Raw genomic sequence first — 60,948 nt, forward strand, 5'->3', positions numbered from 1 at the left:
AGGGAATAAATAGAGAAAATAGGACAACTATAATAGCATAATCAATAAAATATTTTTTATAGAATTTATTTATTTATCTTTAGAGGGGAAGGGAAGGAGAGAGGGAGAGAAATATCAATGTATGATTGCCTCTGGTGTGTTCCCTGCCGGGAACTGGCCTGCAACCCAGGCATGTGCCCTGACTGGGAATCGAAGCGCGATTGTCTGGTTCGTAGGCCCACGCTCAATCAACTGAGCTACACCAGCCAGGGCTAAAATATATTTTTTAAAAAGAAAGAAAAAGAAAATGCATTGATTGATTTTATTATCTTAATGTGAATGCCAAGCAGAAGAAATATGTTAATATGTAGACAAGAATATAGAGGTTAAAAACACACATTTTAATTTATTTAAAAGTTGCCAAAAGTATACTCACTAATGAATTCAATATTATATTACTCCAAAGACGATTGAGATTCTTAGAAAATATATTTAATTAATATTCAGAGGCAATGCAATAACTTAATATTGAGAAATTACCAGAAAAAAACAATAACACCTTAAAACTGTACACAGATAGTATAAATGGATTAACTCTGCATGTCCACATAATGTGCAATATTGCCTAAGGTTTATATAAAAAGAACAATTTATACAGCTACCACTCATTAAAATTAGGACTCAATGTGGTTGCATATATCTATGTTTAGATTTATATACTTTTAAATAATAGAGTAGGTATTTGGCCTACAAGACAAGTATAAGACATTTAGAAATTTCCATATAATCTAGTTTTTTTGTTAAAACATAAATACAATGTTTTGAATTAATTAATGTATCATGTTTGCATTTTTTCAGGTTGTGACAAATGTAAGAAAAAGAGGTAGCCATAATTTAACCCCAAATTCACAAAATAATTTTATTTATTACAAAGTTCATTTGGTTGGAAGTGTAAATAAAATTGAATTTAAATTTAGTTTTCTTGTTCTTATTTTAACAAGTAATATAAAATTTTCAAAGGCTTGACACAAAAGAATTTCTTCCAGGCTTTTAAAATTATAACCAATATTTTTATCATTTTTACCTTTTCACGAAACAAAAATAATTAGGCCAGAGTCTCTTGCATTTATTTGTAATCAAATTTAGATAGATTTCCCTCACCCCACCTTGGAAGTCTTTGAGATCCCTAGAGATTTGCTATAAGCCCGTAGACATCTTGTACTGACCTCTTTTCTCCATTTGAAAAGCAGTTCCTGGCTTGCTTCTGGGAGCTGGTACACACTGAATGTCTGCCATGGGATGCCAAAATATCATGGAATTCAAACTGTACATCAAAAACTGGGTGTTTATCTGAACCACAAAGTATAAAATTAAATGTGTTTTACATCAATTCATTATAAATCAGAAGTGAAATATACAAGCCTAGGCCTGAGCAGGTGTGGAATGTACGAGTGGCCACCAAGCAGATGGCATGGTACCTGCTTCAAATGCTTTTCCATCTCTTTCCTTACTCCACATCTACAGCATCATAGTGAGCTCCCTATGAACAATCACTAGAGGAAGAGAAGGTGTTAGCCTCTATCTGCACACTATGCTAGCTCCAAACAGAAGAGAATCCCTTCTCTGCTACAGCACCACTCAGTGGTAGCTTCAAAGTCAGAAAATCTCTCCAATGGAAAATCTCTCCAACTTCAAGCTGCATATCTAGGTATCCACTTTGTTTAGAAGGAAGTAGATCGAAGTAAGTGCCTACATGAATGAAGCAGCATCTCACAATTTGACCACCTGATCAGACACTTAAAAGAAAAACAACTTAAAGATGAGTAAAAAGGAAGTCTAGGAAAGCATATTGTGAATGTCAGAGTGTCGAGGTATTTGTGTTTCATGTAAATGTCCTTTAAAATACTGAAGTTCCCTAAGCTTGGGGTTCCTCAGCTGTGACAAAAACCTACTGTATGCAGAACGTCCATCTGGGCTTCTTTGCATCATCCAATAGGACTTGGAGGCAAAGGGAACCAAGATAAACATGAAGCTCTTGCTGGGCCACAAGTAACAAAGTTCTTTGTCTCTGAACCAGGAGTCTGTGTCTTCTGTCAGCATCCATGAAACAGTGATAGGCAAACTTCTCAGCCTGTAAGTGGGACAAAATCACAGATTCTTCACAGATGCTGACAGTTTTGGCAATAAGGATAAATGCTGACAGAGATTTGGTCTCTTGAAAAAGAAAGGACAAGGGCCTTTTGTAGGCCAAACTGAGAGATATAGAGACTCCTTGGCATTCAGTAGTTAATGCTCTCATCCAAGTGATAGGCAAAAGCTTCAGAATGAAGGTCCCCGCTATTCTACCTGTAAATTGAAGCAAGCTGTCCAAATAGTGTTGTTCGTTATTCATTTTCCTGAGAGGAAGGAGGAAAGGATGTTACTGTGCCAGTGCAAAAACATCCCACAGCACTACAGGAGATCGTTCTGCATGGCATGGGCCCAGACAGGACCCACACCCACGGATAGGTTCTCCAGTGGAGAATCAGGCCTGTATTGTACCCAGGCTGCTTTGAGACCTGCTTTTTGCTAAAACTCACTCTCACTGTGAATTGAGGCAGCAAACATTTACTACATATCTTTAAAGTAACTTCCTAAAATCATGCTAAAACTTCCAAGGACAGATGTAACCAGTTCAACCACTTTTCCCTTTGATTTGCAAATATCCTTCTTCTGTGATGTGATTAGCAGTATCCTCTTCTTTGTTTTCTGTAAAAGGTAACCACCTAAAGCAAACCTATGCATAGTAAATGAGGACCATCATGTAATGTACCCAGAAAAGCAATAAAAGATTCTCAAGGCAAGGGTTGGGGCGCTCTCCTCTTGAGAGAGTGGCTAAGACACTCCAAGGAGCCTTCTCCTTGAGAGAGTGGCCATGCCACCCCTTTTCCTCCACAGGACTCGGTTGCCCATGTGAATTTGTCTAGTCTCATCCATAACCCATGGACCCCATGAACTGGGGTTTGTGTCAGCTGATGCCTGAACAGGGACCCATGGCTATGAGCCGTTAATTTGGATAACATACCAACTTGGTTGGAGTACATGCGCATCAGCCCAGGTAAGGGCCGACGACACCAAGTGCTTTTGGGTTAGGTCATAGGGTGTGTTGGATTTCAGAGGATAAGGGCTTTCTTCCTAAGTCTCCCTCTCTTGCAACCACTTTGCAACTGTACCTTCATTAGTAAGCAGGGGCCTTGCTCCCTGTCCCTAGCTTTTGCCACAACCTCGTGGGCATGGGTTGAGCAGTTAAGAGCCACAAAGGCTCTTGCTACAACACTGTAAAAACACCCATATGCCGATCCCTGTGGCACAACCCCCAGCTAGGTCTAGGCTTGGAAGAAAGAGCAAAGGTTTTCCCTTTACTCAGCTTTAAAAACATTAACTAGTTACAGGACAATTTAAAAGCATCTCAGCAAATTCTTTTAAACTGCCTCTTGTAGCCCCTGCAGTTTTGCCTTTTCCCTCTGTCCACCGGCATAAGGATTTAAAGGTGCAGGTGGAGAAAAAGCAAAATTGAGACTGGTTTTGTAATCACTGTGCTTGTGGTGGGAGGAATTTCAGAAAAAAAAGTTCTTTCATTTGTTAAAAAAAAAATTTAAAGGTTTCTGTGAATCCTCAAACATAGGGAACGGGCTCTCTAAGGAACAAGAGCAATATTTTAGGTTCAGCAGCATTTTGGGGATGCTGAATGTCTCCTAGGTAAGAGATTTTTACCTTTTGGAAGTATGGAAGGGAAGGACCCTTCTGCCATTTGCACCAGCTCCCAGGGTTCTCTCGGCTTGCTGGGCAGCAGGGCGTGTGTGGGAAGGCGCTGGCAGCAAAGCTGCAGCCACCCACGCATGCGTACTCACAGCGAGTGGAGTCGAGGTTGGGTCTCTCTGCTGGGGTGGAGCAGCAGCGCAGAGAGGAGATTGGTTTCCCTTGCGTCCCTTTCTTTCCGGTGCACGCTGGGCAGGGGGTGGTGGGGGTCGGGGGGAGATCCTTCCTAGCTCCATGCACCGAGTACTAGTCCTGCACTTTCCCGCGCAGTTGCGACTTGCCAGATGCAGTGGCACACCTGTAGTCCCAGCTGCTCAGGAGGCTGAGGCAGGAGGATCGCTTGAGCCCAGGAGTTTGGGGCTGTAGTGCACTATACCGATCGGGTGTCCACACTAAGTTCAGCAACAATATGGTGACTTTCCGGGAGTGGGATGCCACCAGGTTGCCTAAGGAGGGATGTACCGGCCCAGGTCGGAAACGGAGCAGGTCAAAACTCCAATTTTAAAGAAGTAAATGTATTTGCCAGTAGAGAAAAAACTGTTTCTGAAAGTTGTGAATGTGTTCATGACTTTGTCAATCTAAAGCATGCTATAAGTGGGATGGGGGTGTGACATGTTAAGGAAATACTAAGAATCCTTCTTGTTTATGCCAGAGCCATGACCTTTATTGTAAAACTGAAATATAGGTATACTGTCTCCTGGGGAGAACTAGGCCTTCTCCATGGAAAAATAAGTACCACTTTTTAACTCAGTACATGTAAACACTGATTATTTCCTTGGGGAGAACTGGCTCTCCTCCCAAAGGGAACAGTTAGTCAGTTGAGCCACAAAAGGACCTTGGCGTGCAACCATTTTTGTGTAAAACATACTTTTTCAGAGCACCTCCTCCACATTTTTTCCACTTTTGTTGAAAACTCTGAACCTAGGAGCTACCAGGTCCTGAGAACAACAAGGCAATTAACTTGCTGCTAGAACTCATTACAGCTTGCAGAAATAGCCAGGCACTCTGGAAAAAATTTAATATTCCTTGCTCCCAAGCTAAGCAAATTATTAAAGAATGTCCTGATTGCCAAGCCCTTAGCAAGGCACCCCCATTTACAGGAATTAATCCTTGGGGACTAGGTTCTCAAAGAATTTGGCAAACAGATGTCACTCATTATGCTCTCTTTGGAAAATTCAAGCACGTTCATATTTCTATTGATGCTTACTCTGGTACACTACATGCATCTGCCTTGACAGGAGAATTTTCTAAAAATATACAAGCCCATTGGCTTGAGGCCTTTAGTCATTTAGGACGGCCTCAGCAAACTAAAACTGATAATGGCCCTGGATACCTTGCCCATTCCACTCAGGTTTTTCTTCAGCATTGCAGTATCTGACATAAAACAGGAATACCTTACAGTCCAACCGGTCAGGCAATTGTAGAATGGGCTCATCATACCTTTAAAAATCTTCTTAAAAAACAGAAAAAAGAGGAGTCATGAGTCCTTTCCCCAAAATTTGATTATGTTAGCCATGTTTACATATAATTTTCTAAATTGTGATGAATCACTTTGTAGTCCGATTAAGAAACATTTTCAGAAGAAAGAGCCAAAGTCATTTTATCTTCAGGTTTTATATAGAGATTTGCTGGGAGATGGATTTTGGCAGGACCCTGAAGATCTCTTAACTTGAGGAAGAGGGTATTTGTGTGTTTCTATCCCTACAGGTCCTCTCTGGCTACCAGCCAAAAGAGTAAAGGGCATAGGTCCACCACGGAGGAGGATGGGGTCTGCCCCAATGACAGGGGCCAAGGCTCAAGTGTCTCCTACAGAGGAAAATAACCCCTCAGTGACCCATATTGTTTCCTTTAGGTGTGTCTCCACCATATGGGGAGACATCAAGCCTCTTAATGCTCAAGCAAATGCCTTACCAAATAAAAAGTGTTCCAGACCCTCCACAATAATCTACAATGGCTGAACCCTAAAACTGGTTCAATGGACCGAATTTATGGTTTGGGGTCATGGTAGTCCTTGGATGCTTCCTTGTCTTAATCCTTATTTATGCTTTATAATGTATATAAAGGTTGTTTTCTTGAGATTGCATTTGGGAACAGCAAATAGTAGGTTTCACAGGCTTAACAACTACAGTTGCATTCACAAACAAAAAAGGAGGAGATTAGATGTTGGGAACTGCCCTGCCTGGTTTCAGAAACTGTAACCCACCATGGTGGGGTGACTGAGTAACCTTGAGTGGGTGAGTGACCTTGGGAATACAAGCCACTGAGGAGATGAAGCTTATCTTCCTGGCAGGAGCACCACCTCTGCCCACTTTACTTCACCCTGTCTGGCCCCTAGTGCATGATCAGTTAGCCAATGACTAAGATTAGCCAATGGGTAAGATTCCTCAAGGGAGGGATGACCTAAGACAGGCACAATCATGAGGAGGCCCTCAGGGAAGGACTTGGGGGGCTATAGAAAAAGAGGGTGATGGACCCTCACTCCTCAGCTTTGACATAGCCTGAGTTCTCGTTTTGTCTGCAAGAAGTCTCCTAATCTCTTGGCTGCCTTACTTTCCCTACCTGACTTAAGCCTGAAACAATGCCAGAGGTGGATGCAGCCCTGTTCTTAAAAGGGTGGGTTCCCTGGGGCAACCAGGACTAAGAAAGAATGCATAAAATAGTATGAAACCTACTTTGCTGTTACCCTCAATTCGAATTATAAGGGTATAAGCCTGATATAAGTTTGTTTCCCCAAAGTTTTATGGCCCTTTTGCTATCTGACCCTTACTCAAAATAGGCCCTCAGAGTTCTTTAAATGTTATCCTGACAATGATTGATGGGCCTAATCTGCAAATGTGGGTCATTGGAACTGCTGGTTGCTTACTGATTATAATAATGCTCTGTGTACTTTGACACATTTGCAAATTATTCCCAAGGTCATAAGAGACCAGCAAGTAGCAAGCTTTGTGGGATCTATAGTGGTCCTAACTAAAAACAAGGGGGGAAATATAGGAGACTGTTCTCTGTGAGATGGGCCCAGACAGGACCCACACCCACAGATAGATTCTCCCATGGGGAATCAGGCCTGCATTGTACCTAGACTACTCTGAGACTTGCTTTTTGCTAAAACTCCCTCACCCTGAAATGAGTGAGGCAGCAAACGTTTACTGAACATCTTTAAAATAACTTCCTAAAATCCATGCTAAACCTTCCAAGGACAAGTATAACTAGTTCAACCACTTTTCCCTTTGCGTTTGCAAATATCCTTCTTCTGTAATGTGATTAGCAGCATCCTTTCCTTTGTTTTCTGTAAAAATTAACCACCTAAAGCAAACCTGTGCATAGTAAATGAGGACCATCATGTAATGTACCCAGAAAAGCAATAAAAGCTTGTCAAGACAAGGGTTGGGGTGCTCTCCTCTTGAGAGAGTGGCCATGCCATCCCTTTTCCTCCACAGTACTCAGGAGTCCATGTGAATTTATCTAGTCTCATCCATAATGCTGTGGACCTTATGAGCCAGGGTTCAAGTCTCACACTTATGGCACCAGCCATAAGACATAAAGTAGTGGTCACTTAGTTAACATATTTCCAAATCTAAAAGTAATGGTGTCAGTATTGAGGAAATAGAGCTTTGGGTAGACTAAAACCAAAAGTTTGTTTACTTTAGATTGGGCCACCACTAGTCACATGAAACCAAAAGCAAGTGCAAAGCCTTGTTTGCCGGCACATAGACACACTCAAAAGGTTGGTTAAGTCACTGCCCTCTGCTCCAGAGAGAAACACTGTCTTTATCTTCCAAGGTGATTCTAGGCTGAACTACTTTATCTTGGCTGTTTCTAGAAAATGTCTGTGAGGTAACATTAAGCTAATACTTAAATGATAACAGCCTGATAACTGAAGATCAAGTGGTAAGCATTCCAGGCAGAACAAACACCTAATGCAAAGACTATTCATTGAAAAGGAGCATGGCATGTCCCAGAAACAGATAAAAGGACTGAATGTTGGGGTTAAAAAAAGAAAGGAATCAAGATAACACTCATGTTTTTTTTTAGCAAGTAGGTGGATGGCAAGTAGGAACCATGGTCACCAGAAAAAAAGCAGATTGGGCAGGGAATCAGTTCTGTTTGGCCACATTACATTTGAATTGTCTCTTAGATGTCTTTGTGAAGATAGCAACCAGACACCCAGATTTATGAATCTAGAGTTTGGGGAAGAAGTCAAAACAAGTAATAGAGATTTCAGAGTACTTAGCATATAACTAACATTTATTGGGTGTTTATTATGTGCCAGTCACCATCTAACAGATTATGAATATTTTCTTATATTCTGAACATCCATATAGAGTTGGCACTGTGTTATCTTCATTTTAAAGATAAAGAAACAGAGAAAATTTCTCCAAGGGTCACTCAGCTACTGGAGGTAAAGCCAGAAGAAAAACCCTGGCATTCTGACTTTAGAGCTCAAGCTCATTACCACTATGCTATGCCAGCTGGTATGTGATGTTATTTAAAGAAGGCCATGGGACAAGAGGAGATCATCCAGGGACAGTGCGAGATGGGCACTGAAGTATTGCTACTAATGTCCTTTCAGAATTTACAATTCTGTCTGGTTCTGTACTGACAAGACAAAATACTAATTTATTAATTTGTTTGTTTGTAGTCTTTTTTAAAGATTTTACTTATTTCTTTTCAGATAGAGGGGAGGGAGGGAGAAAGGGAGAGAAACGTTGATGTGTGAGAGAACATTCATCAGTTGCCTCTTGCATTCCCTCAACTGGAGACGTGTCCAGAAACCCAGGCATGTATGCGCCCTGACAGGGAATCAAACCAGTGACTTTTTGGTTCACAGGCCAGTGCTCAATTCACTGAGCCACACTAGCCAGTGATTAATTTGTTAATTTGATCTGCCTCATCAGTAATGTGCCTGTACAAATGCCCAAACCCAGTTCCCAAACTAGATCTACCATTTGTTACACATTAATAAAGAAGCATTCTTATTTATACTTGCTCTCTTGTCTGTATGGCTGGTTTGAGTCATTCTCCAAACATTATTTCCCTTTGATTAATCAATAAAAATAGAATATCTGGACCAGTAGCGACTTTCCAAGTAGCTAACACTCTGTAGATCCTACCTGAAGCACCCAGCTGGCTTTCTTGGGCATCTCTTTAGACACCATATGTGTCATACCAGGAATTCTAGAATGAAGGTTTCCCATGTGGTTTGTTGAAAAATCAAGGATCAATAATATTCCCAACTGAAAATGCTTAACTCAGAATTTTCCTCTAACAGTACATACTGTTTCAACAACTATTGCTATAAGCTTTGGCAAGGCAAAACTCTGCTCTCAGGACAAATCATGGCAGCTGAGGAGTTGTGTATACCAGGTATGGGCTCTGTGGTCTAAACATGAGGGAGTTCCACAAAGCCCCTCCTTTTTCAGTTTTGAATAGTAGGTGTATATATTAGCACATTAGATGCTCCACTTCTTCTCCTTCTCTCTCTTCATTTTTATTTTTTTAAAAATGATTAATTACTTTATTGTTGTTCAATTAGAGTTGTCTGCATTTCCCCCACCACCACTCCCCCACCCCAGCCAAACCCACCTCCCTCCCTTGCTTCCACTCTCCCCCTTGGTTTTGTCCCTGTATACTTTATAGTATTTCCTGAAAACCCTTCTCCCCACTGTCCTCTAACCACCCTGCCCCTGCCTCTGGCTATTGTTAGATTGTTCTTAATTTCAATGCCTCTAATTATATTTTGTTTGCATTTTTCTTTTGTTGATTCTGTTCCAGTTAAAGGTGAGATCATATGGTATTTGTCCCTCACCGCCTGGCTTATTTCACTTAGAATAATGCAACCCAATTCCATCCATGCTGTCGCAAAAAGTAGGAGCTCCTTCTTTCTCTGTGCTGCGTAGAATTCCATTGAGTAAATGTACCTTAGTTTTTTGATCCACTTATTTACTGATGGGCACTTAGGTTGCTTTTAGCACTTGGCTATTGCAAATCATGCTGCTATGAACATTGGGGTGCTTAGGTTCTTTTGGATTGGTGTTTCAGGGCTCTCAGGGTATAATCCCAGCAGTGGAACTGCTGGGTCAAAAGGCAGTTCCATTTTTAGTTTTCTGAGGAAATTCCATGCTGTTTTCCACAGTGCCTGCATTCCCACCAACAGTGCACTAAAGTTCCCTTTTCTCCACATCCTCTCCAACGTTTGTTTGTTGATTTGTCTATGATGGCCATTCTCACTAATGTGAAGTGATATTGCATTGTGGTTTTAATTTGCATCTCTAATGATAACTAGTGGTACTGAGCAAGCATCTTTTCATATGTCTCTAGGCTCTCTGTATGTCCTCCTTGGAGAAGTTTCTGTTCAAGTCTGTTGCCCATTTTTAATTGGGTTTTTTTTGTCTTCCTGAAGTGGAGTCATGTAAGTTCTTTATATGCTTTGGAGATCAAACCCTTGTCTGAGGTATCATTGGCAAATGTGTTTTCCCATGTAGTTGGTTCTCTTCTTGTTTTAATGCTGTTTTCTTTAGCCAGGCAGAAAAGCTTTTTAATTTGATGAGGTCCCATTTATTTATTCTTTCCTTTATGTACCTTGCTTTAGTGGATATATCAGTGAAGATATTGTTGCATGTAATGTCTGAGGTTTTCCTGCGAATGCTTTCCTCTAGGACTTTTATGGTGTCATGACTTATATTTAAATATTTTATTCATCTCGAGTTTATTTTCGCACATGGTATAAGTTGGTGCGAGTTTTATCTTTTCACATATAGCTGCCCAGATCTCCCAACATCATTTGTTGAAGAGGCTATTTTTACCTCACCTTATGCTTCTTCCCCCTTTGTCAAATATCATTGACCGTAGGGACTTGGGTTTATTTCTGGGCTCTCTGTTCTGTTCCATTGGTCTAGGTGTCTGTTTTTATGTCAGTACCAGGCTGTTTTGATTATAGTGGCCTTGTAATATAGTTTGATATCAGGTATTGTGATCTCTCCTGCTTTGTTCTTTCTCAAAATTACTGTTTGTTTTATATCTGTGAAATATGCCATTGGTACTTTAATAGAAATTGCATTAAATCTATAAATCATCTTGGGTAATATGGCCATTTTGATTATGTTAATTATTCCAGTCCATGAGCATGGTACATACTTCATTTGTTTATGCATTCCTTAATTTCTTTCTTCAGTGTTGTATAGTTTTCTGAGTACAGGTCTTTTACATCCTTGGTTAGGTTTATTCCTAGGTACTTTATTTTTCTTGTCACTATATCAAATGGAATTTTTTTCCTCATTTCCATTTTTGATATTTCATTGGTGATATACAAAATCGCCTTTGACTTCTGAGTATTGACTTTGTATCCCACTGTTTTTTCCAAATTCATGTATTAGGTTGAGTAGTTTTTTGGTGGAGTGTATAGGATTTTCTATGTACACTCTCATGTCACCTGCAAACAATGACAGTTTTACTTCTTCCTTTCCAATTTGGATGCCTTTTATTTCTTTTTCTTGTCTGATTGCTGTGATAGGAATTCCAGTGTTACGTTGAATAGGAGAGGTGAGGCAGGCATCCTTGGCTTATTCCTGATCTTAGTGGGAAAGCTGTAAGTTTTTGTCCATTGAGTATGATGTTGGATGTAGGTCTCTCATATAGGGCCTTTATTATGTTGAGGAATGCTCCCTGTATTCCCACTTTGCTAAGTGTTTTTATCATAAATGGGTGCTGTACCTCATCAAATGTTTTTTTCTGCACTTATTGGTATGATCATGTGATTTTTGTTTTTTGTTTTGTTTATGTGATGCATTACATTTATTGATTTGTGAATATTGTACCATCCTTGCATCCCTGGGATGGATCCCACTTGGTCATATTATGTGATCTTTTTAATGTGTTGCTGGATGTGGTTTGCTAATATTTTGTTGAGAATTTTAGCATCTATGTTCATCAGTCATACTAGCCTGAAGTTTTCTTTCTTTGTTGTGTCTTTATCTGTTTTGGGATTAGGATGATGCTGGCTTCATAAAAAGAGTTTGGGAGTCTTCCATCTTCTTGAATTTTTTTGAATAATCTGTGAAGGATTGCAGTTAGCTCTTAAATTTTTTCTAAAATTCTCCTGTAAAAGCATCTGGTCCAGGACTTTTGTATGTTGGAAGCTTTTTGATTGCTGTTTCAATTTCATTGGGTGTTATTGATCTGTTCAGGATTTCTGCTTCTTTTTCATTCAGTTTTGGAAAATTATATTTTCCTAGAAATTTGTCCATTTCACCTACATTTTCAAATTCCTTGGCATACAGTTCTTCATAGTAATTTCTTACAATCCTTTGTAATTCTGTGGTGTCAATTGTAATCTCTCCTCTTTCATTTCTGATTGTGTTTATTTGGGTCCTCTCTCTTTTTTTCTTGATGAGCCTGCTTAAAGGCTTGTTGATTTTCTTCATCTTTTCAAAGAACCAGCTCCTGGATTCATAGATCCTTAGAATTGTGCTTTTAGTCTCTATGTCATTTAATTCTGGTCTGATCTTGGTTATTTCATTTCTTCTACTTGCTCTGGGCTGTCTTTGTTGTTGTTCTTCGAGTTCTTGTAGGCATAGAGTTAGGTTGTTTGTTTGAAATGTTTCTATCTTTTTTTTGGTAGGTCTGTATCTTTATGAACTCCCCTCTCAGGACTGCCTTCACTGTGTTCCATAAGTTTTGGATTGTTATGAGTTCATTTTCACTTGTTTCCAAAAGCTTTTTGATTTCTTCGCTAATTTCATTCTTGACCCATCCATTGTTTACTAGCATGCTATTCAATTACCATTAGTTTGAGTGTTTTGAGGGGGTTTTTTTCCCTTGAGGCCAGGTCCTAGTTTCAGTCCCTTGTGGTTGGAGACAATGCTTGATATGATTTCAATTTTCTTGAATTTTTTGAGGCTTGTTTTGTGTCCTATCATGTGATGTATTTTTGAAAATGTTCCATGTGCATTTGAAAAGAATGTGTATTTTGCTTCTTTGGGATGTAAGGTGCTCTCTCTCTCTCTATATATATATATAGAGAGAGAGAGAAGAAATATATATATATAGAGAGAGAGAGAGAACAGTATATTGTTCAATATATTGTTTGAACAATATTGTTTGAAACAATTGTTTCAAATTGCTCAAATTGTTTGTTGTTTCAATTGTTTGAAACAACAATGTTTCAATATATACATATTGAAAGAGAGAACAATACATATATATATATCAGTTAAGTCTATTTTATATATATATATATATATATATATATATATATATATATATATATATATCAGTTAAGTCTATTTCATCTAGGGCATTGTTCAATGCCACAATATCTTTGTTGATATTTTGTTTGGAATATCTGTTCATTTTTGACAATGGGGTGTTAAAATCCCCTAGTATAATTGTGTTGCTATGAATATTTTTCTTGAATAATAGACTTTCTTGAAGTCCTCTAAGATTTTCTTTATGTATTTGGGTGCTCCTATGTTGGATGCATATGTATTTACTATATCTGTGCCTTCTTGATGGATTCTTCCCTTGAGTATTATGAAGTGACCTTCTGGGTCTCTTTTTGTGGCTCTTTTTTTGAAGTCTGTGTTGTTTGATATGAGTACCACTACCCTGGATTTTTTTTTCTTGTCCATTTGCTTGGAATTTTTTTTCCAGCCCTTCATTTTCAGTCTGTGTAGGTCTTTTGTTCTGAGGTGGGTCTCTTGTAGGCAGCATATGTGTGGGTCGTGTTTTCTTATCCATTCAGCTATTCTGTGTCTTTAGATTGGAGCATTTAATCCATGTATGTTTAAGGTTATTATTGATAGGTACTTACTCATTGCCATTTTTTCATACCTGTGTTCCTTTCTCTTTCACTGTTTTTATTCCTGTTCTAAAAGCAGTCCTTTTAGCATCTTATGCAAAGCTGGTTTGGAGGGGGTATATTCTTTGAGGCTTCTTTTGTCTGGGGAGCTCCTTGTTTGGCCTTCTACTTTAGTTGAACACCTTGCTGAATAGAGTAGTCTCAGTTGCAGGACTTTGTTTTTCATTACTAGGAATGTTCCTTGCCATTCCCTTCTGGCTTGGAGCATATCCATTGAGAAATCAGCTGATAGTCTAATTGGGGATCCCTTGTATGTTACTTCCTATTTTAGTCTAATTGGGGATCCCTTGTATGTTACTTCCTATTTTTCTCTTGCTGCCTTTAAGGTTCTGTCTTTGTGTTAGAAGTTTTCCATTTTAATTATGATGTGTCTTGCAGTGGGTATCTTTGGATTCCTCTTTATTGAAACTCTCTGTGTTTTCTCGATTTGTGTGACTTTTTCTCTCATCATATTAGGGAAGTTTTCCATCATTACTTTTTCAAACAGGTTTTCTATCCTTTGCTCTTCTTCTTCTCCTTCTGTTATTCTTATTATATGGATATAATTATGTTTCATATTGTCCTGCATTTCCCTTAACCCCTCTTCAATCTTTCTGAGTCTCTTTTCCTTTTCTTGCTCATTCTTTTTTTTCCTACCTTGTACTCCAGCTCACTGTTCTGATCCTCTGCTTCACTGAGCCTGCTTTTGATTCCTTCTACTGTGTTCCTCAATTCAGAAATTGTATTCTTCATTTTCTCTTGGCCCTTGTTGACAGTTTCTATTTCATTTTCATGTTGATATAATTTGTATTGAGTTCATTGTAGTTTCCCTGTAGTTTTTGGTAATTCTCTGTGAGCTCATTGAGCTTTCTTATTGCTTTGAACTCAATATACAATAGTTGGCTTGCTTCTATTTCACTTAGCATTCTTTCTGAGGCTTTCTCCTTTCCTTTCATTTGGGGATTGTTTCTTTGTCTTCCCATTGTTTGTGAGACTCTTCCTGCTAGCCTCTGCTTCTTCAACTGGTCTGTTCTGACTCCCTGGGTTGATGGTGTGAACTTTGATGTGAGATTCAGTGGTACAGTTTCTTTGATCTCCTGAACTCACTGGTCTTGGGCTGACATTTATGTTGGCTCTCTGTATGTCTTTGGGTTTTGATTGTTGTTGGGTCTTTGTTTGGTGGGTCCTTCTTTCACCTGGTTAACTGAGGGTCACTCTGTCCAGCATGTCTTGTATGCTGTTGTGCAGGTATGGGCAGGTTGTGCTGCAGCTGGTTCTTCCATGTGTACAAAGTTTTGAGGATTCTTTCTTGCTCTTGTTCAATTGTTTGTTCTGAGTAATTTCTTCACCATTTAGTTGTATTTCCAGATAGGTCCTGGGTTGAGTTAGTATGGCTTCCACTCCTTCCTTCGCCTTCTTCTGTTGTTACCTGTTGATGGTTCCTTTGTTGGTAGGTTGCCTCTTCTAGCAGGTATCCTGGTGGTCACAGCTTCCAGCTACTCTTTTTTTTTTGTGATTAGTTGGAAGGGGAAGGCAAAATGCTTTAAGACAGTGGGAGTGTATTCTATGATATTTAAAGTACCAACCCATAGAGAAGAGATAGGAGATCTTGTGGATTCGTGTAGTGTTAACTGTGATATTTCACCCAACTTGCCACTTTTTAGAAAGGGTGGAAAGAATATATGATTCTTGTTTTGGGGTGGGGGGTGGGGGAGGATTGTGAGTTGGATCTACAAAGCAGTGAGCTTATGGGAGGTCAGATTATGAGGTAAAGTGAGAATAAAGGATAGAAAATAGGTGTAAAGTGTGAGAGAATAGAGTGAACCATAACAGTAATAAAGTTCAGAAAACAGTGAAGTGGGCTAAGATATAGGAGGGGTGCTATGTAATATTTACAATTGTATGGAACAGCAATTATTTACATTAACAATGGAGCAACAATCATATGACAGAATCTATGTAATCTGGATAACAAGAATAGGAAGTATAGGACCTAGAGTAGTGTGCTAGTGGAACATAAATGAAGTGAAAAACAGTAAATTAAGAATGCACTATGAAAGGGAGAACAAGGGAAACCAGTCAAACCATGCAATTTAACAAGCCAAGTGAAGAAGACTAAACAGAGAGAAAAGAAATACAAAAATACTAATAAAATAAAAGATGTAAGAATAATGAAAAATAATAATACAAATATACAATAACTTGCAAGTTCTCCGGAGTAGCAAAGTAAAATTTGTCTCACTGTCTCAGCTATTGGAATGACCCATCTTTGGATCCAACTGTGGTGTTTTTACAGCTCCATGTTTTATTGTCTCACTTGTGGGAATTTAAAAAAAGAAGAAGAAGAAGAAGGAAGGAAGGAAGAAGAAATAAAAAGGGAAAGAAAGGAAGAGAAAAGAATAATAGAAAAAGAAAGAAGGAAAGAAAGAAAGAAGGAGTTAAAAGAAAAAAATTACTTTAAAGAAAAGCCTCCTGATGTCTTCAAACCGGCCAAGCTAGTCCTGCTGGTCTTCCTGGCTGCAGCAGGCTGAGGGGGATTGGTTTCAATTTTCTCCCTTCCTGAGCTGCATTCCCCCACCCTGCCTCCAACCCAGTTCCTCTGGCCCCCAGCGCTTTTCTGCATCCAGCCTAGGCCTTCAGTCCACCAGTTGTGCTGTCCTTCAGGTGCACCATTTAGGGGCAATTCACACACCACCTTCTCGCTCTTTGCTGTCCTAGAGACTCTCAGAGTCCCTTCAGGCTAGTTCAGCCTCCCCATTGAGTTAAGTCTTTCTGGGGATTGCTGACTCCCTGAGTTCTGCAGCTCTCCTCCACAGGTGTGTTTCCACCTTCCTCTTAGAGAGCCAGTGGGCACTGCAGGCCAGGGGTGCCACTGCACCTCCTCTGCTGCTTCCCCAGGGGTGCAGGGGTTGGGTGAGTGGTGCCTCTCGGTGGCAGTGTCAGGCAAGCGAGCTCCCGGTGCTGCAGGCGTGAGCACTGGACCTCTGCTACCAGGGCAGAATGGGCAGCTGCCAATCCTGCAGGTTTGGGTGCACACTCTCCTCAGGGCTTCAGGTGTGAGTGCAGGGCCTTCAATGCCACTGTGGGAATGCTGTGCGCTGGGTAGGGGTAGGGGCGCAGGAGGCGGGGGGCGCTGCTTCAGGAGAAGTTCCCAAACAGCCCCCAAACAGCTGCCAGTGCCTCTTCACATTTTCTTTTTGAAAAATTCCTCCTGCTCAAGCCTGCCGCTCCATATAAGGGTCTGGCTTCTCACACAGCCCAACTCTCCAACAAGACTGGGGACTATCCGGGTCAGAGTCCGTCAGGGCCCAACTCTCTCCAGTCCACCTCCACAGTCCCAGTGGGTGCACACAGCCCCTGTGTGTTTGCTACTTCGTCCTTATCCTGCCCCCCTGAGACTTCAAGCAATCAGGTCTCTACTTGCCATCTGATTTTTTAGTGTCCTCTACAATTTCTGGTCTCCAATCTTCAAATATGCTGGGATACTGTTGACTGCTCACTCTGTTCCTCAGATCTGCTAGGTGTCTCATCCATGTGCAGGGGAAGTGGACTCTGCTCCCACCTGTCTTGCCACCATCTTCAATCCTCTGATCTATTTTTTAAAATTTTTTGACAAACCTATTTTTTTAAGATTATGTATGTATGTATTTATTTATTTATAGAGAGGAGGGAAGGAAGGGAGAAAGAGAGGGAGAGAAACATCAATGTGTGGTTGCCTCACACACTGGAACTGGGGACCTGGCCCAGGCACGTGCCCTGACTGGGAATCAGCCCAGCACTCAATCCACTGAGCCACGCCAGCCAGGGCTCTCTGTTTATTTTTAAAACAAATTATTTCTAACTTTTATTTTAGTTGCCATCACTGTGTCTTAAATAACACTTTCTCAGTTCTCCAGGAAACCTATTGACAAATTCCTAAGGTCCAATGATTATGACACCCACTTCTTTTTTTGATATGTTGGATTCTATTTTTCAAAATTGTACAATTGGCACATGTGCGTGAGTTAAAAAACACAAAGAAAATGTAGGATGTTTAAAAAGAAACACGAAACATGAGGCATAAAACAAAGCAATTGCATTCTATAAATCCAAATAAAAAGATATTTTGTTTAATAAAAGTGTTATCCAAGTACATTAAGAAGTCTTTTGAGGCCCTGGCTGGTGTAGCTCAGTGGACTGAGCGTGGGCCTGGGAACCATACGATCGCGGTTCGATTCCCAGTCAGGGCACATGCCTGGGTTGCACTTCCAGCAGGGGACGTACGAGAGGCAACCATACATTGATGTTTCTCTCCCTCTCTCCTTCTCCTCTAAAGATAAATAAATAAATAAATAAAATCTTAAAAAAAAAGAAGTCTTTTGATTAGGAATACAGCACAAGACTTCTGAAACTATTCATTAACAGATCAATCTCAGTCACTGAATACAGGCTGGATCATTACATTATCTTCCCAGCTACCGGCGGCTTATTAAAGGTATGTGAATATGATGCAGTGTCTGTGAGATAGTACCATAAATAAAATCTTTATTAGTCACTTAATCAAGTTAGCAGCGGGTGTTAACATTTCAACTTTCCATGGAGAAACTCCATCTCCATTCCTTTTTGCCCTCTAGTGATTTTCAGTGAAGGTTTTCACACTTAGAAGGGAGAACACAAAAGTATTTGAAATGTGTTAAAACACCAAATGCTACATTTTGCTTTATGTTTTTACTAGAAAAGTCTGTGTACCAAGGATGGGCTGTGTTACAGACCCTTAAAGGACAATGGGTGTGGTCTCACAGGAATTTATTTTACAAATTTTTTGAAAAGGATCAAATCTTCATATACCCACCTTTTTACTTTGTGTCAAGCACTGTTCTGGAAAGAAGGGACCGAAGAGTGTTGGGTGCCGCTGATGCAGGTACAGGGCCCCCTCTTACCAGGAGTCTGCCAGCCTCTGGCAGCATCTGACCACGTGTCTGCCTCTATGCCAGCTTTCCAACAATATCAAACTTAATACTTTTCCCTTTTTTTAAATTTTATTATTTTATTGAGGTATAATTGACACTTAATACTATATTAGTTTCAGGTTTATAACATAATGATTCAAAATTTGTATATATTACAAAATGATCACCACAACTCTAGTTAACATTCATTACCATTCAGTTACAAAATTGCTTTTCTTGTGATGAAAACTTTTGAGATCTACTCTTTTCCCTCTTATATTTAAATAATTAAGCAGAGTTACAGCTAAAACAATTTACTTTGCTTTCTTGTATTACTGAGGTTGTAATGCTTTGATGCTTCCTTTGATGCTTTTGAAGGGATTTGACAATGTGCCTCATCTTGAGGTACATCAAGAGCTACTGCTTTGACTGGATTACGTCTTTCATTTCAGAAGGTCCAAAAGCTTATGAGACATTCTGGTGCACAGTCAGAGAGAATACTGTCACAGATGGCCAGGGCTGAGTCCTGATTGTCCATTCACTAGCTGTGCAACCTTGAACAAATTACTCACCCACCCTAAGTCTCACCTGCCTCACATGTAAATGGAGACAATAACAATACCACATCATAGGACTACTACCCTCACAACACACAAGGACATTCTGGCTAAGTAATCAAAAATAAATTCATTCTTATTTAGAAATTTGGGGCTGTGAGGTATTTTTCATACTTCACAAGTATATGCCCATACAGAAAAGTTATAAAATTTTTCAGAACAAAATGTGACTGATAAACCTATCAGGACAAACTTGGACAAACAGGCAAACAGGACAAACCTGGCAACATATTCACACATGCAGTGTTTGAATTTTACTTGAATCCATTCAAAGGAATGCTCCCTATTTCAGTCCTTTGTGCAGTTTCATTTTCAAAGACTTACTTTGGCAAATGTAGTACTCGTAGTTCTAAAAGTGGTTTTTCACTGTCCTGCTTTTCTTCAGCTTCTTCAGATCCTGCTTCTGATTCAGCAGGAGAATAAAACTGACCATCAGAAAGACCACCAGGTATAAGTGCCACCCTCTCTGAAGCATCCTGAACTATCAGGAGTCTTTCTTCTTCTTCTGCCTCTTCCAAGTGAGGTAACACTTGGAAATCCAGGAACCACATCTGGATCCAGACAAGGATGAAATGAATAGCAAATGTCCCTTGAGAGGATCACTTTTGCCAGTAGAAAAGTACTGGTTACTGCTGTCGTCCACCCTATTACCCACCAATAGTGCAGTCTGTCTACAGCACTAACAAGTATTAACACTTTGAATCAAAAACCTGTGTTCTGGCCAAGACAGAGGCATAGGTAGACATACTGTGCCTCCTTGCACAACCAAAATAAGGATAACAAAAATTTAGAAACAAAATAACAACCAGAACTGACAGAAAAGTGAACTGTATGGAAGTCGGACAACCAAGGAGCTGAAATAGAGACATTCATCCAGACCCATAGGCGAGGTGGAGTTGGGCAGCCGAGAGGACAGAGGTTGCGGCACAGGAAGTGATGACACCGAGCACACAAGGCACCCTTGGCACGCAAGATGAAGCGGGCGGACCCTGGGCGTGCAGGCTGTGGCTGGCAAACCCCAGGCACTGGGTGGCAACAAGCAGACCCGGCGAGGCAGCAACTGAGAAGCAGGGCACCATGCCCACATTCACATGCAGATAACTGGGGAGCAAGACAGACCATGCAACCCAGGGTCCTAGCGCCAGGAAATAAAGTCTCAAAACACTGGTTGAAAATACCTGGGGTTGAGGCGTAGGGAGAGACTCCCAGCCTCACAGGAGAGTTGCTTGGAGAGACCCATGGGGTCCTAGAATGTACACAAGCCCACCCATATGGGAATCAGCACCAGAAAGGCCCAATTTGCTTGGGGGAAGTGGCAGGAGGGAATGAGGTCTGACACAGAGCAGAGCAAATGTCATTGTTCCCTCTCGAATTCCACCCCCACATGTAGCATTCATAACCCAGGAACTGGGTTGACCTGCCCTGGTGAACACCTAAGGCTCCACCCCTTACTATGTAAAGGGTGAGACAAGACAAAAAAAAATGGCCAAAAAGGAAGAACAGATCAAAGCTCCAGAAATAATACAATTAAGTAACAAAGAGAGAGCCAACCTATCAGATGCACAGTTCAAAGCACTGTTGATCAGGATGCTCACAGAATTGGTTGAATTTGGTTGCAAATTAGATGAACAAATGAAGGCTACACTAAGTAAAATGAAGCAAAATGCACAGGGAACCAATAGTGATGGAAAGGAAAGTGGGACTCAGATCAAGGGAGTGGACCAGAAGGAAGAAAGAAACAACCAAACAGAAAGGAAGGAAGAAACAAGAATTTAAAAAAATGAGGAGAGGCATAGGAACCTCCAGGACATCTTTAAACGTTCCAACATCTGAATTATAGGGGTAAGAGAAGGGGAAGAGGAAGAGCAACAGGTGGAAAACTTATTTGAACAAATAATAAAGGAGAACTTTCCCAGTCTGGCAAAGGAAATAAATAGACTTCCAGGAAGTCCAGGAAGCTCAGAGAGTGCCAAAGAAGTTGGACTCAAGGAGGAACACATCACGGCACATCATAATTACATTAGCCAAGATAAAAATGAAAGAGAATCATAGAAGCAGCAAGAGATAAAGAGACAGTCACCTACAAAGGAGTTCCTGTAAGACTATCAGCTGATTTCTCAAAAGAGACCTTGCAAGCAAGAAGGGGCTGAAAAGAAGTATTCCAAGTCATGAAAGGCAAGGAGCCACATCCAAGATTGCTCTATCCAGCAAAGCTTTCACTTAGAATGGATGGACAGATAAAGTGGTTCTCAGATAAGGTCAAATTCAAGGAGTTCATCATCACCAAGCCCTTATTTTATGAAATGTTAAAGGGATTTATCTAAAAAAAAGATAAAAAACATATATAGTAAAATGAGAGCAAACTCACAGTTATTAACAACCACACCTAAAACAAAAACAAAGGAAACAACTAGAACAGGAACAGAACCACAGAAATGGAGATCACATGGAGGGATAGCAACAAGGGAGTGGGAGGAGGAGAAGGGGAGAGAAGGTACAGAGAATAAGTAGCATAGATGGTAGGTAGAAAATAGACAGGAGGAGGCCAAGAATAGTATGGGAAATGTAGAAACTAAAGAACTTAAGACACATAGACATGAACTAAAGTGGGGGACTGTGGGTGGGAGAGGGTGTGCAAGGTGGAGGGGAATGAAGGGAAGAAATGGGACAACTGTAATAGCACAATCAATAAAATATATTTTTAAAAAGCTGTCTACATATACATATATGTATACGTATATGTTTGTGCGTGTATGAAGACATCATACTGCACCACCTCCTTCTCTAACGTATTCTCAATGCCTCCATTCACATTTAACTCTGTTATTCACAGAATGTTACAAATAAGAGATCAAATGTGACAAACAGAAAGTCCTCCTGGCATCAGATATACCTTTTTTCCCCTTCCTTCATGGGACTCAATCCTGGCTATGAATTGCGTAGAATTGATGGAATGGACATCACGCAAAGAAGCCTGAGAGCTCTGGCTCCCTGTGAAAGCGTTCTCCAAGTCTTGTGGCAGCGAGTTCATTTTGGAGGGAAGTCAAAGTAGCCTTTCTCCAACTTCACCATCCCTAGAAAAAAGAGATTTCATTGCGTTGTTCTGGGCGACTGCCCCAGTCTGGCCCAGGAATAGCAACTCCATGGTCACACCTGTGGGGCCCTCAGGAGCCCTCCATTGCAGAGGAGTGGCCTGGGCAGGGGAGACCCAAGGATGGAGCCCCGCAGGCAATGCACCATCCACCACCTTGGCACACTTCTAGCAATTATGAGGATCTTTCTGATCAAAATGAAAACCTTGAAGTTTTGTGCCTCACCCTTTCAAGCAGCTTTTCCATGAAGCTAAAATAACATTTTTTAAAGGAAACCTTCCTTGATGGCCCCTCTCAGTTAGGTTCATATTATAAGGTTCCCATAGCCCCCATACTCCTTCATTACATTCATCACACTTGAAATTATGTGATCAGTATCTGTTTTTGAACAAAAACTTCATCTGTATTATTCTTTGCCTTATTACCAACACTTATCATAGTTTCTGGCACATAGAGGGTGCTCGACTAATATTTGTTGAATGTCTAAATGGGTGGAAAACACTAGACACAAATAAGGTAGTTTCCAGAAACATCAACTACATGATACTGAACATGGTTATGATGCTGAACAACATAATCATGTGATAATGATGTGACAACTTTGGCAAAGAACTTGAGGTGGTATTTCTAAATTACTGATATATAATTTACTTTTGTTCTATGCCCAGAGCAACTAATGCAAGTACTGAAGTAGAGCAAGCCACTTTCTCTGACTCTAAAAACTTAGTGAAACCTCTGAATTTCTTCTGTTCTATTGATCATGTAGGCAATTTATGGACAATAATAATTTTTATTGGGACTCCTTTAATTTCTATGGCCTTTAGTAATGAAGTCTCACTAGCTTGGCCCTTATTTAGTACCATTACAATGTCTTACTGTACCACTTGAGAGGCCCACTGATGTGCTTTTGCAAAAACTCTCATATAAGTCCATCTCACAATATATTTGAGTTCCATAAATGACAAATTGATACAGATGGTGCAATCCTGTAACATGAGCAACTATGAATTTACCAAGCTATTTACTACATTCATGAAATTTACATCTTTTAACAATTTTACCTCTTAGATCAAGTATCTTAGGAAAGCAAAACTTTTAGGGCCTTACTACTCAGAGAACAGAAGCAGCAGCAGCACCTGGTGCTGTGCACTAAATGTGTCCTCCCAAAACTCTCATGTTGAAGTCCTAATTCCCAGTGTGATGGTTTTGGAGTGGAAACTTGAGAGGCGATTAGGTTTAGATGAGGTCATGAGGGTGGAGACCTTTTATAAGAAGAAGAGAAACCAGAACTCTTGCTCCCTCTGCTTTGTGATGATACAGGAAGGCTGTTGTCTGCAAGACAGGAAGAGGGTTCTCACAGGAACCCAACCTGCTAGCACCCTGATCTCAAGACTTTCAGCCTTAACAACTGTGAGAAAATAAATTTCTGTTATTTAAGCCACGAGTCTGTGGTATTTTCTTAGGCAACCAAAGCTAAGACACTTGGGAATTTGCTACAAATGCTGAATCTCAGATCCTACTGCAGACCTGTTGAATCAAAATCTGCATTTTTATAAGGTCTCCAAGTGATTTTCATACTTGCTATATGGCACAATTAAGGTTTGGGAAGCCCTATTTTGGGGACCTACATCACAATAGAATAAAAACCACCTAGACACTCAATCCCAGGACACAGGTTCCCTGGTGTCAAATTCCTCAGCACACTCCCAACCAGGAGTACTGCACTGCGGACCAGTCCTTAAAAATGAAACCTTCAGGGTTGGTTTTCCCTGCTTCCTTGTTAACAAGATTTCATCCTTGAGGCTAGTGGTACCATGTTAAGATGTAATAAGTAAACAGGCAGAAAACAAGCAATCCTTTGGCAGTAAGTAAATGCTTTTTCCAGTTTTATTGAGGTATAATTGGCCAACAAAATGTTATACATTTAAAGTATACATAAAGAGTTGACATATGCATACTATGTGGTATGATTAGCGCAATCAGGTTTACAGATACATCATCTCACACAGTTACCTTTGTATACATTTGGTGAACACACTCAAGGGCTACAATCTTAGCAAATATCAAGTAGACAACAGTATTTTAACCAGTCATCATACTTATTCATCTCATAATGGAAAACTTACACCCTTTAATAACAGTTCTTTATGGTAAAAACTAACCCCCTCAACCTCACTCTAAAACCACACATTCACATATCAGAAAGAAGCTTTAAGAGGAACCTAAAAGGTGTGAAAATCACAACTAAGTTAAACCATGTATCTCTTGACATAGTGAAGTCCACTCAAGCAAATTTTCAGCTGTCAAAAGTGTTGATAGGCCACCAGATCCCCCTCTTCCTCTTCGGTGGACCCCTCTTTACCATATTTCCAAGCTCATCAGTGACACACTTTTAAAGGACCCAGGAAAAACAGCATACAATTTCACTTTTGTTTTCTGAATCACAAGTGCCTATGCTATCTATCACTTTTATTACTAGGACTATGTCTAGAACTTAGTAAGGTTATGCTTGGTTTCGGTTTAGTTTTGCTTTTTAGTTGACTTTTCTTTCAGTTTTATTGAGATACCTTTGCCATAGAGCACTGTATAACTTTAAGGTATACAGCATAATGAACTGACCTACATATATGGTGAAATGTTACCACAATAAGTTCACTTAATATACATCATCTCATATTGATACAAGAAAAAAAGAGGAAAATATATTTTTTCTGTGATAAGGATTTTTTGGACCTATTCTCAGTAACTTTCAAATATCTTATGCAGCAGTGTTAACTATATAATAATCAGTTTGTACATTACATCCCCAGTAGTTAGTTACCTAACTTAAAGTTTGTACCTTCTGACTAGACTTCATCTTTAAGAGCAGCTTTAGATTCACAGCAAGACTGAGCACAAGATAGCTTTACATGCATTTTGCTGCCCTCCCGTGTACACACACACAACCACCCCTATTATCAACATCCCCCACCTGAGTGGTATATTCCTTACAACTGATGAACCTACATTGATATGTCATTATCATCCAAAGGCCGTACTTCGCATTAGGTTGTACCTTAGGTATACTATTTGTGTCTGGACAAATTTATAACAACATGTATCTGTAATAACAGTATCATAGAGAATAGTTTTGCTACCCTAAAAATCCCCCCAAAATTCGTACTTTCACTTTTAACCGCCTATTTACCCTGGGTAAAGCAGCAGTGTGGGCTAACTGTGCCAAAAAGCAAGCAGAAGAGACAGGACGCGAATGAAGATCTCATACTCTTAACTTTCATCAACCAAAGTGGTCCAGTGTCCCTTACATGGTATCAGAGAATACAAATGGTTCTTTTTGAGTGGAGACATCAAATAGTTGGCCTATCAAGCTCAATGCAGTTGCCAAGTGTTGGCCTAAGTCTGTATCTTTCCAATGGTGCTTACCACCCGTAGAAAATAGTTTACTTACTTGGGTTGCTTACAACGGCTAACAAAATAGTAACATTTTCCACTTTTACTAGTCAAAATCCCATGAAATTTTAGAAGACAGGGAGAATATTTTACATATCTTTTTATCCAAATGCATAGCACACAATTTACCCCCAAATTTGCTAGATTAAATGAGAGAAGCCAATGCCTTTGCCCAGGTTTCACAACCAGTACCTTACCCCACTTCTCCATACATACTGAAGTTTAGCCTTTGTTATGAGCTGCTAGACTACGCCTGCCTTGCCCTTTCTAACAGGAAAATGAACCCTATTCTCAGCCTACAGAGAAACCAGAAAGTTGGACAGGGATGGTGGCTCCTCAAGATCTTTCCACTCTATAGCTAGTCCTGTAGCATCTTCCATGACCATTTGTCCACTAATGCTGTAATGGTTTTCCAAAGGCTGACTTCCTTCTATCCCAGCCTTCCCAGCAATTGGGAAAGTATTTCCATCACTTGCTTAAACTAACAAATAAAAAGCCAGGGGCTACTTTAAGCAGCTGGTTTTCAGTTCTTTAGAAGCCATGAAACTGAATTAAAAAACAAAAAAAAATTTAGTAAGGATTCTCTAAGAACTGGATCTAAAGATTCTATCTCCTCACTCATACCCTCAGATCTGAGCTCCCCTTTGGTGGCATTTCAAAGGCAAAGACTAGAAATTACACAGGGGCAGCAATGTAAATCAGTCCTAGACAATCCACCAAGCTGAGTGCCTGTCTTCAATGCTATGTGTAGTATTTCCGTAGAAAACCCTTCCTTCAGCTAAAAGTTACAAATACCTTTTGTTACCTGGCAAATGGCTGGGATTATCTTTTGCTTTCAGCAAACCCCGAGAGAAATAATTATTGAAATCTGGCCTTATATCTGTTCATTCCTGGGCCCAGCATGAGGAAGAGGTCTGTGAGGTTAAAACAGACCCCTGAAAAGTCCACAAAGGTTGACTCAGTGAGGGCAAGAACATACACCAACCAAAGTACTTTAATGCCAAGAATGTCATAGGCACTGAATAAAGACTCACTACACTAAAAAGAGTTATTTACTAGCCAATTAAAAGAAAGATCATTTGAGAGTCATGCTAGAAATTTGGTCACAATAACTCAAAGGTCAGCTTATAGTAGAACGATAAGCCTAGTTACAAAAAGAGCCATGAAAATGGGGGCTATCAGTTCAAGGGAAGTTTTTTTGTTTTCATATGAGAAAAGATTTGAATGCAATTTTAAAAGAAGCATATCCCTTTCACATGACCCTATTTATATTGGTAGTTTTTTTAAAATTCATTATTCATTCAAAAAAATGTTTACTGAGCACCAACTGTGAGGAACTGACATAGATACAAGGAATACTGAGGTAAACAAAGCAAATAAATCCTCTCAAGGAAATTGTGTTATTCCCTCTTGACTCTTAACTTCCTTATACTTATTGAAGAAAGGCACCCTGAGGTCCTTATAACCCAGCTAGAGCTCCTCTGTGCTCCGCCTGTGAACATGCCACACAGGCTTATATTAGGTTATTTGGTCTGTCACCTCCTATAGGTTGGATCTTACTCCAGGACAAGGACATTGTCTCTTGTCCTTATACCCTCAAAGCCTGGCAAAGCATGGGGTGGGAAGAGGAAGACTGAATCTAGTAAATAGGCCAACTCCACACAGGAAGGTTTACATTTGCTTGTTTGTTTTAACCTTAGAAGGCTGTTTATGTGCTAAGCATTTTGCTCAGTCACAGAGAAGCGTGGGTCTGGGTAGAGCTGAAAGAAAGGCCCTCCGTTCTTGATCATCCTATGCTTTATTACAAGTACAATGCCAACTTAATATTTTCATTTTAAATAAGTGACTATTGTGAGACCTTCTTTTGTGCAGTTCCTGAAAAATTGGACAGATAATGCTAGAAATAAGTCATTATGAAATTAGACATATATTTCAGGCAATTTTTAAAAAGATTTTATTTACTTACTTTCAGAGGGGAAGGGAGTGAGAGAGGGAGAGAAATATCAAAGTGTGGTTGCCTCTCATGTGGTTGCCCCTACCAGGGACTTGGCCTACAACCCAGAGCTATACCAGCCAGAGCTACTTCAGGTCATTTTCTTAATGATATGTGATGAGCTGTCACTATTGACTAAAATCAATTAAGTTTCTGAAATTCTTATGGATCTTTCTTTCCTCCTTACACTGACAATCCCCTACCCCGACACCCAAAGGCTGACTGAATCCTCAGTTCCCACATCTGTCTCCTCCCAGAATAATTTCCTGTTCCTACATCTGAGGGACAATGGAGCAATGATGCACTCACACTGCCCCCTCCTGGCCCACCTACTCACTATCAAGGAGCGCACACATCCACTCCTGTAAGACCCTCTGCTCCCACTCCTGCAAAAAAAAAGAAAAACAAGAAAATGCCCCCACAAAAGTCAAATGTCTTTATTTATATAAAAAAAAGTTTGTACAGTTTTAGTTCCTATGTTTAAGAAAAAATCCCTAAAATTGCCATAATGTTTAGATTCACTGCAAACTATAAAAACAAGCTTTTATATATTAAAAAAATTTACATTTTACAATTTTCTACACGCATGCACAAGGTCTCAGTTCTGTAAACCACCCCTCCCCCCCAAAAAAAGAAAAGAAAAATGTCTAAATCCAACAGTAGAAAATTCTACATTTACAATCTCACTTGGAAGGGACTCAAAAAGCCCTCTTCCTTTCGCACACAGAGAACAAATCACAACAAACACACACCAGGACCAAGTCCATCAGCAGATGCTGCCCGTGGAGAGGACAGAAAAATGAGATGACAGACTGACAGACACTACGGAGGGTTGGAGAACTCATCTGGGCCCAACAGTGAAGCACAAACTATGGGTAACAGATGTTTGATATGAAAAGGTCAGGGATCCTAATGTCTCCTTGAAGGGTTTACAACAGGAGTAACCAGGTGGGGGTGGGGAAGTGGGAAATTAGGGCTGAAATGCGGGGGGAGAAATATGAGAGACAAATGGGAAATAAGCAAGAATAAACACAGCATGAAAAGTAGATTACAGAAAGGGACCAATGGGGACAGCCACAGAGTGGCGAGGTAGGTGTAGGACTGAGGCACAGTGTCCTGGTAAAAAGGAACAGAGGGTGAGTGTTCCAAAGTGATGAAAAGAAAAACCTAGTGGGGCTGCACTAGGGTGCTACATAGTCAGAGAGAGAAAGAGAACGTGGGAAAGACCTGGCCACACAGACACAGTATCCCCTACTGTGACGGGGAAAAGGGTAGGAGTGGGGGGCTGTGGCAATAGGTGGGCACCCCCACAGGGAATGAGAGAATCTGGAGAATGATGGAACAGGCAAAGTGAAGGACACTGCTCAGAGGGACTGAGTCAGCTGCATGTCCCACGCAGTTCACAGCAAGAAGACAACCTTCCATACAGGAGAAGCAAAGGACAAACACAGCCATACACCTGACAATTCACCCCAACATTAAAAAAAATAATAATCAAAGAAGACAAAGATACCACAGTTCTGATGCAAAGGACCAAAAGACCCCATTCTTAGTCACGGCCCTTAGTGCTTAGAGTTGGTGGGAGGGGAGTAGAGTGGGGAGGGGGGATTCTTTTTGTTTTAGGAAAAAGGAATGAAAACATCACAGTGATTAAAAACATGGCAGGTTCTCAAAATACATCCTCCTGTGCCCTTAACCTAGGGCAGCAACAAAGATCCCAAATAGTTTCCCTCTCCAACTCAGTCCTTAAGCCATACCATATTCCATTCCTGCCCACAAAGGCAATGACTCCGATCACCATCCAGGCCCCATTTTCCAGGATAGTGAGGTATTTAGAAATGTGACCCAGAGGGGCTCCTCCCAAACCAGGTCTCTAAAGAAAAGATACCTTCCCAGTACTTCCAGGAGAGGATGTATTTCCCTCAAGTCTATCCAAAACCCACAGCCCCAGGCTGAGGCAGACCTCCAGGCCCTGCCTAAGTCAGCCCCCAAAACAACCCTCTGGGAATAAGGTAAGCACTGGCTGAAGAGCCCTTCTCTAGTAAGTGATGGGTGGACAAATGTGCTTTTTCAGAAAGAACAGCAGGAGAAATGCCAATCACTAGGGGCCACCAAGCCCAGGAGTGCCACAACACAGAGAGGAAGCCTCCCTGCTGAGACATCAATGGGGATCTTAATATAGGGCACACTCTACAAGGCAGCAACCAGTGAGCTTTCCAGGGAAAAGATGGACCTACCAGGAGCATCAGGAGTTATTTAGAGGACAGACCCTGGGTACACACCAGCCCAGTCACTAGAATGATCCACTACATGGATACTGGATGGAGGTATCTGGATACTTCCTAGTTCTATTCCCCTTGGCTAAAACTACATGATTTAAAGGCTCAGATTTACACTAAATACATGTTTTAAGGGGGCCAGTTAATTTTGCTCAAAACGAGATGGAAATTCTCAAGAATTCAGATTGAATGAAAAGACTATTAAAGGTAAATGGAGTAAAGGGCTAAGTACCCACAAAAGGCAGCAATCCTGGTCCTTCACCTCAACACAGAGGGAGACCAGAGCCCAGAGAACCAGGCAGAGAGAGAAGAGGAAGGGACCCTGGCAGCCAAGGAAAAAAGACCCCTGAGACAAAGAGGTGGACTTTAAGGCAGGGGATGAATAGGAGCTGCTGCCTCTCCCTTAAAAAGAGATGAGACATCAGGTCTCTAGAGCTGAACAGAGACAGCAAGACTGGGGGTAGCTATGAGAGAAAGAAAAATGTTTGCCTAAGACCATTGGTGTTGGGTTGGGGTTCACAAGCCACTAATTCTGTACAGCAGTCTACATGCCATCCTTCCCTGGAAAGAGGAACCTGCCCCACTAAGGTGGGAATGAAGGTGAGGGAAGGTTCAGAGGGCAAGGATCAGTGATGTTCCTGGGGGCAGGGTCTCTCCTGCCCTTCCCTCAAGGGCTGCCTAGGAGAGAGCCATAGGAAGAAAGGAGGTCACAGACAGTTTCTGCCTCAGTTTACCCAAGTCACACATGATTTTACAAGTCAAAAACAGAAGGTGGAGATTTCAGAGTAAAGAAGGCATATTCCCTTGCTCTGAATATGTGTGGCTGGTGTGGAAGGCTCTAACGACTAGGAGCAAATAACCCTGACAAGGGACCCCTAACTCTGAGGCTGTGTGGGAAGACACAGACATATCCTTGAATCAAGAATTCAGGGTCTGTTACAGGTGGAGTGAGTAGCAGAAGGGGCGAATCACCTGCTGTCTGGAGGTTTCAGGAAACTGCTGCCCTGGAGGAATTTGGCACTGCGGTTCTCTGAAGTTATGTTTGTGTCCTCCAGAGACACCTTGTCAGGATCCACTAGAGAGAACAGCCACAAGAACCTGGGTTTGAGAGTGGGGGCTCAGGAAAGCCCCGTGCACTTTCACAAAAAGATCATCCACAGAGAGGAGAGGGAGAGAGGCAATGGTTTCTGGAAAGATACAAAAGTGAGGGCAGAGGAGACGGAATTTCCCAGGTACTGCTGGCAGCAAGATGGTCTCTCCAGGTTCCAATGAGGTGAGTGAGGAAGAGACAGGGTATGGATAAGTTAATTCAAGTAAAAAAAAAAAAAAGAGGGCAAAAGGGGTAAGAGCTGCAGGAAGGTGGCGGAGCCTGAGCACCAAGCCCTCCCCATCGCCCGATGAGCTCCCCCACTACCCAGCCTCCCACTGCTGTTACATAGTCACACCGAGGTCTCAGACTGCAGCCTCATAACAAACTTGTGGGACTTGGGGTCCACAAACTCCTCAGAGAGTTTAAAGAAGGGAACCTTCCTGGTGCTGACCACCAGACTAAAGTCCTGGCGTTTTAAAAGGAAAATAATGCCATCCTTAAGCCCATTGGTCACCGGCTCCTCGCTCACCAGTGTCCACTGTTTGGCCAGCCAGCGTTCCTTGTGGTACTGGATGGTGGGTCCGGCCTCCAGGTACCGCTCTAGGAAGGCCTGCCGAGGGGAGAAGGAGCTGTGTTAGAAGATCTCCCACCGACCCTCCCTCCTGCATCCCCTGGAGGCATCGCTTCCAAAGACAACCAACATGCCCCCAGCTCACTGTGCATATAATCTTAGAATGTCAGAGTGGGAAGAAGCCTGAGATCATCTGCTTCAGACCCTTGCTTTATAAATGAGGAAGTGGGAACCCAGAGGCGATATGGCTCAACAGGGTCAGGACTGGAACTCGGCTGTCCTGACGTCCTCATCCTTTGCTCTTTCCCCTGTACCATGCGATGACCTGGGCAAGCCCTCCCACATTCCTCCTTCCTCTCCATTCAGGTGGTGTGGTTAGCGATGAGCAGGTCTACACCAGCAGAAAGTTAGAAGTGTCATAATGCAACATCAAGATGTTAAAATGCAACATCTTTAGTCATTCATTCACCAAGGATGGCTCAGAGGAAACAAGTCCAGAAAGTGGACAGTAGAGTTGAGAGATGGGTAATGGCTCAAACAGAAAAAAAAAGACCTGGTGGAGGTGAAGGGGTGAATGGGATTTTGGATCTGGAAATTCCAGTGCTCTTCTACAGATGAGAAATAGTTCTCATCATTCTCAAAATGGTCCCCAAACTCCCCCTTCTCACCGCTAAGAACTTTATCCCATGCAGAAATGGGGTGGAGGGGGTAGAAATGAGAGAAGAGACTGTAAGGAGATAGAGATGAGAGAGAGAGAGACTGAAAGAGAGAGATGGAGAATAAGAAAAGAAGTGAGAGAATATGGGGAAAGAGAAGTGGGAAAAAAGGGCCAGAATTAGAGAAAGAGGAAGGATGCTGAAGGTGGAGCAGCCCTACCTTAGGTGTCATGTCGTGTGTAATACAAAACTCCAGGTGCTGCAGGATGCTCTCCATGGTGTGGTAAGGCTGCTGCTTGGTGGTCCGGAGGTACTTCTGCATGGCACGGGCCATGGATGCAAAGATGGCTTGGGCTGCCTCCCGGGGGTCCATCACCTCCCTGGGGTTCTTCTGCTCCTCTTCCTGCAGCCGCTTAATGTGAGTGAAGGCCTCCTCCACTGCCACCACAAGCCTGGGGGACAGGAGGGATCTGGACCAGACACATACTTCTCATCTTCCCCTCCCCCCGAGCTCCAGCCCTCCAGTAGCAAGAACAAGGTCAGGCCTTTGTGCTCTTGAAGAAGTACTGGGAGATGGTAGGAGCATTTCCCCCACCGGGGACAGGAAACAGCTATAGAGCTCAGTGAACCAGCCCAGCCCAGGGACTCAAAGAGGACACTCTAGTGTTGAACCCAGAGGACAACTAGGAACTGTGCTATGGAAAAGACCAGCAAACCCTAAGAAAAGCCTTCCTAAATAAGTCACTCAAAACACACTTCATGGGGGGGAAATGAACAGATACAACCACATCAAAATGACAGATTTCTATTCAACCACAATAGCATGGGCAGCATTAATAAAAATCTGTTGGAGCTGGGGCAGAATGCAAAGAATTTGCTAGAAATCAAGATTAAAAAAAGGCAAAAACACTACAGAAAAATGGGCAAAAGAGATGAACAAACAATTCACAAGATACCTAAAAGGCTAAAAAATGTATGAATAAGTCACTTACTAGTAATTTGAAAAATATTTAAAATGTTAACAAGATACTACTTATCAATAAAATGTAAAAAATCAGGAAGATGATTATAATCCAAACACTGGTTAAGATTTGTAAATATTCCATGAACTACTCTGCAGAGATAGGATACAACAAGCTGGATGTATAGGCAACACCAGTGAATCTCAGAAACAGTGTTAAGGGGGAAAGAGAAAAAATAAGCCAATTTACATCAAAAGCATAAAGACACACAAACCAACACCAGTATTCAGAAGCCCTTCGAGTAGCTTAGAAAGGGATTCTGGGCTACATGAATGTGTGCATCTGTGTACAGCAACAGTTTCCCTGTTTATTCTTTTGCTTCACCTAAGCTTCTCAGTAAAGTTCTTTTTCAAATGATCCTGTTGTCTCAGGTGAACCAAGGGAAAAAAGTTTTCTTCTGCTTATAACACAGGTAATAGGAAGGAAAGGGTTCCTATAGTCCAAGAATGGTCATGCAGAAGATCTTAGGACCTTACGCAGGGCAGAAAGTAAGAGAGCAGGGGTCATCTTTGGTTTCCTTCCCAAGAGAGCCACTTCTAAGACAACTGGAAACATGTTGGAATGTTGCAGATGAGGTTGATGACCTTTGATCTACTACTGAAGACACCAGGCTTGTGGAAGGACAGGCTACCCTCCTCCTTTGAGACTTGGAGATCCACATGAGAGGAGGGACCTGACACCTTCTGCTCCTCCCCATGGAAATCCTGACAGACCCATGTGGGACCAGCAGCAGTAGGCACCAAGGAAGGTTCTTCAGGCTCTACTTAAATTTGCATAATAATGTGAATAGGAAAAAGGAAGCAGTGAGGACAGCCTTTAAGAGTTTACCAAGATATGGCACTAGACCTTCATTTTTTGCAGGTAAAAATGTACCATCTGCCAAGCAAGACTTCAAGATATGCTGTTAGGTCTTGTCTGCTCCAGTCCCTACTGCTGCAGGGAAGACTCACATCTTTTCATTGGGTCCCTGGCCCACTGTGGTAGGCAAAAGTCAAAGATGCCCCCATCCACCTCTGCCAGGTTCCCACTCCCTGATGATTCAATAACCATGGTACGCTTTTAGGATATAATTAAAGTACCAAATCAGTTGACTTTAAAATACGGGATTGTCATGGTGGGCCTGATCTTACCATGTGAGCCCTTTCAAAGCAGTTTTCCCCAGCTGATGGCAGAAGTCAGAGACCTGTTCCTGCTGACCTCAAGAAAAAAGCCAATCACATATTGTGAACTGCCTATAGGGCCAGATGACAAGGTTCTGCCAGCAACCAGTGAGCCTGGAAAACAACCCAGGCTCAAATTTCAGCCCCTATGACCTGAATTGGAGGTCTAGTAAACTCCACCTGACACAGGGACTATGACTTGTTTTGGCAGCAACAGAACATGAATACATGCACCCACCCTTAACATTGCTCGCTCCTCCATCTATTTCCACCTGTTACAAAAACCAGATGGTCTTCCTCTCCTGACCCTATCCACACCCACCACCCTCCAGGAACCCACCTGGCCCTCCGCTTGCGCACCCTCCGCTCATGCTCTGCCTCCTCGTAGTAGTACTCATTGTGGCTGTTGTCCCGCCTCCGGGCCGCTGCAGCAATCACAGCCCGGGACTGGCCTGTGGAGTTGCTGGTGCTGTTTTCTGCACGAGAGCAGGAGAGAGAAGGGATGGGCACTTTGGAGCATGGCCTTGGTTCTCACTCCAGGAAGTCTGGAGACAGCAATCTGACATGTCCTGAGGAAGCTATGCCCACCCCCAGCAATACCTCCTGTTCCCAACCCTCACGACCACGGCTGGGAGAGACCCACAAAAAACATAAGGTGCCATTGGAGGACAGAAGCTCTGCACATGTTTCTCGCCAGTGCAAGAAGTTCTGGAGCTCAGAGAGCCAAGGGCTTAGGACCAGGGCTGATGAGCAGATGGAGAGGAGCCAGCCTGGAAGGATACGCCATGGAAAAACGAGACAGCAGGTAAGATCAGCACCTAAGACCAACCACCTGGAGTCAAGGGAAAGGACAGGACAGAAGATGCTGGAACAAGGGCTGAGGAAAGGAGAAAGCAAGGGTAGGAGGGTGCACGAAAAACAGGGAGGGGGTAATTTGGAATTCTGCTTGGGAAGAGACCAGGAGGGCTGAGGAGCAGGGCTGCTCACCCTCTCCGAGGGAATACACCTTGAAGCCAGACACTTTCTTGGCCAGGACGGACTTGGGCAGGTTGAGAAGGGCGGGGTTGTAGACAGGGAAGTCATGGTAATACTTCTCCAGGATCCACACTGCCACTCGCTGGATGCTGTGGGGGAGACACAGAAGGGGGAGGGAGGAGGGACAGGCAAGGAACACAGGGAAAGGGATACATCAGGGCAGGTTGGCAGGGCAGGGAAGGACACAGGACAGGGACAAGCTGCTTCCAAGAAGCCTGGCTCAAAGCCTGAGGTCTACTTACCAGGCTCCCAAGCCTTTCTCAGGGCTAGGCCTCCTAGTCCTTCCCTGTCATGCCATAGCCCAGTGGAAAAAGGGCATTGGACCTGGGTCCCCAGCCAACAGCCACTAATTCCTTTCAAGATTCCCCCCAAGATTCCCTACAGGAACAGAAAGTGCTACTGATACTCTGTATGGTGTGTATAATATGGGAGCACCCTGCTCACAAGTATGGGTGTGGGGGCAGGGCTGAAGGGCTCTCCTCATCATTTTTTACTTTGGGGGTCCCAACTCTGGCCAGCTCATCTCAGTGACCACTCACCCTGTGCTCACAAGAGGCTGTGCCTCCAAGAAATAGAAAAGTGATTCCCAAAAGCCTGTTTGTGCCACATCTTGCACCTCTTTAGCCAATCCCCCTCTAAGATCTCTAACTGTTCGTTTTCTCACTACCACCACATCGTGCCAATCCAGACCATGGGCATCAAGCAGCAAACACTGTTGGGAACTCCTTCCCACATGGCCCTCCTTGCCCATCATTTCCAGCCCCACTGTTGCACCCCCTGCCCTGTGGTACCCCAGCCTCCTTCCCATGCCTGTCTGTCTGCCCCAGGTGGTCATACCTGAGATGGCCCACGTTGTAGAAGCGGCTGGCCCCATCAGTGGAGCGCACAACCTTGAGTGTGAACTGAGGCTGCAGTTGGCGCAACTCCAGCAGGACCACTGCCAGGTAGTGTACAAAGAGCAGGGCATCTACCAGTGACACAGCAAACTGCACCACGCCCTGGTAGCTGCGTTCCCGGGCATCCAGGATGCGCACACCGTAGAAGAGCCAGTAGGAGACAACAAGCAGGAAGACGAGCACCATGAGCAGGGCACGCAGCACGAAGACGCGGGGCAGTGAGACCTTGGGACGCCGGAAAAACAGGGCCCAGCTGCCCAGCAGCAAGATAAGAAGCTTGAAGGCCACAGAGATGAAGAGGCCTTCACAGGCTGTCCCACAGGGCTCCAACTCCTCCCGCCACAGCAGAGGAGGCAGCAGCAAGAAAGCCAGCGGTGTAAGAAAGGAGAGCAGCGCCAGCGTGGTACCAGCAGCCACCCCCAGGTGACGGGAGCAGTCCAATGGGACACTGTCCTCCATGTCCTTGGTGATTCGGGTGAGGTCATCGTGGGAGATGCTGTGTTCTGAAGTACCTGTTACTACCGTGGTCGTTTCCCCCCAGTTGTCATCCTACAGCAATGAGGGTGAGGAGAACAGGAGAAAGGACAAGGGGCATGAGAGAAGAGAATAAGGAAGATACGAGGGTAATCAGCTAGTATGAAGCCATCAATGAACAGCCTGAGCTCCAGTGTGTCCAAGCCTGGCCTCTGTAGGAACAGGACATCTGAAATTTGGACACTGAGGATCTTTACATTGGTGAGAATAACAACAACAAAAAAACCTGCACGTGCACAGATGACCCCCAGAGCAGAGGGTACAAGAGAGATGCTGAGGGAGATGCTCAGGCCATGACTGGGACTTAAGGTAACACTCATCATGCAAAGCAGGTAGGAGACCTGCAATACCAGGGTAAGCAGGAAACACCTATTCTCCAGGCACTGAGAGCCACTGGAGGTTTCTGACGAAGGCAGTAATGTGGCAAAAGCAGCACAGTGAAGAGAAGAAGGACACTAAGGGGAACAGAGGGGGAAGGTGAGTGATTACTGCAGAGTGTGGGAGACGTGTGGGAGACACGGTGCAGACTAGCACCACTCTGGCTCTGTGGTCTGCCCAGCCAGCTCTGCTGGGCCATCTACATGCCCACAGCACAGGGGCTGCCTAATCCTGGAGGCAAGGGGTGGACAGGCTGAGGTTCACAGATGCCCTTCTGAGTATGGTCCTCTCAAGCTATTTCTCTAAAGAGGCTAGATATATCCCACAGAGGAGCCACAAGACCACCAATGGCCATCAGTATCCATGCTCTTCACTCCTGGACAACCTGGGGATATGGAGTCATATCCTACACCCTAGGGATTCAGGTTACAGGACTGAGACATGGGATGAGGCATGTTGGAGACTGCCTGACAGAGTCCACGAGTAGAAGGTTGAGGAAGCTTCTCTCCCAAACACAAGAGTCTAATCTGAAGACAAAAAGTGGAGGCACTGACCAGTTTCAACTAAAAGAGCAGGGTCTACTCCTCAGTCTAGTATGACCCTGGATACATCACCTACCCTTTCCAATGATCAAGGCTTGGCCATGCCTCCCAACAGCAAGTGAGCCTATCATATCTTGGGGTCACTTTTAAAACTCAGGAGGCCAAGTCGCAGGGAGAAGACAGGATTGCAAAAGAGGGAAAACAAACAATTCCCTTGGGTACTGAGCTGTCCCCAAGACCAGGAATTCCCAACATTAGTCACAAGGGGTTCTTGTGAGGAAAAAATAGCTGGGAGTCTCCAGCCCCCTAAGATGCTCCTGAGAAAATAGAGGAGGGACGAGACATGGGCAACCTAGGGTCATCTCACATCTTGGCTCTGCCCTATTTTTAGCACTGTGTTCTGCCTACCAACATCCCTACCAGGCGAACACAGTGGGCAACAGAGGTTAAACAGGTGCATTACTGCCCTGGAGAACTCTCTTCCAGCCCCCTCTCCATCTCCCAGCCTCACTTCTCCTCCCTCCTCTTTCTCCATTGACTCCTCCCACATGTCATTTACCCATTTATCCAACACCCAAGCAATGCTAATCTATAGGCTGACACCAGAGGGTGCCACAGTGCCTTTGCCTGGCAGCTTCAAGAAAAATCAGGGCTGCCCATACCCCCAGGCCTCACATAGCTAGCACCAGCCCTCCTTATCTAGTTTACCAGGAGCCTGACTGACCGGCACTGGTCAGGGGAACCAGGGAATTCCCACTACACAGCCTAAATCACCCCCACCCCTCTGGAGACAAGGATGAAAGTGACTGTTGCTCCCAAGGAGATTTCAACTGAAATTCCCTGAATTCTCTTGAAGTAGGGTCTGACCCTGGGACAGATACAACAGGCCCTTTCAGATCTGGAACAGCCTCCCAGACCACCCCCCTCTCTGCACCTCATCCCCCTGATGCTCACCCGCTCATCCCCTCGAGTGGACTCATTGTCCAGCAGGGGCTCCCCTGGAGCCTGGATTGTCACCGATTTATCCCCACGATTCCCATCTCGGCTCTTAGAGCGGTGTCGGTCCCGTCGGTCCCTGCAGCAGAAGGCCAGGAGAACAGGCACAGAAGGTCAACAGGAGAACCTGGGTCTTCTCAGAAGCCACACCCACCCCACTTCCCCAACATGTACCCACCTCTGGAGCACTCCCAACCTCCCTCTGCCACCTGTGTCACCTGTGCTTTCGGGAGCTGCGGGAGTGGCCCGATTTGTAAGAATAGCCCGAATACTGGGATTCGGTGTCCATGGCGTCTGAACGCCGTGCCTTATAGCGCTCCAGGGCCACAGGCTGGGGCCTTTGCAGGGGCCCCACAGCCACCTCCTTCAGCACCGGCTTCTTCAGGCCGAGGGGCACCTTCAGGAAATCAACTGTCACCCTGAGGGACTCTATTTTGCTGGACAGGTGGGCTTCTCTCAGAGAAAATCAAGCAACGCCCCTAGGGAGAGAAAGCAGCTGGTTAGGGGTAGCTGAGCTCCTGGGGAGGAGAGGGGGGAGTCAATACAAAGGAAAACCATTCCCAAATGGAAGCTTCAGCAAACTGAGGGGAGCCCAGGCACTGCCTGAGACTATTACATCCAAGTTCCTTCTCTGTCCAAGGGGTCCAGTTCCTCCAGCCCTGCATCCTGGAAAGGGACCCCCTGAGACTGTGCCAAGAGCTCAGTGTGGAAGGATGACAACAAAGGCCTCCCAGAGTGACCCGACCCTGGAGGAGAGAACCAGGACAATGCTTTCTTCCTTATTCTGAGCCAGGGAAACAGAGGCTCAGAGAGGGCAGTGCAGGCCAAGTCGACAGTGTGGACAAATGGAGACCCCAGACAGCAGGAAGCTACCCCAGACCTCACCTTCACCCTGCGGTCACGTCCCACCCCCACCTCACAGCTTCTGAGTGTGCCTACAGGGGGCTGCCTAAAACTGTTCTCTTGGCACCATCTCCCCAGCATCTACGTCAAACACATCCACAGTTACTAGCCAGGTAGGTAGGTCAGCTGCTCCCCTGGAGGCTGAGAGTGTGTGTTTATACATGTATGTATTAGGGGGCAGGGTGAGGGATGGCAAGTAGTGGGGATTGAGTGAGAAGGAAAGTAGAAACCATTGTCCAAATGCCTAACACCCTGAAATGAGCCAGACTGTGGTTTATCTGGCTATTTGTGTGCTGAGGGGCAGCATCTTTCAACTACACTTTTACATTCTAATTCTGCAGAGAAAATGACCTCTCCCTCCCACCTCCTCTCCAACTCTCACCCAAATTCTGCTCATTCTTCAGAGCCGGACCTCAGCCCTTCTCAGAAGTCCACCCCCCACACCTACTCTAGCATCCAATAGTCTATCTTCCCCTCTGACCTGACCCCACCAATCATCATCATGCACTGAGTATTTATGTTTGATCTTCACTCATTGAGTCATCAACTGTTTCTTGGACACCTACTGTGAACTGTGTGCCCTGGGTATCCAGTAGTGAGACGGGCTCTGAGTTCACAGTCTAGCGGGGTAGCTGTACTCTGAGCAAGTAAACAGGGAAGCATACACAACTAGCCACACGACTGATGAGAGGGGAAGACCAGGAAACTCTCAGAGACTATTCCAGGGAGTGGGGACTACTTTAAACTGGGTGGCTCTGGAAAAGTCCATCTGAGAAAATGACACCTACAGCTAAAGGAGATCAGGAGTTAACTATGCAAAGTGGAAGAGAAGCCCAAGGAGCGGAGACTCACATATGGGAAGGTGAAGGGCAGGGACAAGCTCGTGTATTTTAAGAACCTTAAAGGACCAGTGGAGCTGAGGAAAGGAGAGGGGAGTGGAAGTGGGAGCTGAAGAAGTCAGGTTATCACAGGATCCGTGGACCCAGAGGAAGCTCGGGTTTTATTTTAAGCAATGGAAAGGCTACAAAGGACTTTAGCTATGCAGACGTGGATTGGAAAAAGTGAAAAGTAGAAATAGGGATACTGGTAAGGAAGCTACTGCTGCCGTGCAGTCCTGAATGGGGCAGAGCAGCAAAGGAGGTAAGAAAGTCATATTTGAGACAAACGGTGGTGATAGGATCCACAGGACCTAATGAAGAGTGGCTGGGGAGAAGCAGAGGGCCGAGACCTCTGCCTGAGCGAATGAGTTGTTGGCAGTGCCATTATAAAGTAGGGAAGACTGTGGAGGAAGCAAGTTTGGCAGGAAAGATGATGCTTTCCATTTCCAGCATGCTGAGTTCATGACCTTAGAGGCATCTGAGTAGGCAACTAGTGTCAGAGGAGCTGGATTTAGTAGCTGGAGATGCAAGGTCATGAGAATGAATGGAATCGCCTGGGGAATTAAATAAGAGGTCCCTGAGAACCCCAATATATAAATGTGTCCAGGGTAAAAGGAGCAGGCAAAGGGCTGAGAAGGTTAGGCCAGAGGAGTGGGCTCTTACACAGCCACGGACTCAGAGCTTTTCTTTTTTTTTTTAAATATATTTTATTGATTATACCATTACAGTTGTTCTATTCCCCCCCTTCATTCCCCTCCACCCACACCCTCCCTCCCCCACCATTCTCCCCCCCTTAGTTTATAACCACGTGTCTCAAGTTCTTTGGATTCTATATTTCCCCCACTATTCTCGCCCTCCCCCCTATCTATTTTCTACCTACCATCTATGCTATTTTCTGTGCCTTCTCCCCCCTTCTCCCCCTCCCACTCCCCTGTTTCTGACCTTCCATGTGTTCTTCATTTCTATGGTTCCACTCCTGATCTAGCTGTCCTCTTGGTTTACTTTTGTTTTAGGTGTGGTTGTTAATAACTGTGAGTTTGCTGTCCTTTCACTGTTCATATTTTTCATCTTCTTTTTCTTATATAAGTCCCTTTAGCATTTCATATAATAAGGGCTTGGTGATGATGAACTCCTTGAACTTGACCTTATCTGAGAAGCACTTTATCTGCCCTTCCATTCTAAATGAAAGTTTTGCTGGATAAAGCAATCTTGGCTGTAGGTCTTTGGATTTCATGACTTGGAATACTTCTTTCCAGCCTCTTCTTGCCTGTAAGGTCTCTTTTGAGAAATCCGCTGACAGTCTGATGGGTACTCCTTTGTAGGTGACTGTCCCCTTATCCCTTGCTGCTTCTAGGATTCTCTCCTTCATTTTAGTCTTGGCTAATGTAATTATGATGTGCCTTGGTGTGTTCCTTCTTGGGTCCAACTTCTTTGGCACTCTCTGAGCTTCCTGGATTTCCTGGAAGTCTATTTCCTTTGCCAGACTGGGGAAGTTCTCCTTTATTATTTGTTCAAATACGTTTTCCACTCGTGGCTGTTTCTTTCCCCCTTCTGGTACCCCTATAATCCGGATGTTGGAACGTTTAAAGATGTCCTGGAGGTTCCTAAGCCTCTCCTCATTTTTTTGAATTCTCATTTCTTCATTCCTTTCTGGTGGGATGTTTTGTTCTTCCTTCTGGTCCATTCCATTGATTTGAGTCCCAGTTTCCTTTCCATCACTATTGGTTTCCTGTGCATCTCCCTTCATTTCAATTAGTTTAGCCTTCATATGTTCCTCTAATTTGTGACTATAATCTACCAGTTCTGTGAGCATCCTGATAAATAGTGTCCTGAATTGTGCTTCTGAGAGGCTGGCAATTTCTCGGTCGCTGAGAGTTATTGGCTCTGGGACTTTGAGTTCTTCTTGCGCCATCTTTTGGGCTGTTCGTGCCTGTTCCGTAGCAGGATCGGAGCCCTAAAGTGTTCACTAGAGCAGGGCAACTAAGTCGCTGGGTTGTGACGTTGTATGTGGGGGCGGGGTCAAAGAGGGACGATGGCTTCCCTCTGCCGCCTGCCGCCGTGGCCCCCACCGGCACCGCAGCCACCGCCGTCACCAGGCCCACGCGTTTCGTCCCACTGCACGCGAGTGTGCCACCGCCATCAGCCCTCGCCCCCTGGGGCCTGCGTGGTCTGTCTCACTGTGCGCGAATATGCGCCCGCGGTCTGCCCCGCACCCCAACTGGTTCCCGTCTGCCTGCACGCCTGGGTCAGGGGCCCTGTCTTGCCCGACCCTGCTCGCTGCTGGCTCCGCCCCTCTTACCGTCCCCGTTGAACGGTTAGATGTAGTCGGACTTCCGTATAATTCAATTTTTTGTCCTTTGGTTGTGTCTTTGTTTCTCCAAACCTTTGTTGTATTCAAACTTGGTTGTGGGAGAAGGCACAGTGTTTCCACCTATGCCTCCATCTTGGCGGAAGTCCTCAAAGCTTTTCAAAGTGGGAATGACATCAGCCAGGTCAAGTGCTGCTGAGAGGTCGATTACATTAAAAACTAAAATGAGTTTGCTGTGTTTAGTTGTTAACTTTTCCCCCATGAAACTAAACCATCAGCAACTTACAAATAAGGAGTATAACAGTACCCACCATTCACCTGCCCAGGGGCACAGAGCAAGGAACTGACACCCATGTAGTAAACAAATATACCTCTGACTCTCAGGGAAATGACAATGAATGCAGGGAGATGAAATCAATGCTAAGTCCATTCATTTATTCTCCTACCCAAATTATCTGGAGGCACTCCATGGTCTAGTGATGTTTGTTATAACCCCATGTCACAGCAAGCGTGTGACAGAGACATAACACCTTGCCCTAACCACAGCCCTCTCTGAACAAACACCTTTGCCATAAGCAGGGCCCTTGTCGGTCACTCTGTGTGCAGTTTCCATGTTGGGGACCTGCCTCCTAAGAACCCATTCTACTGGTTTAGTCTTCAATATACAGAGTGGGGCAAAAATAGGATTACGGTTGTGAGTATGTGAAACAGAGTTTATTCTAATATTACTATTTAATAATTATTGTATCATTTTCCATACAAACAGCTGTGAACCCACTTTTGGGTTCTACCACGTAGTTTAGACATCTCCCTTGCATCTCTCTTCCTATGGCTCAGACTGTTCTCTCCAGTCCTCCTCCTAAAAACTGAATTTCACCAGGAGGTTCAAAGAGAGCAAGTGGGTGACAGACCAATAGCAGTGGGGACATTAAGGGGGAAAGGACTGCCATTGGACTGGAAGAGACACCAGAACCTAGACTCTCCATCTCTTCAGTCACACCCAAGTACTCACATCTGACAGAGCCATCAGCAATAAGAACCTGGGATTTGCACCCAAGGATCTGTATTGAAAACCTAGCTCTCCCACTGACTAGCTCTGTGACTATGGGCAAGTTACTTCTCTGTGCTTTGTAGTCCGGTAGTTTCATCAGCAAAACCGGGAAAATAATAACACACACTTGATGGAGTTGCTGTGAGGACCCTGGGGGTGAAAGAAGTGCTTTCATAAACTGCTCAGCTAGTAATTAGGTAAGCAATTAATATGCTCTGGCTCCAGGATCCCTCATACTCCAATCCCCAGACACTTCCTCTGAGACTTAGAAAAGAGGTAATATAAATAAATCCTGGTGTTAGTGTGACTAAATAAAAAAGTCATACATACACAGACAGACAGACAGACAGACAGACATACACACACCCCTCGTACCAAAACCACCACTTCAAACACACTCAGAAGAAAGCTTATGCCATTGTGTTTCCCCTACAGATAAATTTCAAACCAGACAAGGGTGCCAGTACCACCGCCACCCCATCCGCCAACCCTTTGTTCTAAGCTGCTCAGCCTAGGGCCCTACCAGCTACTTTAAAGACACACCCACACCCTGCTCCCCTGGCCTGCTTCTCCCCCCCTACTAGCCCAACTCAGGATACCCAAAAAGCACCAAAGCATGCTCTTCCCTCCCCTGCCAAACAGGGGGCCAAATAACCCAATTTCAGAGACCAATTTTTGTCCCCTCAAGTATCCCCAGAAACTAATCCCAGCACTGGAGAGGCTGGGAGGAGGGATGGTGGGTGAACAAACAGAAAGGCAGAAGTTCCCCTGGTATAATCAGTCTCAAGAATGAGAGGTTTGGAGGGTCTCCAGGGTGGGCAGTGTTCCCAGGAAAGACAGTGGGGGCAGGGATCACTGGATGAGATCAACAAGTGGAAATGAAGGGAAAAGCCAGACTTGGTCTGGGGCAGGGAAAGTGGGGGTTGGCAGGCTGTGAAAGGGAATATGTCCCATTACTTTTCACCTTGCTTCTAGCCCCAAGGCACACAAACACCCTCACTCAGTCCTCTGCTCAAACCAACCATGGATTATCTGGGGTTAAAAGGAGACCACAGAGGAGTCTCGGAGGGAGGGAGGGACAGAGAGAGGGAGAGTCTGTCACAAAAAGGAGACCCTTCTCCCCTCCAAAGGCCTTTCAGAAATAAAATTAAAGGCATGTGTCTCAGTATCATCCCAAGGGGCTTGGGGGGAGGGATGGGGGGATGGGGGGGGGCTTTTGTCCTAGTTACCCAGCTTCTCCCACATTGATCACCATGGATACCAAAGCCCCCTGTTGCCTAGGTGATGGCAGCCAGGTCCAAGAACCCAGACCCAGTATCTGAAGCTAGGAAGGTTATGGAGATGGGGTGGGGCGGGGGCGGTGTTGGGGACAACACAGGAGAGAATGGGGTTTCTCCTCTGGCGGCCCCAGCTTTTGTCTGAGCTCTGGGATCAGGTTTCTTCAGGAAACAATTGGAGGCCTCTGGAAAAAATATACTCAGAACCTGGCAACAAGCAGAAGAATCAAGGCCCTAGAAGGAGGGGAGAGGGGGAGGTTGGTGTTAGCCAAAACGCAGACCATGGCTAGACCCTTCCCCACTGCCCCACTTGGAGAGCAGTTCAGATGAACGAGGGCTTGGACACAGATGCTGGCACCCCGATGTGGGGCACGTGCTGAGGACTGCTGACAAGGAGGCAGGCAACCTGTTTACCACCTCCTTCTTCGGCTGCTCTAGTGAAGGGCCACCCCACTGCCCAGGCCTAGCTACTTCAGGTCTGGAATGGGAAAAGGAGGCAGGACAGAGGTGAGGATGGGGCTGGGGAAGGCACTGTGGGAACCAGACAAGAAGCGAGGAGAGGAGGGGACAGGACACAAACATGTACCTAAAAAGGGTGTTGTCTGTTTCTCATCCACACTGAGCACACGGCTGCAGTGCAGCAGAGGTGTGTGGGTTGGTTTGAGAGTGGACTTCCAGCTGGAGGGGAGGAAGAGGATGAGAAAGGATAAGAAGCCAAAAGTATTCCTCTTACAGAGCCAGTCTCTGACAGGATCACTTTATTTCTTCATCCATTCATATATATATATATATATATATATATTTAGAGAGAGGGGAAGGGAAGGAGAAAGAGAGGGACAGAAACATCAATGTGTGGTTGCCTCTCACACACCCCCTACTGGGGACATGGCCCACAACCCAGGCTGGTCCCCTGACTAGGAATCCATCCAGCGGCCTTTTGGTTCCCAGACCAGCACTCAATGCACTGAGGCACACCAGCCAGGGCAAGAGGACAACTTTCAATAAGCGGCCTTCCTCTCCTCAGGTGGGCACAACAGGAGGGTGATCCTGCTCAGATGCAGAAGGATGGCTGTACTACCTCTTCAAACCCCTCCTGGAGTAATGAGATCTTACCCAGTAAAGGTCTCTGCTTCCCACACAAGAGCCTGGGTCTCTGCATGTGCCCTGCACCCCCTTCCTCACTGCAACCCATGGGTGGTGTGGACATGTGGGCACCCCAGCCCCAGGGCACCCTAAGCTTCCCCCACCATAGCCCCAATGTCCAAGGACATCAATATGAGCTACACCCCAGGTGCTGGATGACCGCCCTCCTCGGTGGCACCAGGAGCCTGACCCCCTCAGCCAGGGTCCCAGGAGATAGATGTCTGTCGAGAGAGAAAGCATCCTGCCAAGTCATCAGGCCACAGTGAGCACAGCAGAGACTCCAAGCCATACCTATCCCTCTTCAGACCCCTGGTTTTTCCTCTTTCCCATGTTTCTCCCTGAATCTCATCGGTGTGCTCAATCCAGGCCACCCTGTCAGACACCAGCAGGGGTGGAAAGGTACAATGTTGGGGTAGGGGGAGGCAGGCCCTAAAATGGCTCCTGTGGAAGACAAAGAGGCTCCAAAACCTGACTATTCCCATGTCGTTCCACAGCTACCCCTCTGATCGCCTCCTTCAGCAGAAGATAGTGGACTGATCCACCAAGTTCTCAGCAGGTTCCAGCACTAAGCTAGTACAACCCTGGGTTTTACAGAGCAAAAGCTGGGGCCCTGAGATAGAAGGTGGCTGGCCCATGGCCAGGACACCTGAGCAGTCCTCCTTTGGCTTCCATTGTTAGAAAGACCTCATGAACACTGCGACTTTGAGTTGTGCCAGAGTGAGACCCATTTCTTTCACGAGACTCCTCTGGTTCCGGACTAGCCAAGACTGTGAGGCAAGGAAGGACAGAGGAGAATTCACTAATTCCTACCCGACCCCCTCTCCTCACCAGTAACAAAGGGACAGAGACTAGACAGGGCAAAGCCAAGACAACTGATTCCAAAGAACTCCTTCTCCTCAAAGAGGTGGTGTCTGCCCCTACCATCCACTACTCCTAAGGGTCCTGATGTCCCTTCATTCATTCCCATCCAGCCTCAGGCCATGGACAAGCCATCCATCTGGGTTTTCTCTACCACAACAAGAACTCAGACACAGAGTGGGCCAGAGCCAGCCCCAGGCCTGGGATCCTCAATCCTATACCCTGAAAAGCCTCAGTGTCCCCAGGGTCAGTGCTGTCCAGGAGACCAGAGAGAACAGCTGGATCTCAGTGAGCTGCAGGGGAGGAAATAGCTGGACCAGGGAGCTCAGGAGCTGGCACCAAGTGCTCTGCCCCAGCCCTGCTCACTAGACACTCTCATGGGACAGCCCCAGACATGAGCTCACCATCCTTACAGCCCCAGGGCAGAGGGCAGAAACCTTCTCACAGGGCTGAGTAGCAAGGCAGAGGCTATGCTTGTGTCACCCAGGTGTCTCTGCTCCACAGCAGCTGCTCACCACCAGACCCCAGTGCAAGGAGCAAGAGATGGCCCACTGACTGGGCTCCTGGCCAGGATACCTGAGCTTGCATTCTAACCGAAAAGGAGTGGGGGAATCCAGAGCCAAGCTCCCTCCACCTTAAGGAAGTTCCTTATTCTCCCTCTGCCTAAGGCAAAGGTAAGGATGGGTCCCCTCCAATTCCAGACACGCTTTTTAAAAAAGATTTTATTTATTTATCTTTAGAGGGGAAGGGAAGGAGAGAGGGAGAGAAATATCAATGTATGGTTGCCTCTTGTGCGTCCCCTGCTGCAACCCGGGAACTGGCCTGCAACCCAGGCATGTGCCCTGACTGGGAATGGAACCACGGTCATTTGGTTTACAGGCCCGCGCTCAATCCACTGAGCTACACCAGCCAGGGACACACTTTAACAGAGTCACACACATATACCCACCGGAGTACTCCCCCTCTGAAACCCTGAAGGGCTCCTGCCTGCCCCACCCAGCTCCACCTACCCCAGCTGGACAGGTTCTGTAGAGACCTGCTCTGCTTTCTCTGGCACCTCCACCCCCACCCCAATTCTCAAAAGTTTCTGCCCCCTAGAACACCACGCACAAGCACACACAAGTATGTGCACACTCACACACACCTGAGCCCTCCACTCCCTAGCCTTCCCAGTCAATCTGGAAGGAAACCTGGGCAGGGAGAGGAGTGTGAAATAGGAAGGGTGAGTAATCCCTCTGGCATATGTCCCAGGTGGAGGCTAAGCTAGTGAGAAGATAACCAGGGCTTCTAGATACCTGGATGTCCTGTTTAATTTTTACCAATGGGCAGGTCTCACAATTCCCACACACCAGGCTCCAAACTGCTTCCTCCCTCAGCTGGGGTACAAAGAACTGGCCTGTACCTGCCCACTAGGTAAGCTATGGAAGAGCCAAGAAGGAAAACGGGTACCTCAAAGTTGTGTACAGGAACAGAAGGTAGACAATGGAAGGTTTAAGTGTCTGGATTTGGAGGGTACCCATCCTTACCCCTGCCTTAGACAGAGGAAGATTAGGCCAACCTCCTGCACAGACTACTTTCATCCTCAGAGAAAACAAAAATGCCTCTCTCTTTCTCTAAGACACTTGGTAGGCCCCAGTTGTCACTAACCCCAAGAGGCCCTGCTTCACAGCAGAAGGAGGTAAAAGACGCTGCTTGTGAGGGGCAGTCAGCCACCCTTAGGCTTGCATATAGATGGAGACAACAGTGATGTGGGGCCACTGGTGATGAAGGCTGGTTTGTATGGGAAGAGCAGGAAGGTGGGCCCACAGGTGTGAGACACAGTGTGACTGGGATGCAGGTGGCACACCTGAGTTTCTCCATTCTGAAAACCTTCTCCTTCCACCTTAGCCAGTTCTTATCTAGGAAAACCAAGCCAGGTGAAAGGCCCCAAAACCAAGCAACCTCCATCATCTTGATAAAGCCATCACCTGAGGTTTTTCACTCTTTCCAAAGAGTCCAATGTCTCACACCCCTTACATGTGCTACCTCCATTCTTGGGTAAACCAGGTGATTAAAAAAACAAAAACAAAAACCAAGTGTCTCTGTTCACACTTGGTTGTTTTTTAGATTAATGGATTCATACCTCAGGCTCAGCACCTATTCCTGTTGAACACCCACTTACCCTAAAATGCCAGAGTCCCCCTCCCCAGACTCATGCACAAATTCACCATTTGTCTTCTGACCACGGTGGAGAACCAGGAGCTCTCTGATGAAAGCAAGGGTCTGAAGGACATTGTTAGGAGGTTACTGAGAAACTCTATAGGTAATGAGGGCCAGGCCCCTCCTGATCACAAACAAGGCCTATGAGCTATGGTGGCTGGAGGCTCCATGTGTGCAGTGGCCCAGCAGGAGGAGGCCAGCCCCAGGAGATCGTCTGCCAAGGTGGTAGCCATGCCCAGCCTTGTGACAACCTTGTTCCTCCAGAAGACTCCAAGTCAGGGGCAGACTTCTCTACTCCTCAGGCTGGTGACTGGACCCAAGTGTGCTTTACAGGAGACAGGAGAATTATTCAAGTTCAAGATTCAAGTCAGTAACGAGCAAAATCAGACCTAAATGGAATAAGAGTAACGAAAAATGGAAAGATCACTTTGGGAAACAGAAGAGCAATGAAGTTAGATAGACCTCACACGGCTTATTAGGAGTTATGTCATCTTAAATGAGTTGCTCATCTTCTCTAAACTTCAGTTTTCATATCCATAAAATGAGGATAATAGTGTTTACTTCAGATGGTTGAGAGTTTTCAACAAAATTATGTATACAGAATATCACAGAATCAGGCACGTAATAGATGCTCAATAAAATGTTAGTTCCATCCTTTAGAGGATGAACAGCCAATCCCCTCACCTTCCTGTTCCCATAGCCTCATTGTGAGAAGGAAAAACCCACCCAGAATTTGAGGAATCACCTTTGGCTACAGTGTTTGCCCCAGCCCCCAAATGACAGCCTCTCTCTGAGACTACACCCAGGTGCTGCCTAAGAGAGCAGCCAAAACCTCTCTTCCTCTCTCTGCCTCTTTTCCCAGGGGGTCCCGGGTCCCCAGCCTCTCTTTCCCTTCCCTCCTAGCACTTATAGTGAAGCAAGGCCTATGCTTCAAACACCTCCCACTCTCCTACCACTAAGTCCAGCTCTGTGTGGAATTGCAAGGGAAGGGGACCCCAGGCTTCCTGGCCCACCTGAGCCCCCAGCTTCTTCCCACTCCTCTCTCTCACTGCCTGTCCCTGATTACCAGGATATTCTCAGCTACACTGATTTCAAGTCTGCTTTTCCCAAACCCACTCCCAACTGTCACATCTGTAATTAATAACCTCACAAGGGGCATTAAAGGAGCACAGCAGCACCTAACTTCCAAAGACCACTTGTCCCCAAGGCAGGCCTCTGCCTCCTACTCTGTACTGTGCAGGGTAGAGGGAAGGGATGGCAAGATTCTCCCTGATGCACCTCATTTCTCACCAGATCACAAAAATAAGATGATGGAAAAAAGTATAAGATGACAGAACACTACCCAAGTCAGGTCAGCAAGTCAGAATTCTAGAAGGGGTGTGTGCTACTGGGGAGCAGGCATGGTTAGCATTTATTCCCAGGTCTCTCACATCTACCCCCGCCCCCCGCCCCCCGGCAGCACAAGGTTACACATGTAGAAATGGTAAGAAAAGAAATTTCAGGTCAATTAAGAGAAAAGGTAAGTTGACACCTAATAAAACAGGAAGATGAGAAACCAAAGGGATGAGGGTCAATGCATACAGGAGGGAGCTGCCCAAGAAAAGAGGAGAAAAGAGTGAGTTTAAAAGTCCCATCCCATCCAGATCCTGAGAAGAGGCTGTCCCACCCCCCAGCCTCTCCTCTTCCTATTTCCTCCATCCCCACAAACCACATAGGACTTAGTTACAGGCATACTTCAGGATCCAATAATACCAAGCTGTGTATGGTTCACCAGCACCCCTAACCTGGCTCAGCCTCTCCTTGCAGTGCTCTCCTTGGTCCCCTCACTGTCTGCCTAACTTGTCTTTTAAATGATGCTGAGGGCAATCCATACTGTGGAATACGATTCTGCCATTTAAAGGAAGGAAATCTGATACCTGCTAAATGAACCTTAAAGAGACTACAGTTAGTAAAGAAAGCCAGACACAAAAGATCACACACTGGATAATTCCACTTATATGAAATATACAGAATAGGTAAATCCATAGAAACAGAATGCAGATTGATGGTGGGAAACAGGGAGGAACTGTTCAATGAGCACTGGTTTCCTTTACAGGTGCTGAAAATGATTTTAGACAGAGGCCATAGTTGCAGAACACTGAATGTAGTAAACACTACTATTCACCTTTAAATAGTTAATTTTATGGTATGCAAATTTCATCTCAACTTAAAAAAAAAAACAGTCAGCTCAGGAAACATCTCCTCTGTGTACCTTCCCGGACACCCACCCCAGGGCCCACATTCTTGCTCTATGCTCTGATGGCCTCTGGAACCCACCTCCACACAGCACTCACTAGGCTAAGTGAAGTGACATGTTTGCACATGTCTCCACTGTGAAAGCCTGCCTTATTTGCCCCTCCATTCCTCGTGCTTCCCACAACACCTGGCAGATAGTACCCAACAAACCAAAGCCTAGCTCTCCTCCCCAGCCCAGAACTCTCTCCATACCAATCCTCAAGCAGAACCCAAACCACAGATGCTACCACTTACTACTGAGTGCTTCCCATGTGCCAGGCACTGTGTGATACACTCTCTATTTATGACTTCATTGAGTACTCATAAACCTAAGAGGCAGGGCCTATTTTTAACTCCATTATATAGGGGAGGCTTCAAAAGTTATCTACTTTTCTTTGAGGTCACAGAACTAGGAAATGACAAAAACAGAATATAAGAGCAGCTGAAACCCAGGGAAGGAGGCCACTGGGAGGATCTGAAATTCCTTGAGGAAGGCCCTATCTGCAGTTGGAGGATGGCATCTTAAGACACAAGCTAAGAAATGAGGTAAGGATTTGGGAAGGGTACCCATCCTCTAAACCTGAACATCACACCACTATTAAGTCCTAAATCCAACCAACTATGTTAGACTCTTCCCTTTGACCTCACAGTGTGGGGAACTGTTGGAGGTGGAATGAGCTAGGGAGATGACTGGGGTCCCTAAAACTCAGAGGAAATGAGGGGAGTTCTAGAGCTCTTCCCTCCAAAGCTTCTGTTAACCAAGTTCACACCCCTTCTAACTGGAAGGACCTCTTAGAAACCAGATGAGCAGATAATTCTGTCTTGCTCTCCATCCAAGGAACGGGGCACTTCCTCAGACCTCCGAGGAACAGAAGGCATAGACAGCTGGCACAACAGAGGCTTGCCCTTGAAGGAGGGGTCCATGTGGCCACTGAGTCCAGTCTGGAAGTACTTGTAGGGATGGCACTTCCTATTGTCTGGCCACAATTCCTCCTTCTTGGAAAAGTGCCCCACCACTATACACACATGCAGTGAGAATGCACAGAGCAAGCAAGCTGCCAAACGTCCAGAGCACACTGTCCTAGATGCAACCACACATTGGCCTCCAGAGTCCTATCCACCTGACAGGTGTCGAATTTGATGGAATAATGCATTTTTAATCCAGTCTTTTCCTATTCTGTCCCTACCCTCAAACCCAACATTTTCTAATTGCCACCACCGCTCTTACCCCAGGTCTTAGGAAATGGTGGGGAGCCTGAGGACTAAAGAAGGAACATTCCAATTACCTGTGTCCATTAGGGACTCTAACATTCCAATCCAATTCCTCAGAGACCCGAATGGCCAATCACAGTCTCAGCTCCTAAAACTGGGTATGTTGACCTGACTTCTGGCAGCAAGAGGAAAATGGCTGAGAGTGAGATGGGCAAACAAGGCGAGCATTTGAAAGGAGAAGGCCACCCCCTTCCCTTCACTCCAAAATAGAAAAGACAAGAAAGAGGAGGAAAGCAAGTGGCTGCTGCTTCTTTTGGAAGAGATACATCCACTTCCCAGGCAACATGACTTCCCATTGTGCTCTCATGATGATGGAACATGGGTACCTGCCCCTTCCCCAACTCGGGCATCTGCCCTCTTGCAGCTCAACCCTTATTCCTCACCCTCAGACCTTGCCCCAGACCACAGAGCCCCATCCAATCATGCTTCTTGCCAGTGAAACAGGAAACTGTATGACAAACCACATACACACTTTCATAAACTCCTGAAGACCACCCATCCCTGGTTTCCCCAGAGCTCCCAAGATACTTTCTCAACCCCATGGAGGGAAACCCAAGTTGTTCGGCGCCAGGTCTTATCCCTCCAGCATGCATGCTCCTTCCTCTTGCCTCCATCCATTCCAAACTCCAAGACTCCTCAGGAACTGTCATATCCTGGAGGCAAGCAGTGTTAATGGGTTCTGAAGCAGAAACTCCAAGATGGCTTTCCAAGAGAACTACGGCCTGGGTGAGGTGGGGGTGGGGGTGGTGCATATTTGGGTTGGAAAGCCAAGATTATAGCCTCTACAAGCATAAGAACCCAACCTATGACTGGGGAAAGGGCAGTGGTCCTTCTTACTCTTCTCCTAGACTCCTCCAATCTCTGATTTCCCTAGGACTACAACCAAAACCCCTTTTCCCTATTCCTCCAATACACATCCTTTTCTAGAAAAACCTACTTCCCAAAACAGGTCCCTCATTAGACAGCCCACTGTCACCTATATAGGTCTGAAATGCTTAAGGCGGTACCCTTGAACCCAAGCAGGGACATCCAAGAAGCCTCCGAATCCTCCAGACAGCCCTCCCTTTAGGCTTTCTTTCAGGGAAATCTCCTGCAGAAGCAAGAGATAAGTACCCCCAACACACACACCACCTAACGCAGGCAAACACACACTCGTACTTATCCATCCACAAAGGTTACACACAAGAGAGCAGATTTACTCATACTGCTTCCCAGTACACAGGTGCACATACACCTATTTGGGTATACCCCATTCTGCTCTTACACACCCACATTCCTCAGTCCTATACACTTCTTTTCCTCCTTCACACACAAACACACACGCTTTCCCTAGAATGTACATGTAAATCCATGTCCAAACACACAGCATATCCATAGTCAGCGGTTCCCTGGGCGCACACACACTCAGGCACAGAAAAACACACCTCCAAACCCACCTGCAGTACACAGAAAACAATAGTGCACACTGGTCCTCTGCCAATCCTTTAAAACTCATATTGCAGAGCCCACCGCTCTCCAAACAGGCAAACAGGAATGGGGAGAGGGATGATGGGGCCTATCCCCTGGGCCTGCTACCCAATGCCCTGGTTTCCAGCACGCTAGCCCCATCCTCGAGCTGCATACACACACACACCCTCTACTCTCTTCGGCAGGCTCCCCAGACTCCACCTTACACCCTACACCATCCCTTCCCCAGCCCTCCCCACACTCTACAGATGTGAATGCACCCTAAGCACCTTCACTTCAATACCTGCAGACCTTAACACTGCCTCTCCCCCGACCTCCGACACACACTCCCATTCTCTGACTTTAACCGGCTCCCCCCGGATCATTAAGGCCCCCGCCCGACCCTGGGACCTGGAAAGTTCCGGGCTTTCCACGCCCCGCTCCGCCCCTCCCCATGCGCCCCTTCCCCTCCCAAAGTTGCAGTGGGGGAGCGGACCGGAAGGGGGTTGCCCCATACTCCCCTTCCCCCCTAAGCCGCCTCGCTCGCTCGGGAACCGGGCACCCCCTGGCTCCTTGCATGATTGTCCTCCTTTTCTGCCTTTTTCTTTCTTTTTTTTTTGGAAACTTTGTCCCTCCCCCCTCCACCCCGCGACCCAGCACTCACCCGCCGCTGTGACCTGCCCAGTGGACTCCGCGGGCACCCTGGTCAGCTCAGCGCCTTTGTATCCGCAGCGCCTCGGGTCGCTCCGAACTCCGCGCTCCCGGCCCGGCAGTGCGGACAGACGGGTGTGGAGGGGGCTCCGGAGCCTGGTCACCCCCTCTTCGTCCCAGGCCGCTGCCTCTGCCCCCTCAAGGCCCGGGGGCAGGGGGGCCGGGGGCAATGGGGGACGCTCAAGCACCCATGGCGGAACCATGTATCTAAGGAATCAGGGATCGGGAATCAGAGCGAGAGCCGGCGGCGGAGGGGGAGGGGACGAGGCGTGGGATGCTGGGGGCGGGGAGCGCGCTCCCGGTGCCGCCTCCCGGCTGTTCCTGCCGTCACCGCCCTCCCACCGTGGTGTCCATTGTCTGCGGCCCAGCTCTTCCCGGAGTCACCGCTCCTCCAACCTCCGCCTCCAGAGGCTGCGGCCCTCAAGGATCCCAGGACTCGGCTGCGGGACTGCGACCTGGCCCCTAACGAAGGCCTGGGGATTCCTCGACTCCTGGCCTTGGCTCAGCCCAGAGGCCCTCCTGCAGCTGCTTCCCGCGACCCACTGTCAGAGAGCGAGCCTCGAGATCCCTGGGGGTGGCCATGTTCAGTTTTTCAGGGCCACAGATCCGGCTACACTAAATTCAGTGGAATCTGGGACGTGGAAAGCCACCCGGGCCTCGAAAAGGGAATCATCCCTGATGTTAATTAGTGGCGGGAGATGGTCCCCCCTTCCCAAGCATACGGGGATTTCCCTGACACCAACTCTACCGTATTCCCCCAGCTTCCAAAAATAATTTAATTACACTGTTCTATCTGCGAGCGGCTACCGCCCAGTTAGTCCGCTCCCTCATTAATGCTGTTTCCTCCCCTCTACTTTGAGCACTGGGATTAATTACAAAGGGAACCCTGCCTTGGGCGGTGGGGGGAGGGGAGAAGACGAATGCACCGAGAGTCTGGTTGGCCAAAGTGAGGGGCCCTTCTCCCAGGAAACCTCCAGGAGTAAAAATGTTATGGCCTGTTCGGTCTCTAACCCTAAGCAAGTAGGGATCTCATCCCCAGGGGTTTCAGATACCTTTGAGTTGGGTGAGTGTACGACACAGAGATTACAGAGTATCTAAAAATATCCGCCATAATTGGGGCATTTCTGCCTCCAAGAAACCTGTCGGGGTTTGTGAAGTGGTGCAAATAGACTGAACCCACCAAGAGTGACCCCCGCCATAAAAGTTTAGGCTGTGGGAAGCCCGTGTCTCCCTTGGAGGAAATGAAGGCAAAGTATGATTATCGTTATCATAGTATTATTGCTGTGCAACCTGGCACTTACCTAGAATATTAATACTTTAAAAGGGCCGCCACACACTACTTTCTGGGCAGGGCAAGGTCCTCTCAACACCTCAACATCCTCCACCTCCCAATCCTGATATCTTTTCTCCCACCCCTGTGATTAAGAAGTCCCAGGGAAGGAAGACCAGCCTGTGCTCCTCACTTGTTTGAGGAATTTCTTTTTGGCTCCTCCCTGATGATTTTGTTTTTTTCCTGAGACCCAATCTAATCCCTTTCCTGCTTCCATTCTAATCTGACGGTAGATGAAGACAGAGCCATCTTCATCTGCACTGTGACCTTCCAAAGATGGAGAACCTTTGGAAACACTTCCCTTCTCCTTTGTCTGCAGCCTTGCCTCTCCTCATTCCTCCTTCCCACATCCTGGGTCAGCAACCACAGTCTGCATGGAATATGCCAAATCATTTCAGGTATCCAGGTTCCTGCCTGCATCCAGGCTTGTTTCTTTGGTGTCTATTACTGCTCCAAGAACTGGACTGGAATTTCCCAGGGGATCCTGGCAATGACCTCAACCAGGAATATGAGAGACAATGATTAGGAGAGCTGGGGAAGAGTAAAGGAAGATGATAAGGAAGCCTTTGGGTGTTACCAGCCCTGCCCCAGTATGGGCAGCAAGTATGTAATTTGATGCAGTGTCAGGCTGCCATGGCTCTGACTGACTGATGATCCAGGAGTTTAGTGTGCACAGTGTTCACACAATGCTAGCCTGTGTCACAGACCCAACAAGACCCAAAGAATTGTAAACAGAGCTTCTGACGCCAGAATTACTTAATTCTGTAGATTGGCCCCACATAAATCTCAAAACCTAAGTCAAGATGTCAAAAGATATCAGGCATCAAGCTGGAATAACCTGGTCTCTGAAAGGTTTTCTTAGCCTCCACCGAGGAAGAAATGTCAATCAGCCACAAAGTTAGGCAGTATAGAGCTTTATTGGGGTTTGCACACCTGGGCAAGGTTCCCCATTCACAGAGTGGGGCCGGGGAAGTTGCACCCAAGCAGCGAATGTGGCGGGGTTTTATTTTGGTTGGCTGTCTTCGTGGGAGCTGGGGATTGGTCCCCTTTGAACAAAGCGGCAATATATCATTGGTGGTTCTCCTTGGGTTGCTATGCGGATAAAGCCTGCCCTTTCGGCTCTCTGGTTTGATGTCAGCCATCTTTTCCCAGTTGTAGTTCACCTGCCATTTTGTCCTACCCCGCCCATCCTAACAGTCTCTCCTTTTTCTTCTCTGAAGTTGAGATTGGAAATATTCAACTATATCTCTGTAGACAAAAACACTGGATTACAGAGGAGAGGTCTAAAGTGAAATAGAGTTGGTGTGGTGTGTTCCATGCAGCAATTCTCTGGATTGCCAGGGTGCACACCCACCTGTATTTTATACATTCTTAATTTACAGAGTGGGAAAATAGAGACTCAAAGAAGAGGCTCTTGTGCCCCAGGGCCCAAGGAACCTAGCCTAATTCTTCAGAAAGGAGGTAGGCATTGAGGTGATATCTAACCAGGATTTTCTCAAGGGGGCCTGCCTACAGTTGACAGAGGGAAGGTAGGAGCTTGAAGGACAACAGAGTAGAATAGATTGAACTTTGAATGTATAGCTCCTACCTTTGAGGATGTGTGCAAGTTTCTTAATTCCTTCAAACCTTAATTCCTGTATATAAAATGGAACTAATAAGGTAACAGAAGGAAATCCCTCCACATAGCCATGGTGCCTCGGTCAATTCCCAATGAAACTTTCCCTCTCTGTTCCATGTCTAGGGGATTCCTAGTGCTGTCAGGAATCTTACTCAAGGAAGGAGGCTCCTAGCCAATAATCAGGACCTGCAGTAAAAGGTTTACCAACTCATGGGCCTGACTCCTCAGGGATGGAACAGGCAGACCAGAGGCTGCCCTGGAAAGTTGAGTCTCCTGGGAAAGATGCAAAAGTCTCAAGGAGTGGCAATGGACACTCTCCAGAGGAAGGTCTTAGCTACAGAGAAGTGCCTGCTTCCTATGTAGATTAAGCTATTCCTAGAAGTCAGGCCCAAACCATAGCAGCAAAGGTTAGGTCTTCCACTCTGGTGAAAACCACTGCTGAGAAAGGGGAATCCTTAGTGCCTTGCTCAAGCATAGAGAGTTTGCACCCTAGCAGAATGGCCATCAAAGTTTTTCATTGTGAGTCACTAGCAATTTCAACCACTCCCAGGTGCAAGTGACCCCAGTAATGTACCCACACCCCAGGCCAGAACTGCCATCTTCTGGCAGCCTAAAGATAAAACCAAGGACAGTTCCATCTCTGGTAATAATTAGAGCTCTTTCCCTAGCACCCATTTTCTTAGAAAGACTACTTTCAATACTTATAAATCCAGTTTGTACTTTGGAACAATTGGATTTTGTTTCACTTTTAATGAAAAGTAATAAAATAGCAAAACAAACAAACAAAAACCTTAACTAGTTAAGAACTCTGTCATGTCATCAGGTTGTTGTGAGGTGTTTCTCACATAAGCTCCTAATATCTTGAGAATAGGACCAAATCTCATTCATTTCTACATCACTGGCCCATGAAAGTCGATAAGTATTTGTTTACTTCCCTTTTAACTTCCTTGTCTTTCTCCCTTCCTCCCCTATCCCAAAACGTTACCACTCCCTATCCATCCAAACTTTATCAAGTATGAGCTTCCTCAAATGACATCCCATTATCATGGCATGATAGGTACCTACAAGTAAAGTAAAGTAGCTACCTAAAAAGGTACCTACAAGTAAAGTAAACTAGTGGTTCCCAATCCTGACTGCACATTCTAATCATCTGGGAAGCTGTGAAAATATACCCATGCCCAGGACACATCCCAAACTAATTAAAACAGAAACTTCCAAGGTCCAGCCCAGCTATTGGCATTTTTAAAAAATTACCTTAGTGATTCTAGTGTGAGAACCATTAAGTCAAACTATTTCTGATTTCTTTCCTCCTTTCTTGGCAGACTAAGTGTCCCTCCCAACTCCCTTGCCTCCAGGTTTGCATTTGCTCCTATCTTTTCCCACTTCCATTATTTTCCCTAATCTCTCCTATATCTAACTTTGACTTCCTCACCCCTTTTCACCTAGCAGGTGTAATTAAATACCTCTATCCAGTATGCAGCTTCCTCTTGCTTCATCCCTCTCTTTCCTTTTCTTCTCATTCAACCTTCTTTTTTTAAAAAAGATTTTATTTATTTATCTTTAGAGGGGAAGGGAAGGAGAGAGGGAGAGAGATATCAATGTATGGTTGCCTCTCATGTGTCCTCTGCTGGGAACTGGCCTGCAACCCAGGCATGTGCCCTGACTGGGAATTGAACCGCAATCATCTGGTTTACAGGCCCGCGCTCAATCCACTGAGCTACACCAGCCAGGGCGCTCAACCTTCTTAAAAGAGTAGATTCCTCACCACCATCCTTCACTTCTCAACTCCTTCCAACCTAGCTATCAGTATCAATATCAATATCAATATCATTGATATTATCAATGATAATATAAATATTATCATTATCATTTCTCCTTTCAATATCATTTCTCCTCCCAACTTCAAATACTGATATTTCTCAGAATTCAGCCTTTGGCCCCCTTGCTCTTCATCCTACATGGTCTCCCAAAGTAATGTCATTCTCTCCATGGCTTTATTCAGTGCTAACTTATTAATGCTCCTAAATTTAGATCTCTCTCCTGAGCATCAGACTCATATTTCCAACTTCTTACTGGACATTTTAACTTGGCTATTCTCTGGGTACTCCAAATGTAATAGGTTCAAAGGGAACGTATTATCTTCCCTTCACCACCACCCTATCCCCTTAGCTTATTCAGACCTTTTTCACTTCCAAACTTGCATCATTTCCCTTCCAATCTATCTTCCTTTTCTGAAGGAAAAATCACTATTGCTCCCTTACTTGAAACAATTCAATGCTCCCCTCTGTCTGCAAGATGAAGCCAAAACTTCTTGACGCTGGGTGAAAGGACAGTCAGTAGCTCATTCACTTCCCCCTCTAGCCTCATCTCCTGTTTCTGTCTATGCATTCGAAGTCCAAACATTCAATGCACATCCATTCAAATGGCTCATTCAAACTATTCTCACCTACTGCTTGTTCTGCCAACTTGGGGTTCTGTTACTGCCTCTGCTTTCACCTGGTGTTTCCTTTGCCTGAAATGTCATCCTCCTCCTTCTCTGCCTAGAAAGTTCTGTTCATCCTTTAAGAGTCGGCTGTGGTCTCCTCTTTGACCCCCTAACTCTTTCAAGCCAAGTTAGATGCCCTCTCCTACAGAGAGACTTTTTTTGTGCTCCCAGAGCTCTGCATTTTTAATAATATTGTATGGTAATTTCTTATTTACATCTCTGTCTGCCCAGCTGGTCTGGGAGCTTCCGAAGTGGAAGGAACAGTAGTTTATTTATCTTTCTACAGCCAGAACTTAGCTCAGTGAATGGCATGCATAGTAAATGTTTGTCTAGTGAAACAGAAG

The 60,948-nt window shown here is 45.1% G+C and overlaps 1 protein-coding gene and 1 pseudogene across 5 annotated transcripts; both read right to left on the reverse strand.

Annotated features, from left to right (window-relative positions):
* Nucleotides 1–19,385: 19,385 nt before the first annotated feature.
* LOC118996400 (STARD3 N-terminal-like protein) lies at nucleotides 19,386–22,404 on the reverse strand (annotated as a pseudogene).
* A 5,333-nt stretch (nucleotides 22,405–27,737) lies between these two features.
* On the reverse strand, nucleotides 27,738–55,442 carry VANGL2 (VANGL planar cell polarity protein 2). 5 transcript variants are annotated; one of them, XR_005068482.1, is made up of 10 exons: nucleotides 55,125–55,442; nucleotides 39,070–39,330; nucleotides 38,810–38,930; nucleotides 36,343–36,950; nucleotides 35,458–35,594; nucleotides 34,811–34,946; nucleotides 32,509–32,758; nucleotides 31,591–31,671; nucleotides 30,944–31,046; nucleotides 27,738–28,078 (listed from the first exon to the last, which is right to left on the reverse strand). XR_005068482.1 is itself a non-coding variant. In XM_037059780.1 (9 exons), exons 2-9 carry the CDS (start codon nucleotides 39,138–39,140, stop codon nucleotides 28,022–28,024), a joined length of 1,461 nt encoding a protein of 486 aa, XP_036915675.1. In that variant the 5' UTR covers nucleotides 39,141–39,330; nucleotides 55,125–55,442; the 3' UTR covers nucleotides 27,738–28,021. The 5 variants fall into 5 exon arrangements, 4 of the variants coding, with proteins under 4 accessions (XP_036915675.1, XP_036915676.1, XP_036915673.1 ...); XM_037059780.1 differs by lacking the exon at nucleotides 30,944–31,046; XM_037059781.1 differs by lacking the exon at nucleotides 27,738–28,078 and having other exon boundaries at nucleotides 28,109–31,046.
* Between the last annotated feature and the right edge of the window lie 5,506 nt (nucleotides 55,443–60,948).

Source organism: Sturnira hondurensis, unplaced genomic scaffold, assembly GCF_014824575.4.
Source record: "Sturnira hondurensis isolate 20B ecotype Veracruz unplaced genomic scaffold, ASM1482457v3 Scaffold0011299, whole genome shotgun sequence".
NCBI lineage: Eukaryota > Metazoa > Chordata > Mammalia > Chiroptera > Phyllostomidae > Sturnira > Sturnira hondurensis.

Coding starts and splice junctions, on each gene's coding strand:
- VANGL2 (XM_037059778.1), bottom strand. CDS start 39,140: ATGGACACCGAATCCCAGTATTCGGGCTATTCTTACAAATCGGGCCAC. Junction 36,951..38,809: donor CCACTCGAGGGGATGAGCGG/GTGAGCATCAGG, acceptor TCATTGCTGTAG/GATGACAACTGGGGGGAAAC. Junction 34,947..35,457: donor GGTGTATTCCCTCGGAGAGG/GTGAGCAGCCCT, acceptor GCTCTCGTGCAG/AAAACAGCACCAGCAACTCC.